The 68344-nt window shown below is 58.6% G+C and overlaps 2 protein-coding genes across 3 annotated transcripts in view; both read left to right on the top strand.

Annotated features, from left to right (window-relative positions):
- Positions 1-13795: 13795 nt before the first annotated feature.
- LOC111771799 (immunoglobulin-like and fibronectin type III domain-containing protein 1) lies at positions 13796-46261 on the top strand. 2 transcript variants are annotated; one of them, XM_070255863.1, is made up of 25 exons: positions 13796-13936; positions 16145-16194; positions 16676-16798; positions 18038-18177; positions 19041-19140; positions 20389-20433; positions 20693-20738; positions 21604-21778; positions 22700-22813; positions 24155-24323; positions 25442-25714; positions 26430-26479; positions 32972-33098; positions 33589-33713; positions 34357-34498; positions 34852-35151; positions 35693-35992; positions 36546-36719; positions 37700-37828; positions 39242-39544; positions 40436-40524; positions 41727-41922; positions 42969-43268; positions 44494-44820; positions 45712-46261. In XM_070255863.1, the coding sequence occupies exons 2-25, from the start codon at positions 16188-16190 to the stop codon at positions 45723-45725; spliced, it is 3768 nt and encodes a 1255-aa protein (XP_070111964.1). In that variant the 5' UTR covers positions 13796-13936; positions 16145-16187; the 3' UTR covers positions 45726-46261. The 2 variants fall into 2 exon arrangements, with proteins under 2 accessions (XP_070111964.1, XP_070111963.1); XM_070255862.1 differs by lacking the exons at positions 13796-13936; positions 16145-16194; positions 16676-16798; ... (7 more) ...; positions 25442-25714; positions 26430-26479 and having other exon boundaries at positions 31419-33098.
- A 16468-nt stretch (positions 46262-62729) lies between these two features.
- LOC111772343 (kinesin-like protein KIF21B) overlaps positions 62730-68344 on the top strand; it is an 18512-nt gene continuing 12897 nt past the window's right edge. Inside the window, exons 1-7 of the mRNA XM_070255763.1 lie at positions 62730-62990; positions 64418-64583; positions 64767-64818; positions 64991-65048; positions 65822-66027; positions 66106-66180; positions 67886-67999. Coding sequence (XP_070111864.1) covers positions 62730-62990; positions 64418-64583; positions 64767-64818; positions 64991-65048; positions 65822-66027; positions 66106-66180; positions 67886-67999 — 932 coding nt within the window. The remainder of the gene's footprint in view (positions 62991-64417; positions 64584-64766; positions 64819-64990; positions 65049-65821; positions 66028-66105; positions 66181-67885; positions 68000-68344) is intronic.

The following is a 68344-nucleotide window of genomic DNA, read 5'->3' as shown; positions in this document are numbered from 1 at the left end:
TGCAGACAGCTCTCTCCCTGGGGGGCTCACCAGCCGGATCAGTGACTAGCACCCTCGTCTTCTCTGCTGGACCTGCAGCAGCTCAAGGCGGATGCTGTTAGGAAGAGACCCAAGGCCCACCTCAGCAGGTTGTCTGTGGCAGGGAGGGGCTTCCCGTCTGGGACCTGATGCTTCACAGCCTCTGGAAAGTCCTTGATAGGAGGGGCCTCGAGGAATGGGCTCAAATGCAGCAGAATTATTTCATTAATTATTTCACCTCTCCTTTTTCTATGCCAAAGCCTCTATATACGATGTTCTCTCTGCCTGGAGCACTGTTCCTCCACCTTCACTTAGCAAAATCCTGCTTGACCCGTCGGCTTCTCCAGGAAGCCTCCTCAGATTGCTCCCGTCCCCCAGGTCTGAGCCTGGGGTGGGGGTGGGGGCCACAGGTGCTCCGTGAAGCCCTGGCAGTCCCCTACCGCAGTGCTTGTTGCGCCTTATTGTAATTGCTTGCTTGCCTGCGTCCTTGTGAGAATGTCAGATAGACTGAGAGCTCGAGGGCAAGGACGCGGCACCTGACGTGGTGGCTGGTACCCAGTAACCACTCAGTGAACAGTGATGGAATGGATAAAGCGAATCTCAGCCGTGGCCCCAGGCAGAGCTTCCCCTTAACGGTTGTGGGGATGAGCGTGGGGATGCATCAGTCTCTGCACATCTCCCAAGAATTCCGAGGGAGCCCCGGTCCTCTCCTGGGGTTGCAGAGCCGGCCTGTCCCTTTCAGTTCTGTCTCGGTTAACGGAAGCCTGGACATACGTGCCCCGTGTCCCGGGAGTTGTCTGAACAAAGCCAGGCTCCTTGTCCCGTGGGCCTTCATCTGGGGGGAAACGTTGGGAGGAACACTTTCCCTGACTGTCTGGAAGGGAGACTTCCTACCCGCTCTGTGCTGGGGTACCCTGAGTTTCCCCTTTATGAACAGGATGGCCCCGTGTTTGCGGGGCGTGTATGAGTGCAGGGACCCTCCAGAGAGCCGGCATTCACCTCCGGAGGAGTTCGAGGGGTCTTCTGTTTTGGAAGGGGAGTTTCTGAGCTCACGTGTTCTCCAGAAAACTCCGGCTGTCACTCGGATGAGGTTTTTCACACCCCACAGATTGACAGCAGCCCCCCTACCAGCCAGGGGGACGTGGGCCAGGCTTGCAGCCTAGGGGTCTGGGAATAGCCCTGGGGCCCAGCAACTGTCTCCCATATAGTAGGAACTTTCTGGATGTCGTCATGCTGACATTCCCAATTTCCGCCGAATGGACGGGAGGTGCAGAGATGGGTGTTGTAAAGATGGGGAAACTCGGACACAGGTTAAAAAGAATCAGATCAGAAAGCCAATGAGAATCCGAATTCAAATAGCAGCTCAGCCTCCCTTCCCAATGCCCCCACTCCCGCTATGCTCCTTTGTGCCCCATCGAGGCCATGGCAGGTGGTGGCACTGCGGCTCCAGGCTGGCTGGCCAACACCTTGTGGGCCCAGACTGGAGAGAAACTGCTGCGGCTTCAGGTGGTGGGAGAGGCAGACGGGAGGGTGGGGGAGGAGGAAGAAGTGTGTCTCCATCCCGTCTGATGGTTTTCTCGTCATCCTCCCAGCCTCCCACCATCTCTTTGGAAAACCCTTCCTCATCTCTTTCGCCCTCTTCTTTGGGACCAGCGTAAATGGCTTCAGCAACGCCAGGTCTGGGACCGGGGAGTGGCCCCCTCTCTTGACGTCGGGGTCTTGTGCTTTGATGGGTAACCTCTGAGCTATTCCCGGGGGGTGGGGCAGTGGAATGAGCCCGCCTGGCCGTTCTGCAGGAGTTTGTAACTCCTTGGTTACAAGCAAGGAGTGTTTATGGGATATTAAAAATAGATGGCGAATGAATTCATCCCTCTCTTCTCTCCCTGGCTCTTCGCCTCTGCTCTCTCCCCTCCGGGGGGCTCTGAGGCAGGAGCCCGATTCCCTCAGATTCCCTTTGACTCCAGGGTGTCTCCAGCTCCCTGCCATAGGAGACCTTCCCTCCCTCTCTCAGGTTGTTCTGGGTTCTTCTCGCCTTTCCTCTGGCAGAAAAGCTGACAAAGCAGTTAACAGCCTGGGCAGCTCATTAACTTTTAGAGCTGAGAGGTGCTAAATCTTCTCCTCCAACCAGTCAAGGGCAACGGGCTGCAGGTCATTCTAGAGGGAAGCTGTGTCTCGGGTTCTGAGATCGGTCCCGCTGGGCGAGGAGCTCACCTCAGCACTGCTGTCCTGAACGGGCCACCCCTCACCCCCCTGCCCACCACCCCCCATCCCTCTCTCTTCCTCATGTGGTTGTTCGGTAAACGTGGGACGTGCTCAGTCTGCTGGGCTTTCTGCCTTAAGGGTGGCAAACCCCCCAAGGCTGAGTAATTGCCGGGCAGGACCCAGGATGGGTGCCCTGGGGACAGCCAGCCAGAGGGAAAGGAGACATCGTCCTCTCCTTAGGGAGCTCACGAGGATTATGTACAAGTGTGTGTGTCTAAGGGGGGACAAGACACGTGGGCCCCATCCTTGGCAAACTTCCTTGCATTACGTGACACTGAAGTGGCAGGAGATAGAGGGGAGGGGAGGAGGGAACTGAGTCAAGAGCAATCAGCCAGGGAAGGAATCTGCCAGAGAAGGGCCTTCCACAAGCTTTGAAGCATGGTGCTTGACGAAAAGAAGGTCATCCAAACTCAGGGCAGATTAGGTGACCTCAAAACATGGCTCAGAGGTGACAAAGGGGCATTTGATTGGAAGGACTAGGAGAAAATGTTGGAGGTACACCGGGTTAGGATAAAAATACAGCATCACGAGAAGGTTCTCTCTCTAGATTAGACCTAGGAGAAGAGTGATGAGGCAAGGAAGGTTTCATTCCAGGCAAGACTTAGGATCTGAAGACAGTGCGGGGTGTGTGTATGCATACTCATGCATATTAGACAACCAGCTGTAGGGGTTTTCTGTGGGCGGGGCAGTGGGGGAAGCAAGGAGCGTGTGCACGCGTGTGCTGCAGGTACCAAGGCGAGCTGTGTGCGTGGAGTGCGCCGAGGGTGCGCAGTGGCTCTGACAGCCGTGAGCATGTGCGAATCACGGCTGTGGGCAGAGATGAGGAGCGACGACCTGCGCATGGATGCGGCAGGCTCACTAGTTAGAGAATGTGTGGGGTGTCGGACAGAAGGGTGCAGCCCTGTACCCCTGTGTCCACCTGCCCTGTGAGCCCCTCTCTCCTGACGCCTGCTGCAGACCCCAGCCCTGGTCCCTCTCTGGTCCTCCCTGCAGCACATTCACCATTCTCTTCCTTCACCTTTGTTCTCTCACACACGCCCCTCCCACCCCACGTCTCCATCCACGCAAGTCCAGTCCTGCCCCACCCCAGAACCACCAGGCTGCAGAAGGGGCCAGGAAGCCAGACTCAGACCTCCCACCACGGCGCCCAGGGAGGAGCGCCATCCCCCAGAGCCAGGCTGGTGGAGTTTCTCATGGGAAGTCCGTCCCCACCACGCAGGGAACCTGTGTCACTGGTGGGTTCCATTGCCGTTTCTCTCTCCTCTTGGCCCCAGCCTCCACTTCCCCGTGTGTCCTCTCCCATCACCTCTCCTCCTTGGCCCTGTGATTCTTCAGGCTGCCGCCTGAGCATGTTCCCTCCCCTCTGCCTCCATCATCGTTCTTCCAGCCTGCCCATCCTCAGCGCCCCCGACCCTGCCCTGTTGCTGTGGGGTCAGAGAACCACTGAGCAGGAGCAGAGAGGGTGGGCAAGAGCTCATCGGCTCAGCGGGCACAGTTTGTCAAGAAGATGCTCAGATTCCACCCATTCCTTCATCAAATATTGTGGAACTGGGCTCAGTGTGGGAAATCCATTGTTGAATAAACATACACACATGATTCGTGCGCCCTTGAGCTTTCGGTCTAGTGGAATAACAAATGCTTAGAAACGACTATTCAGCTATGTAATGGTGAACGTGACAAGTCAGCAGGTCCCGTTGTTTCTGCCTGCAGATGCGTCTAGTCTCTGCTCCGCCGTGGTCTGCGGCGTCGTCAGCACTCCCTCGGTTACTGTGGGGCCGCTGGTCTGGTCTCCTTCCTTGGACTCTTGTTTCCCTTCAGTCTATTTTCACCCCAGCAGCCGGATGGTCCTTCAAAAGCATAAGTCCCATCCTGTGAACCTCTGCTCAGAACACTGTGGCAGCTGCCCATCTTATTCAGAAAAAAAGGCCAAGTCATCAGCACGGCTGTGGTCCTACATGATGGATGACCCTTCGTCTCCGATAAAACCCCCTCCCACTTCTGCTCCAGCGGCTCCAGGCTCCCGGCCTCCAGGTGGTACAAGCAGTGTTTAAATCTGGATCTGTCTGACCCGAGAGTCCATGCTCCCCCCACCAATAATATTATCACCCCTTTTGCAAGTGGGGAAAAAAGACGTTCAATAAGGATAAGATGAGGCTGTAGTCACATGACCAGGAAACGTGACTACAATTGCAACTTATATCTGCAATCGTCTGCACAATTGCAAATCCTGGGATGACTCCCTACCACTTCTTCTGGAAGATCCTAAATGTCCACCAGTGTAGACAAGGAAATAACATTGCTGGCGGTTCAAGTCACTTCTGCCATACCAAACTCCCCTCGATTTTGATTTCCATTTAGCTTGTGTCTTGGTGGCCTAAGGTCCTTTTAAACTGATCTCAGAAAGCCAGCTAGGAAATGAACATTTTTCTTCCCTTAAATTGTCATGCTCCCCGCAATGTAAGGGCAGTTTTTTCATCCCCATGATTTCTGTAAACGAAGTTGAGGGGGGCACCCAGGAGGTCTGAGAACACATCTTCCGCTCCCAGCCTCCAGCAGAGAGGCCACTGAGGGCCAAGGTCAGGAGAAGACTGTGACGGTCTTCACCGGCTTATCCATGGAACCATCATGTGGGAACAGAGGAGAGCCCATCAGACAAGGTAACCTTGGGGAGAAGCAAGAGCTTCAGAGCACCGCCTCCCGCTCTCACACGCGGGCAACGAGAAGAAACGGGCAAGAGGGTCCTGGAGAACTTTCTGGAAAGGATGGAGCACGGAGAGGAACACCAGAGTTACTGTCTCCAAGATGGACACAAGACCGGACCAAGAACGGACCTCAGGTCTTCAGGCTCCGGTTCCAAGGAGCCGCCATGCTGGTACCCTGTCGGGTGGTTCCTGATCGAGCTCCTCCAGGGGCACAAGCTGGTCAGCGGGCGGCAAAGCCCTTTTCCGCCTCAGGCATTAATGAGATCCAGCCGGCTCCTGTCAATCTCTCACGAGGAGGCGCTTAACGACCTCTGATGACAGGTGGTCCCCTGGGATATGGTCTCTGGTGGAACCAGGGACTGCCTGGGGCACTTTCCAGAATTAGCTGCAGGAAGGGTAGGGAGTTTTAAGGAAAAGGGAAGTGGGAACATAGGGAGAGGCATACACTCTGGGTCCTGAAATCACTGGGTGATGCTGGCTGGGCATTGGGAAGGAAGAAACCCAAAGGTGTCACTGAGCTAAACACACCCAAGGGGTTTGTCGCCTTTCCTCGTGACTCGTTGTAATAGTATCCACCGGGGAAATTCTTTTATTTTTATGGGGCGTAGTTCTCTCTCTTCCTCCCTCCCTCCCTCCCTTTCTTTCTTTCTTTTTCTTCTGTCTTTTCTTGTTCTCTAGGAGGAAATTCTGTAGGAGCAAGTGGACAGGTCGCACTCCTGATCGCCCTTGTCATATAGAAGGAGACGCTCAGGGGGCGAGGGGTGAGGAGGCTTGTCTGCCTGGCTGTCCTCCCAACTCAGCCTCCGTACCCGTCAGGCTCGCTCTGTGGCCTAAACTCACTTCACCTCTCAGTGTCTCAGGTTCCCTCTCTGCAAAATGGAGACGGGAGGCCCACCTCACCGGATAGCTGTGGGATTAAAGGTGCCCATTAGTGTAGGCGCCTAGGGTGGCAGGGCTCTCGGTTACTATCCTGGTAAAGGTCTTCGCGTCCACCTGGCCACGCCATCATTCACGGACTCTGACAGCTTGCACCCCCTGGAATGTCGGATTTAATCTTTGGAAAAGAAATTGAACATTTATTTGGAGCCATGTTTGAGAAACTAAATGGGTGGGGATGGATTTCCGCGAAAACACTTGGAAGATGTCAAAGAAATGATATGAGTCTGAACCAAGAAGACCTCACAGGGTCATCCTCTCGGCTCTGTGTGGAGCTGACAGCATGGGTATCACGAAACGCACCCCAAATTCCGGTCCTTGCTGTGCAGTGGCTGGTGTTCCTCCTACACTCAGTGCTGACTCCCTTTTGCTGCTGTAGCGTTTGTGTTTGAGAATGTTTAAACATTTGATGGAGTTTTAATATTTGCATCCCAAATTCTGCTCGGGCAACTGAATGCCTGGTTGTTCTCTCTGAACCCAAACCAATCAAGAGAAGTTAGTTTTGACGAACGACTGTGGCTCCCTTTGAGCCTTCAAATGTTAAGCAGTTCTCCACCTCCCTCCAGGGGTTGGGAGGGTGGATGGCTCCGTAAGCCCCTTGGTGACTGTGTGCCTGCTTGGCCATGCTGTCGCTAGGGCTGAGGCAAGAAAGGGCCCCTCTGTTAATCGTCCATCCTGACCCTCAACCCTCAGCCCCTAACTTTGAGGCTATGACCAACCATGCTTCTAACAATTTGCTCCCAGTCGGCCACGTAACCCTCCATGCCTAACAGTCCCACTTGGAATCTCATTGCTCCCTTTATTGGGAACCCCTCCCTACCCCGTCTCTGAGCTTTGTTATGCCGAGCCGTGACAGGCGAGGTCACAGTGACAGAAAAGCCTCCAAATGTACCCACTTACATCAAGTCGTGGTGGTGGGGAAACCGTGCGTCGCCTCCCGTGCCCCGCCCCCAATTAGAGTCCCATAAATCATTTGTGGATTCTCTCTGACCCCATTCTTTCAACCGCTGAGTGCCAAGCACAGTTCTCAACTCAGTAATCAAAACAGCCTCTCCCTCTCTCATGGTGCTTACCGGAGAGCCCATAAACAAACACTCGGGCAGGATCATTTCGGTTAAGAGTAAGTGCTCGCACTTTGCATGGGGTCATCGGAGAAGGCGAAATTGGAACCCAGCGACAAGGACTCAGCTAGGCAGATGACAGCGCGCAAACACCTCCCCACTGTCGGCAGAGGAAACGGCAGACGTAAGTGGGATAACTAAATGACATAGCAATGCCAGGCAACAAGCTCAGTCACCCATCGTGGGTGCTTAATGATGCTAGTTTCCCTCCCTGCTTGTCACAGAGAGCTGGCTCTCAGAGCCAGCCCAGCATTGACAGACGCCATGCACGGGTGACTGGACAGGGGAGACGATGCCTCCCCAATCAGATGGGCACTCTCTGAGGACCGGGGCCGTGACTCCACCAACACACGTGGAAGAGGGACCATGCTTGTCTCCCCATCAGAGGGCGGGGACGGTCTCCTGTCCAGGTCCCAGGGAGGGTCTGGGGACTGACAGCCACCTTTCCCCGCCGTGTCATGTCTGGGCCTCCCAAGGACTTACAGCGCCCAGCAAGCCCGGCCCTAGCGCCCTGCCCAGCCCGCGGCCTGACCCCTGCTGCGGCGCCCTGCTTGGGCATGGTGCCCGGGGCCAAGCCGCGGCTCAGGGATGGGGTTTCAGCCTGATCTTTACCACCAGCTGTGTGTGGCTGGGCTGCTGGGAATTTGGGAAGTTGGTGCCAGAGGGAGGACAGCTGACCCCAGGGAAGGGGCCACGCTGCCCTTAGAGCCCGAGGCAGAGCATTGCATCAGGGTCTCCTCCCCGGGGTCCTGGTCTCGGCTGGCCAGCAGGAGTGGGAGCCCCCAGGGACGAGTCACATCCCCATCGGGGCCTCAGTTTCCACCTTGGGCCAATCAGTCCACAGCTTAGAGCTGGGTGTGCATCTGGGCTTCGGCACAGGGGTTGGGAGCCCCCATCCCCACCCTCAGGAGCCCCTCGTCTGACACGGGAGACACAGCCCCACCCTCGGGGATCGCTGGCTGATGGGGAGATGGGTCCCGGCTTCAGATTTTTTTCCACTCCAGTCTGACCAATACACAGCACCCCAGGGCTCTTTGTCCAACACAAATATGTTATTTCTCTGCCTGAAAACCTCTCCTGCCTCCTCATCCACTAAAGTAAATGCCAAATTGCATTGCAGGGGGCAAAGGCGCTTTACCCCCTCCCTGGGCTGAAGCCCGTGGGTGGGCGGGCCTGTTGGGGATGGGCTCTTGCCTGCCACGACATGGAGTTAGAGTGGCCAAGGGGCTCCTTCGAGGGTGTCTGCTGGCTTGTGTTTAGCCAGGACTCTCACTTGCTAAAAGGGAACTTTGCCTTGCACAGAGGGAAGGGGATGGGGTGGGGACGGCTCTGACCATCCCCCAGCCCGGAGGTGTGGGTTCAGGAGAAGCCCCCGCTGTGAGCAGAGCCCTGTTCTGGTGCAATGGGCCTGGGGTAAGGTGTCACGGAAGGAGAGGGACACTCTGGCCCTTGGGAAATTCCAGGGACTCGGAGGGGACACACTGTGCCCCCAGGACAGGCCTGAGGCAGGAAAGCTGAGGTGAATTAATGCAATCACATGAGCATGTCACTCAATATGGGGATTATAGGATGGCAGGAAGTCATCCCTCTAGACAGGAGGGAGGATGAATTGGGGGACAAGAGGCCAGTGCGTCTCAGTTGAGAGGACAAGCCAGAGGTCAGGTGGGGAGGGCGCCGGCCGCTGGAAAGGCCTCAGATGCCACGGGGAGCTGAGACTGGGCGCGGGCAGGGTCCCGCACAGCATGGGGGTTCCGCTGGTCCCGGCCTGCTGGCGTCTGCTGCTCATGCAGGAGCCTGAGTCCGGCCATCCTGGGGGCGTCCAGGGCAGTTCCAGGACTCGGGGGTCCTGGCTCCCCACCCCAGTCCACCGTCAGGTCTCCTTCACGGTCCCCTGGCTCGAGGCGCTGGCTCCTCCTCCGGGCCGCCTCGCTGCTGCTCCCCCAGCTCCCTACCTCCATCGGGACTCAGTTTCTCCACTGGAGAGGTGGCCTTCAGCTCTGTGCCTTCAGGGTAGTGATTTGACGGACAGCTGGTTGAGGGTTCCAGAGGAGTGCTCGGGCGGGGTCTCGGGCCTCCCCTCCCATCTTCCGCCAGCATAAGCCTCCTGGTGTGAGTTCCCGTGCCACCAGGAGAAGTGGCAGGACCATGGTTGTCAGGGGCACGCGGCTCAGATGTAGTGAGGTTGTGGTGGGGACCACGGCCACCCTTGTCACGGCTCTCAGGACAGGTGGCAGGAAGGTACTTTCTTCCCAAAGGGCCTGCAGCCTCCTCCCGCCATGCCCGTCACCCAGCTGGGCTTCCAAGGGCTCTGTGACCTGGGGCCACTGTGCTGAGGGACAGTGGGGCCTGGAGAAGCGGGGAGGCAGAGCCCTCTCTGAACCCCAGCAGGTTTTCCTCCCCGCCTGGGCTTGGGCTGGGCAGAGCCCATCACGGGTGGTGGCGGCTGCTCCTTGAAGGGCCCAGCGTTGTCTGCAAATGAGTCCTCCACAAGGTCGCAGAAATGTGCTGACGGAAATGAAGGAAAAGACGCTCGTTTTACGCTTTCAACCACAAATCGTGTTCACTCCCGTGTGGTGCTGCTGGTGAGGCACCGAGAACGAACCCTTTCATAAACCCTGCAATAATTCGCAAACAGCCTGATGATTCCGCGCGGCATTTTGCGTCTATGGGTTAAGAGAGTTAAGCGGCTAAATGTAAATATTTAAAATATGCTACCCACATTTTAGCCCTGTTTTATCATTTCTTCCTTAAAAAAAAAATACCAGAAGCCCCCAAAATTGCAACTGGTTGGGCCCTTCTCGGCTTCTGCTGGGCCCCAGGAGATCTTTGAGGATGAAGTTTATGACCGAAAGAATGCAGCCACGAAGGCCACAAAAGGTGGACTTATATCTAACTTTTGAAATTCTGAATCTCGAGGCCAGGAGGCAGAAGTGTGGTGGACCCAGACGGCCCGCTTTACACCCCTGCTCCATCACTTACTAGCCGTGTAACGGGGGCCCCTACGCAAGGACTCCCAGCCTCAGCTTCCTTCTCTGTGCAGCAGACACAAGAAGTCTCTACCTTGCAGGGTTGTAGTGTGACTAAATGAACGTCACTCGGCAGCCGGGACGCAGTGAGCGCCGTAATTTGCTGTGATTCTGTGAGAACAGACTAGTGTCCCCGTCAGATGGCCGGCTAACGAGATCGCGACGTTAGGGAACAGAGCAGGTCCGCGGCCTGTTTAGCAGGAGGGGTCATTCGCCTCCTCGCCACCTGGGTGAGGCCTCGGGGAGCAGCCTTCTGGAATGACTTGGGTGTTGGTGCTTCTCCCAGCCCTGGAAGTGAGTCTGGCTAACTCACCACATGCCTTTTAGCAGTCGGTGTTCCTCTGCGGGCCTCGTGGCCACCCCTGAAAGAGAGGGAGTGGGTTAGATCCACAGAACGTTGGTCGTTAAGAGCAGACTCAGGAGTTAATACGTCTGAAGACTTCGGAGAACGTCTGACACACAGCAGAGCTCCTAAGAGTCGAGTACCGTTGTGGTGGCTGTAATTGTGTTGCTGCTGTCTTTAGATGCTCTCCAGGGTTCCGTCCAGCGCCCATCTTCCGGAAGGTTCCAAGCTCTCCCAGTAGACTGATGCTCGCTGTGGCCTAACCCCTCCTGGAAGCTGGAGCAGGCGCTCGGCCCACTGTCTGCTCCCTGGTGGTCCACAGGACCCCCTTCTGTGGCCCCAGGTCATCAGGCCCGCTGAGCCGGCCCTTTCAATCGGAGGATTGGCTCCTGACTGGAATTTCTCTGTTGCTGAAAGCCAAGCCGGCTTTGCAAGCGTGAAATTGCCCTTGGGGTCTCCAGGGTGTTCATTCCTCGAGGCCGCAAGGGAGTCATCGTGGGCAGGTGGGGTGAGAAACACACGAGAGACGGCTGACCTGACCGGGGCCAGGCTGGGGATAGGGAGGCACACCCGCCAGGCGGGCAGCTGTGGGGCAGGGTGTGGACTGTTGGAGATGACAGCCCGACAGCGGCTCGGGGAGGCTGGTGTGAAGGACAGAAGGGTGTCGTCTGCCCCGACCCGCGCTCCCACCTCCATCTTCCTGGGTAAGGACTGGTTGGAACAGAGTCCTATGTCCTAGGCCCAGGCTCAGAAATGGGTTTAAACTCCTGAAGCCATTTCCATGGGGCAGCAAAGTCACCTACCTTCCGGGAGAGTCCAGCTCTGTTGGTGACATTGTTGTGTGTGTGAGGGTGCACACGCATGTCTTTGATGAGAACGCTGCACTCCCACCGCATCTACCTGGACCTCAGAGGGAGCGAGAGAGGACACTGTCCCGTGGAACACGTCCCCAGGGCCTTGCTTGCCTGGAGCAGAGCCTTTGTACACCAAGATGTCGAGGCAACAGCAGCCTGCAAATGAATTCAGCCTCTCTCCCGAGTCCATGAAATACCCTGTTTCTAAGGCCACGATGGGGCCTTGTCCATGGAACCCACTCAGCACGTCACAAGCCTCTAGAAGGCTCAAGCTGGCCAGGATCTCGGGGGTCATCTCATCCCAACTGTGCCCTGGGGAGGAGGAGGGCCCCGGAGAGGGGCCTGAATGGGGCCGAGCCTCTCAGCACCTGCCATATAATACGTTTCCCTCTGTGGCGACAGGAGGGCATTAATAAATTGTGCTCCTTTCCCAAAGTCCCTGAGCCCTTCCCATAGCATGGAGGAAGAGGCAATAATACACACAGATCCCTTGCCCAGAGCTCTTTTGATATAGTTGGTCCCTAACAATGAAGGCAGGGACTTGTTCCTTCACCTCCCAAGGAATAGGCCGTCAGGAGGTGTAAGAAAGTTGTACCACGGGCAGAGGCGGTGTGCTAAAACCCGGGCACTAGGAAAGATCATTGGAGAATAGTCAGAGCGCACTGTCACTGGCTTGGGGGGGTAGCTGGGAAATTCTTAGAAGGGGCTGGGCTATGGCTGGACACCCCGTCACCACCCCTTTGTTACCTACTGCCCATCGCAGGGAGCAACGCCCGTGTGTGCCCGAGGACCTTTCTCACCACTGAAGATTCTCGCCTTCAGGAGCGTGGCTGAACACGCCAGGCACGGCTGGAGGTTACTGACCATTCCATTCGATAGAGGACAGAGGACAGAAGACAGAGGTGGCCGGGAACCACTTCCCCCAACCGCATTTCAGTTCCTTAGACTCCTGAAGTTTCCATCTTATCGTGACAAGCAGGATCCAAGGACGGTACGGTGCAGAGCAGAGAGCCACCCCTCCTGTTGTCCATTGGCCATCCCCGGACCTCAGGGAAAGGCCTGCCAGCAACCTGGGTGGCCAACAGAGGCACCAGGAACCCCGAAAGCTCTGTATTGGGCCACGCTCACAGCCTCCCCTTCCCCTCCTGGACGAGACAGTGTGGTGGCTCAGGAGGCCCCTGGAGCTCAGGGCCCCACGGAAGAAAGAACACTGTGGGGTCGCTGTCTGCCCTGCTCCTGCCTCTCCCTCCCGCGCTCCTCCATCCCTTCTCCGCCCTGCACCAGAGTGAGGTTTTTAAAAATGCTCCTTGGATCCTGTCACCCCTCCAGCTTAAGCAGACCTCAACAGCCCTTAGGATAGAGATCAAAATCCCCCACTGGCTCCCAAAGCTGGCCTGTCGCAGCTCGCCCCACGCTGCTTGTTCCTAGCCGTGCGAGCTCAGCTCCGTGGCTCACCATCCGTCCCTTGGGAGCTCGCGTTGCATTAGCTGGCTGTTTAAGGCCGGTCTGCCCCTTAGACTAAGTTCCTTTGTCTTCCCAGTGCCTGACACAGCGGGGGAGACCCAGGACCCGACACAGGGTTGGCATTCAACACGTTTGTGCATAAGTGAAACACCAGAGTTAGGAGCACGCGGGGGACACACAAATACACGTGTGCTTGCACACACACACACACGTCTCTCAGAGCACGTGCAGAGGCTCCTGTGGGGTTGGCAACATGCTGATAACCAGTGCTCTCTCCCTGGAAAACATTAGCCTCATTTCTCCTTTGCCCAAATCCTTGATCAATCCTTGCCTATTGGTGGCCACTAACAGGTTCCCTGCCCTTCAAGAAAGAGCAGGTGGCCTTCTCACCTTCTCTCCTTCTGGGCCTCGCCTGCCTCCACTCTTCTTAGGAAAATCTGTTATCGCCGTCCTACCCCCACTCCCACCTTCCATCCACACATCCTCAGAAACCCGCCCACCTGCCCTGCCACCGTCAGCCCCCATCCCAGCTGGCCGGGTCACCCCTTCTGTCTCGAGAAAACGCACCTTCTCCCAGAAGGCCTCCTGGCTGTGGGACTCCCTGGGTCTCCCCTTGCTCCCCCTGCTCTCGGTGGGGTGTACCCCATGACAGAGCATCTGGGATCACACCCTCCCTCCTGTCTGGGTCTGTGACTAGCTCCCCAGGTTGGTTCCTGTTTGGTGCCACTTTGGGTTGTGATTCACAAGAGGGTGGTGACTTTGTGTCTTTGTGACTCAGGGTGTCAGGGTCCCAAGGGATCAGCTTAGCTGGAAAAACGAAGGCTTTGGGCAATGGAAACGCCCCTGCGAAACGGGGTCATAAAAACGAGGCAACATGGGGCAGACTGAACCAAGCCAACCTGGTTAAGAGCTCAAAGCTCTGCAAGACAAGAAGTTGGATAAGCTGATGTCACAGGACCCTTCCATCTCTGACCTCCTCGGAGGCCAGGGCATTAACCCTGGGGGGCCTGCCCTGCCAAGCCCGGGGGAAGGAGGAGGATGGGGGTGGGGTGAGTGGGAGGGGCGGAGGGAGCCGAGGAGTCTGCGTGACCTACATCTGCTCCCAGCACTGCCTGTCCACCAGCAGTCCATTCAGAGCCTCTGGCAGCGCGGCAGCTGGAAACAGGGAGGAGGGGGCGGACAGGCGGCTGGAGGCCAGCTGCACGCCCAGGTAAGAGGGCACGCACACCTGGCTGCCCACCCAGGGAGGGCGTAGAGCAGAAAGGGAGATCCCGGCATGCTGTCTACCATTTCTACTCAAGAAGGGGCAGGCAGTGGGCACCAGTTAACCCCGGGAACATCCCCTGGGGTGCATGTGCATCTCCTCTATGCAACTCCAGTATGTTTGGAGGAGAGAATTTCAGTGACCCCTGTCTGGGTGGTTCCGCCCCGGTTCTGACTTTCCAGATGCTGCTTGGTTTAGATTGTGAAGCGATGAGCAGGTTACAGATCTGACTGGCTGTGCAGAATAAGGACGTCAGGGCTGGGACCTGTTACATCCTGACAATGACGTGGTCAAAGCAGTTGAGAGAAACCCCCTTCGTCTCTTCCTGCCTCGACCCCTACCCTCTGAGAAGTGGGAGGCAGCAGGAACATGGGGCCGCACGACAAAACAGCAGGTGGAGACAGAGGGTGGAGGGCTGAGGGTCCTGGAGAGAGACCAGGAGGCCCCGCCCCGGGGTCCAGGGCTGACATCCTCGTGGGGACAGGCTGAAGTGAGGACACCAGCTGCTGTGTGGTCCTGAGAAGGATTAGGACTCTTCTCAAAAGTGAGGATGAACCATGGAGGAGAGAATTCATTTCCTCCGCATCCCCTCCAACCGACACTGCTCGTCTCCGACCAAACAGATCTCATTCGTCATTGACGTTGCACGAAATCTGGCTTAATCCTGGAGAGAATGGAGGTCAGAGGGCGAGATGGCTTAGCCTCGGACCCCAAAGTCCCCATAGGGGTTCTGCTCCTTTCTCCCTCCCCACCTGGGACCTGCAGGCAGGAGTCTGGAGGGAGAAGGGTGGTGTTAGCATTGTATGTTTTCCTGTGGCACAAAGAGCCGATGGCTGGTGGGGATGAAGACGAAGATGATGACTAAGACATCTGTGTTGAGCTCCTCCCGGGTGGAGGCTGTGGACAGGTGCCAGGCGGGGAGTGGGTGGGACGCAGGCCCCTGCATCTCTGCCCCGGGGGGGCAGCCGGCTGGGTTCTCCTCCACTGGCGCTGCTCTCTCTCCTTGCCCTCCCTCGTGACTCCCTGCTGCACGGCGGCTGTGGCCCCGTGACCGCTCCAGAACGCGGTTGGCACCACACGGCATTCCAGCGCGCTGGGGGGCAGAGGCCGGGCCGTGGAGGGGACGCTTTGGGGCCAGAAGTGCCAGTGGGTGGGCGGTTGTGCAATGGAAGAGCGAGTTGGAGGCAGGAATGTGCGCTGTCATGTGTGATCCTATATTCATTGCACAGCTCTTAGGGCAGCAAATTGAGGCTCCAAAATGGAACCCCTTGGCCATGGGCCAACCGCACAGGAGGTGGGACTGCTGGAGAGTTCTTCCAAGTCATCCTCTCCTCCCTCCAACTCATGGCTCCCATCAAGGCGCTCCCCCCAGCCCAGAGTCAAGCCCCTCCCTCTCCCGGGTAGCACTCCCCATTGGCCAAAATGGATGGATGCAATTAAGAGGAAGTCGGGGGAGGTGGTGGCGGTGGTGGTTGGGAGAGGCTGGCAAGCACTCTTGTTCACCTGACGCTATAATTCACTGGCTTCAGAGGGGGGCAGATGGATTTATGGGGATCCCCTTGGCCAAGGTCGAGAAGAGCTTACGAGCAGCCAAGTCAGGGATTCTGCCCCGCAGACCCCATAAGCAGAAGGATTCCAGACTGGTTGAGCGTGGGAGGTGGAGGGCTCTGGGCCCTGCTAGGAAGTCTCGGAGTCGGAGGAGGAGCCAGGAGTCCCAGAGAACAGCCCTAGAAAATTGACCTTCCAAAGTCAAGGGGACCAGGCTGTTAAGTATCTGGAAGGAACGTGAATGCCGGGAGTTTGATCTCCTGAGGTTTGGGGAGGCCGTACCTCCCCCTCTGAGCGGTCCTCGGGTCTGGGGTCCTACAAGGAGGCCAGGCCACCAACCCAGTTTAGAGGCTGAGCTCCATGGTTTTCTTTACCCGGGAAAGGTCCAATTGGGCAACATCCTTCCACTTCCTGACTCTGGGAAATTGGCTTTGCTGCGCGGGGGTTGCAGGAAACAATCCGTGTCATTAGCTGGGGTGAGACAAGCTCTCGGGGGCAGCTACCCCACCCGGCTCCCGCCCCAGCTGTTGGCTGCGTCACTGGTGGGTGGAGTGATGGGCGGACCAGCCCGCACCTCCCATAAGCAGTTCTGTCTTCTATTCCCAGGACATCAGTCGCCACCCCCAGTAGCTAGAGAGGAGCCAGCACCATGGCAGGTGAGAGAAGAGCTGCCCTCGGCTCCCCAGGGTGGGCGACCCTCCCCAGGGTGGAGAGAGGGACGGGGAGGGCTCAGGGATCTTTGTGGCCCATCTGTTTCTTTGCTTTTTTAAGTTTCAGCTTGGGGTTTTGCTCTCTGGAACCAAAGGTGCAGAGCCCCCGACATGGGCCCTGCTTCTGACGAGGAGCCCTTAACCACCCTCCCTTCTCCAGCTTCGGCCTCGAGTCCCCCCAGGACACCCACTGCCTACTCCCCAGCGGCTCCATTCGCACAGCTGGCGGACCACTGCCAGGTCCCACTAGAGCATTCGAAAGCGCTGCTGCCAGTCAGAGCTATGAGAGACAATCCTGCCCAATGGTGGGAGAGCCAAGGGGGCTCTTGCTCCTTGGGCGAGCGGGTCAATGCTCCGTTGTGTTGAAGGGCCGCACGCTCGGGGGAGCGGGAGCAGGGCCCACCTCCCTTTCTCCCACCCTCTCCAGGGAAGCCCTTCCAGAGGTCCTCCATCCCTGGAGTGAGCATCCGGCAGCTGGTGGAGGAGGTCCCTCAAGGATGCAGACTGCCCAGCTTCGACCAGAAGCCCGTCACCTTGGCGCTGCAGGAGGGTGAGACCTGGGAGGAGAGCCGCCGAGAGGGGGGGCGAGACCCCCGCCCCTACTCCCATCATGCAAAGGGTTCCTATCCTTCCTGGCCTGCCTCGCAGTCCCTGAGCCCATCATCCCTATATTTGGGGGTGCCTGTCTGCCTGGATCCCCAGAAAGGCAGGGCCCTGAGGACCAGAATGGGTAAGGGGATGAAGATATGCTGTGATTTGCTGATGCAAGAAATATCTGGGGAACAAGGACTGGAAATGCTAACCTGGGAGCAGGGAGAGGCTGTGGGGTTTCCTGGAGCCCCTGCCCTCTCCCGGCCTCCAAGCGGCTGCAGCGGAGAGGGAGCGAAACGGAGTGAATCTGGGCTCCTGCCGGCCCTTGCCTCCAGAAGCTGCACCCCACGCTCACAGACTGGGCCCTGGAGGCTTCTCGGAGGCCACGCAGGAAAAGTGCCCGGGAAAGCAGGGGGAACAAAGGCTTGTGGAGAAGGGGTGTGAATTGGTGTTCTTCCCTCGAAACACGTCCCTGCTGTGACCTTCAGTTTACAGCACTCTGGTGCGAGAAAAGTATTGGCCCGCTAGTTTTCTAAATCTGACCCTAAACCCCGACTCCACGAGGTCCTGAGAGTTTTGTCTCAACACTGGGGAGCGCCCTGGGGTCTTCCCTCCATACACCTCTATTGGGATGTTCCTGGGGAATCCCGAGGGGTCCTCTAGCCGAGGAGTGCCCAGGCTCCCACACCAAACACAGAACTCAGGGCCTTTCCGAGGCTGGAGCCCTATGTCTCAGGATCAGCCCCCCGGGGCATCAGACACCCATGCCTTTCCAAGGTTGTCATGCCCCCCTAGAGAGCAGACGTGGAACCCACAAAAGATTCATCCCCTCCCCAGTCTTGGGGAGTCTTTCAGACTCCTCACCCCACCCACCTGCAACAGAACACCTCCTCCAACCCCGAGCATGCTCGCCGCCCCCTCCACCGAGGACGGTCCAGCTGTATCTTTTCTCAAGGAGCCTGGGCTCTGCCGGATGAAAGCCAGGCAAGGGGGGTCTCCTGGGGTCCTGGAAACTGCTGCTGTCCCCCGGGCATCGGCGGAGTCCTTGAGTCAAGGGGACCAAGGTCTGGCCTCTTTCTTGGAGTAGGCAGTTGCAACACCTAGAACAGCAAAGACAACTCAAACTCAGGTCTCCGTAAATACCCTCTCCCCGCCACCCTCAACTTGTCAATCTCCCACGGGCCTTCTCCCGCCACAGGGAGAAATGCCATCTTCCGGGCGGTGGTCTCCGGGGAGCCCAGACCCCTGGTGCGCTGGCAGTGCAGCAAAGGTAGCCTCAGCAACTCCAGCAAGTACGAGATCTCCTCCGGCCCTGGCGGCAGGGAGCACACGCTGCAGGTAGGCAGGGGCAGGCCGCCGTCCGCCCCTCTCTTCCCGGCCCCCCCGGGGGTCTCCTCCCCTCCCCAGAGCAGAGGGAGATGCCCCAGCTGGAACTGAGTCCGCTCAGCTCCACCCTGTGGCTCCGACAGTCGCCAAGCTGGGTGTGGAGCGGACAGACTTCCGGGTGCATCTGCTGATAACCTGGGAGGCCGTGTAGACGAGAGCTTCAGAACGCAGGCCTGGAGTCTGACGGCTTAGTTGCAACCCCAGGCCCACAGCCTCGGCCTCGGATGGCTACTTACTTCTCTGTATCTCTATGTCCTCATCTGTAAAAGGGGTCACAATAGTACCTATGTTGTAGGGTTTTTATGGGCATTAAAGGTTATGTAAATTGTCTGGCCCATGGTGAGCCTCACTCAACCAATGCTGGTCAGCATTAGTCATCTCGACAGCTCCCAATCGTGGAACCCCTACTGCGTGCTGGGCCCTGGGCTAACCACGTGATATAGATTATACACTTCGATCCCACCGTTCACTGCCGTTTGAGGTATCATTACCCTGATTTTACAAGTAAAGAAATAAGGTTCAGAGAGGTTAGGTAACTTGCCCAAGGTTGCACAGCCTGTAATACATGACAGAGATGGTATTTAGTCCCAGATCCGTCTGACTCAAGAAAGCGAGCTCTGTCCACCACCCCAGGTTGTCTCTGATGGCAGGGCAGGCATTTCCACCCTCTGGCCTGATCCAGGATTTTGTTTTGGGATATGCTTTCCTGATGAGGACAAGGACGGCGTCTTACTCATCTCTGTGACACGCAGCCATGTCTAGTAATGGTGGGGAGGATGTTGGCTAGCCCCGTCCCCTGCCCTTGACCTCTGCAGATCAACAAGCTGACGGGTGAGGACACGGACCAGTACCGCTGCACCGCGATCAACATGTACGGGGAGGCCATGTGCTCCGCCAGGCTCACCGTCATCGAAGGTGGGCACCCTGGACCCGTCCCCTGGCCTGTCTCGGCGGTGCTCGGGGGCTCGGAGGGCCCGGAGAGGACTCAGGGGCCTCACACCCGTGGGGGAGGGAGAGGGGACCCAGGAGGCTGCGGCCTCGTCCACTCACACACCAGCACTGCGTGTGGCTGCACAGGCGCGCGCTCGGCACACGTCCCACGCAGCCTCTGAGTGACGGTGTCTCAGCCCCGTGGAAGGAGCCCAGGACCTGGAAGTTGGCTTCTAATCCTGGATCTTCTGCCAGCTCATTCAGCGGGCTTCACGAAGTCCTCTGGGCCTCAGTTTCCCCACTGTGCAAAGAATGCTTTGTGCAGGTCTACACCAGAGGGGGAAAATGGGTACTCTAAACGCCAAACCCTTTCTCAGACGTGGGATTTTTTTGGTTTGCACGGTGTTTCAAAAACTTTGAAGTTGTCAACGTGTATAAATTGGAAGGCAGTTGTCTCTCAAGAAAGCAGACCCAATCTCTCAGTTGGTCCCACTTCTGCCTCCGAGTAAGAGGGAACCCCACTCCAGCAGCCCAAGAAATAAGGACACCCCGTTACTTCCCGTGAGAAGAAGTTCAGAGACGAGTCCAGGCTCCCAGCTCAGGGCTGTCACCGGGGAGCCAGGCTGTTTCTGTCTCGTGCTCTGAGCCTGGCTCATCACCTCATGGTGGTAAAGTGGCTGCCGCAGATCCAGACTGAGCCCACACTCAGGGCCGGCACGGGGGCGGGAGGGGCCCTGGCGAAAGAGTTCTCAGAAACTCCGCAGAGACTTCGGCTCACATCTCAGGGGCAAATCTCTGTCTCGTGGCCGCTCTTAGTTGCAAGGGAAGTTGGGAAGGCAAGTATTTAGCTTCCCAGCATCTTTAGAGGACGTAGGTGATGCAGAACAGGATTCAGAATGGCCGCAGGATCAGCCAAACAGCTTCAGTTCGTTGTGGTCACCTGTGGTCACTCTGCGTGATCATGCCTCCTTGGCCCCTGGAAATGTGGGTGTGGGCCTCCCCTGTGTGTGATGATAACCAGGGTGATTCCATTTTGGCCGTGCTAAGGCCCTGGGGCATCCACGCTGATGATGGACAGACCCTCCGCCCTGCTTATCCCTCTTGCTGGGCCGTTGCCAGGCCTCAGAGGGGAGGTCAGGGCCCTGGTGCCCTGTTGGTCACAGGAAGGCCATCAGCGTGTCTTCTTGCTTCTCTCCCTGACCATCCACGTGAACTCTCCTCTTGACGGTCCAGTTGGCTTCCGGAAGAGTCGGAAGAGGGTGAAGGAGCCCCAGGAGGGTAGGTGGAAGGGTTGTCAGAAATCTTGGGGTCTTTGGGGGATGTGCTGCTCCATGCTCCCCACTTGGCCAAGCCCCCAGGGACACCTGAGGGGTCATTGTCAGCCCACAGGAAAGCCCCTTTGAAAAGCTCGGCCGTCAGCCACGGTCCACAGGTCCCCCTTGATCCCCTCCCCACTGCCCCCCTTTCTACGGAAAAGCCCGCCTTGGCCCCTGGGAACCCCACCCGGGACGGGGCCTTATTCCTGCTTCTTTTCTAGACCTTAGGAAGGAGCTGGCAGAATTCCGGAAGTTACTCAAGAAGAGGTGGGTCCAGCCTGTCCGCGGCGGGTTTTGGAGCTCCTGTGGTGCCCGTCCCCTGCCGCTTTTCTCCTGCACCCTCGACACACGCGGGGAAGCTGGGCCGCAGGCGGCCCGAGGGAGGAGGGGAGGCAATCCGGACCAGGAATTCCCCATCCAGCTCTGCCACTTTTAAGCTGTACATCCTGGAGTTAAGGGTCTCTCCTTTCTGGATTCTCATTTACTCGTTTGTGAAATCGGGTGCTCCAGGGCTGGCTGGGTGGTGTCGTGGTTAAGTTCACGTGCTTCGCTTCCGCGGCCCTGGGTTCCCGGTTCAGATCCTGGGCGCGGACCTACACACTGCTCCTCAAGCCATGCTGTGGCGGCATCTCACGTACAAAATAGAGGAAGACTGGCACAAATGTTAGCTCAGAGACAATCTCCCATCTTCCTCAAGCAAAAAGAGGAAGATTGGCAACAGATGTTAGCTCAGGGCCACTCTTCCTCACCAAAAAAAGAGAGAAAAAAATTTGGACATTCCGCTAGAACAGGGACTTATAAAAATTTTTTATAAAGCGACAGAACAATCTCCCACCTTTCCTTTCTTTCCTCTTCCTTTCTTTCTGAGCAAGATGTCTCAGACATCCACCATACAAGCTGTTAGGAGCAGAGTTTCTCCCACGAAGCTGGAGCTGTGGGGCCAGGGCTGCCCCTGCCCATCTCTGGGTCCTTCCAGTCCTAACAGGAGTCAGTCCCAGATCCCAGTCTCTGGGTTCCTTTCCTCCAGCACAGAGAGGGTAGCTCCCCAGGACCCCCTCGGGGCATCGGGGCCAGATGACCAGCTCCTAGCCACCCCCACGCCGGCCTCTGACCTGCCCACCCTGCTCCCCAGGGCTCCTCCCGCCCCCGAGAAAAAGGTGGACATGGAACAAGTGTGGCAGCTGCTGATGACGGCCGACCGGAAAGACTACGAGCGGATCTGCATGAAGTATGGCATCGTGGACTTCAGGGGGATGCTGCACAAGCTGAGGCAGATGCAGAAGGAGCGAGAGCACAAGATTTCACAGGTGCCCTCGCCCGGCCGCACCCCTGGAGCTGGGAAACCGAGCGTGGCCGGGGGGGCCCCCTCGTCCCACCCCCGGCGGGGTGCCCGGCTGAGGACCCAGCCTTCCGAGCCGGCATCCTGGCTTGAACCTGGTTCTGATGCTGCCCAAATCTGGGGCTTTGGGAGAGTTGGGGCCTCTGGGTCTTGGTTTCCTTCTTTGTAAAACGGGTGTTCTGGTCATCCGTACCTCGTAGGGTTATTGAGAGCATGAAAGAGAGAATGTGCTTAGCCTGGTGCCCGACGCACAGCAAGGGCTTCATGTCAGCTGTCACCGCCATCGTCCTTGTCTGTTGTCATCACCAGACGGTGGGCACCTGCCTTATTTCTAAAGGCTTCCAGAGAAGGGAATTTCTCGGTTCCCCTGAGTGCTCTCATTCCAGCATCTTAGAAACCGTATGGGAAGTTCTTCGCTGTGTCTACCCTAACTATAGGATAAGTCAAATTCTTCTTCTGGAAATGCAAAACAGCTAGTTTTCATTATCCTGAAAATAGTATTTTATCCCCTTGAGGGTGGTTCATCAAACCTCCCCTCTAGGGTCTCGGCTTCCTCTCCTCTGAGCCTCCTCAGCTGTTCTAACACGAGACCCAGCAGAGGGCTTTGCACACAGTAGTTGCTCAGTTTTTTTGATGTTTGTTGGATGGAATAGTGATGAGCAGAGACACCCACCATGTTCTCGGGGCACCTGGATGCCTGGGGTCCGTTCCTGCTCCCCTTCCTGACCCGATGGCTCACCCTGGGGAACTTCCCACTTCACGGAGCTGAAGGGTCCCACCTGAACACGGGCAAACCGTGCTCACCCGCGATATCGGGGCTGCGGTCTGAGGGGCGGGAGTGCCCCGAGGACAGAGCTCAGCGAGCTCCCTGGTGGGCTGTCTTCCCCAGTACGTCAACATCCTCGCCAACCTGAGGCACATCAAGGTCAGCAAGGATGGGGTGGCCTCGTTTCACCTGGAGCTGGATCTCAAGGATTTGGGGAGCAAGATCTACCTGTACAAGGTGAGGCTGGCTGGGCCCTGAACGGACACGGGATGGTGCAGGTCTGGGGAGGGACCATGGGTCCATGGGTCCCCCTGTGGGAAGAACCAGAGAACATGGGGGTGAGCCATGCGTCTTGTGGAGCTCCTGGTGGGAGTCAGGTCAAAGCCGGGTGTAGACATTCCACGGAGACCTCTAACCTCTCACTGAGCAGCGGGGCTCTCCGGACAGGGCCTGGGAGGAAAAAAGGGGGATTCTGAGCAAGCACATCCCTTCCACCTGGGCTCTGTCTCCAGGCATGGGCCCCGCCATCAACCAGGTGGGGCCTGGGGCGGGGGTGGGGGTCAGCAAGGCCTAGCACCAGTCCTGTGTTCTGACACCAACGTGCTACCGACTGAGGGAGGCTGCTTGCCTCCCCTGTGCCTCAGTTTCCTCATTTGTGAAGTGAGGACTGGAGAGCCTGTCTCCGGCGTGCCGAGACGATAAGTGAGGTCATGCACGATGTCTCCCTCTCCCCCACTCCTCTGTGCCTGCCCCCGGCCTGTCCCTCTGCCGGCCGTGCTCTTACTGATATCCTCGCGGCTAAGCCCTTCTCCTGCAGGGAGCCCCACGCCCGCCCTGGGCAACTGCTGGATCCCCAGACCCATCCTGTACTCCTGAGCGCCCCCTTTCTCTTTTCCTTAGTTCCGTCTCTTTCTCCCACACGCGACATTATTTACTTAAGATGTTTATTACTTGTCTGTCTCCCAGATGGAACTTCAGCTCCCCGGGGGCAGGAATCTTAGTCTTATTCACGGCTGTGTCCCGAGCACGCAGACACTGCCTGGCACCCAGCGGGCAGGTGTTCGCTGTTGCTAATATGCACAAGTGGCCGATCCACCCAGACTGAGCTGCAGTGTCCGTGCGCCTTGATCCCTGGGTTCAGAGGAGCTTTAAGGACACTGAGAGCGCTCTCTTCCTCCCTCCGTGAATGAACGTCCTGCGCCCCAGGGCCTTGGCATGGACTCCCTGCCCCCTGCTCACCTGGCACAGCTGCCTGGGCAGGCGTCTCCTTGGTCCGAGCCGCGGTCTCGCCATCTCAGGGGCTCTCGCGTGACCCTAGCAGATGATCACTCCCCGGGGGCCGTCAGGGCCCATCCCAGAGCATTTATTCTCCTCCACCTCACACCGCCTGTTCTCCAGGCTCCAGGACCCACTCTCCACCCCCAGCACCCCCCGACTCCGTGCTGTTCCATTGATAGGTTTTCTGGCACCTGGGCCAGTGGGAGGAAACAGCTGGTTGTAGCCAGAGTGGGACTTGGGGCAGGAGGTGCTGGGGACCTGCCAAGGCCCCAAACCTCGCTCTCCCTCTGCCGGCCTCAGGATGGCGAGATGATCCCCTACGGCTTCGACAACCAGACCAAGCACTGTCTGCGGCATCTGGGGAAGCACTACCATTTCCAGATCAAGGACCTTCAGCCCGAGGATGCGGGCATCTACCAGGTCAAGGTGGAGGACACAGAGATCTTCTCCACGGAACTGGACGCCAGCGGTGGGTGGTGGTCCTTGCAGAAGTTTGGGGGGTGGGGCAACCGGGTCAGTGCCATGGGTAGGGGGACAGAGGAACGTGACAGGTCCCCCCTCGAGAAGACAGCTGGGGGCAGGAACGCGTGTCCCGAGGGTTCAGGGATGACAGTCTCTTTCCGGAAGTCTCCGTGTCAGGCCTGTGGCCTCTTGGTGCTGAGCCGGGCTGGGTTTCAGCCGCGGATGTAGAATGCACACAGCGTGCCCCGCTCACAGACCTTCCACAGCGAAGTCAGATCAGGGTCTAAGTTCTCAGCCTGCAGATTCTGCCCCGTCTGAGGCTCGTCCTCATCTCCCACATCCCTTAGCAAGAAGCCCCGCCTGGGCAGACAGCTGGTGCCCACAAAGGCCTCTTTCTGCTCTGCCTCCCGTGCGCTCTCCCCTGGGAACTGTCACTTCCTCCCTCATCAAACTCCCTCCCGTCCTGAAGAGCCATGCACACGTCACCCTGGAGCTCCTGGAAGGCGGAGAGGCTGGGGAGGAAGCCTTGGGCAAATACAGCATAAAGCACACGGCTGAGCCGAGGCTGAGGGAACGGGAGGGATGAGCGGTCCAGCAGGCCTGGCCCGCCTGGAGGGGGCTTTGCGCAGCCTGGAAATGACGTGGCGTGGAGAAAGGAGCGGGGCGTTTGGGGTCCACCGGACCCGGGTGTGAGTCCTGCCTGGGCCACCTCTTAGCTGGGTGAGATGGGCCAGTCCTTGAACTTTGGCGGGCTTGGTTTCCTAACCTGTCAAAAGGAGCCGTGAGACCTCAAGGTGGGCGTGAGATTAATAAGAGGCTGCACGAGAAGCGTCGGCGCTCAGCGTGCGGGTCTCCTTCACGCACCCCCCACCCCCAGATATGACCTTGGGTTGGGAATTATAGAATTCCAGAGCTGAAGGCAGTCTTTCTGTTCATAACCAAATTATAACGCCTCATTTGACGTGAGGGGACTGATCCCTGGACAAGGAGCTGGCCGTCCAAGGAGACACAGGAATTTGCGGCCAAGCAGGCCTGAATCAGCGTTTCTGAACTCCCAGCCCCGCGGCATCAGGTCCCGCTGGATCATGCTGCCGAGCTGACGCCCTGTTCCTCCTTTCCTGACAGCCATCCCCCCGCACGTGGTGGTCCCGCTGACCGAGGCCCGCTGCAAGGAGCGCGGCGATGCCGTCTTCGAGTGCGTCCTCTCTGGCCCCTGCCCCGACGCCGCCTGGAATTTCCAGCACCGGCCGCTCCGGCGCGGCAACAAATATGAAGTGTCTGTGTCCCCTGACGGGCTGACCCACCAGCTGGTGGTGAGAGGGGCCCGTTTCTCAGACATGGGCCTCTACTCGCTGAGCACCGGGTTCCACGCCTCCAGCGCCTGGCTGGTGGTTGAAGGTGAGCGGTCTGGTCCACCCCTCCATCTTCCCAGCCTCTCCCACGGCCAGGCCTCGGGGCCTCGGGGCAGTGAGGAAGGCCAGTGGCAGGGCCCTCTTCTGGTCAGTCATTTGCTTTCGATGACTCCTTCCCTCTCAGAGAAGGAGGAAGCCTCCTTTGCTCTATCCTCGACCCCGCGAGGCAGGCTCCCAGCCGGCCCAGCCCTCCTCAGTTACACCTGCTCGGGGCCACAAATCCAAGATGGCCCTAGGATCCTGGACAGGGCTGCGGACAGTGGCCTGGGCTCAGCGTGGACGAGAAGCCCCTGGGTCAGGCCAAAGAACACCCTTAGTGCCACCCTACAACCGAGGGATTTGGGTTCAAGGAGACCCCAGGAAAGTGTAAACTGGACATTTGTAAGGCAGCCGGTGGGGCAAACGGACCTTGTAAAAACCGCACGACGGGTCTGGCAGTTGGATAAGCAAATGACGTGTGGCTTTTATCTTTCCTCCGAAAGTCCTCGCAAACCGCAGAGCAGGGCTGGCTGAGCTGTGGGTACGGGGCTGGGGGAGGTGGTCATGGGACTTGTCCATCAATGTGCTGGCACTTCCTGGCTTCTTTGAGATGGTTGGCTTGCTTCTTTACTGGGGAAACTGAGGCACAGACGGGCACCTCGGCCTGATTCAAACGGCCTTTCCTCTTGTCTCTCTGTGGGGCCGCCGTCCGCTCACCAAAGCTGGGAAGGATAAAGACCTTCTGACCACAAGTGCTGACCACCAGCTGCAGGCACGAGCAGCCCAGACCTCAGAAGCAGAAGATTCCTGGAGCCTCAGTGGCAAGGGAGGGACAGCCAGGGAGCAGGGCCGCATAGGGAGCTCCCTTGATGGGGCGGGGCTGGCTTCCGGGCTCCAGCTCTCAGCCGGCCCAGACAGAGGTGGCCTTGATGGGCATGACTCCTCCTTGGTGGGCGACAAGGGGGCAGCTGACTCAGTCTGGGGCCCTGGGCAGGCAAGAAAGGGCTTCCTGGAAGCAGAGGGAGGCAGCGTCGCCCTTCCTGGGGACGGTCAGCTCCGCAGAGAGGGGGGCTGGGACAGGGGCCTTCCCGGGAGGGCCCAGGGACAGCAAGAGGGCCTAGAATCAGGACTGGACCTCAGGGAAGGTCAACAACAGGGTCGCGGCAGAGACGGTGATGGAGGCAGCAGGCTCGCAGGGGGCTGGGAGGCTGGGTCCGGCCGCCCTTGGGCTGGAGGAGCGGGGGGAAGATGGGAAGGAAAGGAACACAGAGAGGAAAATGGGAGCGAACTAGACGGGCACGGCCAGCAGCTCCTCTGGGGTGCTCAGAGGGGACCTGGCATAGGAAAGAGGGCCCTGCGGGGGTCTCAGTCTGGTCCTGCGGGGTCTCGGTCAGAAGAGGAAGAGATGGAGATTTTGCAGGGGGAGAGCCTGGCTGAGATGGAAGGAGGGGATGATCCGAGCAGAGCAAGGGGGAGAGGAGCAGCTAGGGCAGTGTGGGGTAGTGGGGCAGGCCTGGGGGGAGCTGGAGACAGCAGTGGGGCCGGAGGTCCTGGTGCCCTGGGGTCCCCTGGAGAAAGAGGTTCTAGCTCCAAGGCAGGCAGGGGCCGTGAGTCCGGGGGCTCTTGGGCAGGTAGTGATGCTGACCACGGGGAAGCAAGGGGCTTCTGGGGGTCAGAGGAGTCTCCAGGACAGACATCTGCAGGCAAGGACTTTTCTGGCAGGAAATTCCCCCTGGGGCGCGGGGGTCCTGAGGCCAAAGGTGAGGGCTCCCTGCTGGGGGCAGAGGATGGAGGCCCAGGGGCGTCCATGGGAGGGGGCAAGGGCTACAGAACCAGCCTTGGAGGCTCAGGAGGTCCCAGGGGCTGGGAAGGGGATGAGCAGGGGCTCAGGGGAAGGGAGGGCCAGGGGACCGCAGGGGCCTTGGGCGAGGCAGGCGATGGGTCCAGAAGCCTCCAGTATTCCCAGGGCTGGACAGCAGGTCAGAGCGGAGCAGGGGGCGCCGGCAGAATAGAGGCTGAGAGCGCAGGTCCTTGGGATGACACACAGTCCAGCCTCAGCAAAACTGGGGCCCACCACGGGCCGGGAGTGTGGGGGTCTGGTGGAGAGAAAGGGGGTGTGGGTGGTGCCCAAGTGACTGGGCTGATGGGGTCTGGTCAGGGGGTAGATGCCAGAAGCCACAGGCTAATTGGGTCTCCAGGCCTGGGTGCTCAGGGGTCAGGGGGGACACTGGGAGACACAGATGGATTAAGAGGCCCAGGGGCAGTAGGATCTGACCCAGATTTCTGGAATGGTTCATGGGGCTCTGGAGGAAAAGGATCCAGGGGTGAGATGGGCTACAAGGATGGCTTAGGGGGTCCAGGGGGGATGGACTCCAGGTATGGTGATGGCTTAGGGTATTCCAGGGGAGTAGGTTCAGAAAAGGGGGCTGGTTATAGGGATGGCTCAGGGGGGCCAGGAGAAATGGGATCTGGTCAGGGTGCTGGTTATAGAGTCTCCTCTGGGGCACCTGGGGAAACCGAGTCTGAGGTAGGAGGTGGTTACAGACATGGCTCAGGGGTGCCCGGGGGAACGTGGTCTGGAGACAAAGATGGTTATGGTCCTGCAAGAAGGGGATCGGGGAGACTTGCTGGTATCAAGAGTGGCTCCAGTGGCCCTGATGGAGGGCCCATGGATGAAGCTGGGATGCATCCAGAGGCCAGGGATGTGCCTGGAGGCCAGGGAGATGCTGGCCCTGGGGGAAGGCATCGTTCTGATGGTGGCCTCGGGAGCCCTGGGAAAGCGGGGTCTGTGGGTAGAGGTGGCCTCGGGGCCTCTGCAACAGTGGAGGCTGTTGGGGAGGGACAAGTGGGAGCTGAACCAGGGGACTCTGGAAGAATAAGGCCTTGGGGTCAGACTGGAGATTACGGGGGCTTCAAAGCCTCAGGGGCTCTGGGGTCCTTTGGAGAAGGAGGCCATGAGGATGGCTCTGGGGGTCCAGGAGCCACAGAGCCAAGGTCTCTGAGGGCAGGGGGCAAAGTGAGTGATGGGGATGGGCCCAGGGGCCGTGGTGCTGGGGCCTCTGGAGCTGGAGCTGCTGACTGGGATGATACCAGGCGCCCCGAGGCACTAGCTCCTCACGCTGGGGCCGGCTCCACGAGCCGGGGGGCTTACGGGTCTGGCAACGCGCTGGGTTATGGGGATGGATCTGCTGGAGGCAGAACAGCTTATGGGGGAGGCTCAAGGGAGCTTGGGCCTGGGGGGATGGGGCCAGGGGGTGAGGCGGGCTTTAGAGACGGTGCAGGGGGCCTCGGAGGAACAGGGTCAGGGGCTGGACCGGGTTATAGGGATGGTATTGGGGGTTCTGGGGAAAGAGGGTCAGTAGACAAGGCAGACTATAGGAAAGATTTCGGGGGTCCTGAGGGAGTGGGTTTAGGGGGGCAGGCAGGTTATGGGGATGGTTTAGGGGGTCCTGGGAGAATGGGGGTAGGGGGTGAGGCAGGTTATAAGGATGGTTTAGGGGGTCCTGGGAGAATGGGGTCAGGGGGTGAGGCAGGTTATAGAGATGGTTTAGGGGGTCCTGGGAGAATGGGGTCAGGGGGTGAGGCAGGTTATAAGGATGGTTTAGGGGGTCCTGGGAGAATGGGGTTAGGGGGTGAGGCAGGTTATAAGGATGGTTTAGGGGGTCCTGGGAGAATGGGGTCAGGGGGTGAGGCAGGTTATAAGGATGGTTTAGGGGGTCCTGGGAGAATGGGGTCAGGGGGTGAGGCAGGTTATAAGGATGGTTTAGGGGGTCCTGGGAGAATGGGGTCGGGGGGTGAGGCAGGTTATAAGGATGGTTTAGGGGGTCCTGGGAGAATGGGGTCGGGGGGCGAGGCAGGTTATAAGGATGGTTTAGGGGGTCCTGGGAGAATGGGGTTAGGGGGTGAGGCAGGTTATAAGGATGGTTTAGGGGGTCCTGGGAGAATGGGGTCGGGGGGTGAGGCAGGTTATAAGGATGGTTTAGGGGGTCCTGGGAGAATGGGGTCGGGGGGTGAGGCAGGTTATAAGGATGGTTTAGGGGGTCCTGGGAGAATGGGGTCAGGGGGTGAGGCAGGTTATAAGGATGGTTTAGGGGGTCCTGGGAGAATGGGGTCAGGGGGTGAGGCAGGTTACGGGGATGGTTTAGGGGGTCCTGGTAGAATGGGGTCGGGGGGTGAGGCAGGTTATAAGGATGGTTTAGGGGGTCCTGGAAGAATGGGGTCAGGGGGTGAGGCAGGTTATAAAGATGGTTTAGGGGGTCCTGGGAGATTGGGGTCGGGGGGTGAGGCAGGTTATAAGGATGGTTTAGGGGGTCCTGGGAGAATGGGGTCAGGGGGTGAGGCAGGTTATAAGGATGGTTTAGGGGGTCCTGGGAGAATGGGGTTAGGGGGTGAGGCAGGGTATGGGGATGGTTTAGGGGGTCCTGGGAGAATGGGGTCAGAGGGTGAGGCAGGTTATAAGGATGGTTTAGGGGGTCCTGGGAGAATGGGGTCAGGGGGTGAGGCAGGTTATAAAGATGGTTTAGGGGGTCCTGGAAGAATGGGGTCAGGGGGTGAGGCAGGGTATGGGGATGGTTTAGGGGGTCCTGGGAGAATGGGGTCGGGGGGTGAGACAGGTTATAAGGATGGTTTAGGGGGTCCTGGGAGAATGGGGGTAGGGGGCGAGGCAGGTTATAAGGATGGTTTAGGGGGTCCTGGGAGAATGGGGTTAGGGGGTGAGGCAGGTTACGGGGATGGTTTAGGGGGTCCTGGGAGAATGGGGTCGGGGGGTGAGACAGGTTATAAGGATGGTTTAGGGGGTCCTGGGAGAATGGGGGTAGGGGGCGAGGCAGGTTATAAGGATGGTTTAGGGGGTCCTGGGAGAATGGGGTTAGGGGGTGAGGCAGGTTACGGGGATGGTTTAGGGGGTCCTGGTAGAATGGGGTCGGGGGGTGAGACAGGTTATAAGGATGGTTTAGGGGGTCCTGGGAGAATGGGGGTAGGGGGTGAGGCAGGTTATAAGGATGGTTTAGGGGGTCCTGGGAGAATGGGGTCAGGGGGTGAGGCAGGTTATGGGGATGGTTTAAGGGGTCCTGGGAGAATGGGGTCGGGGGGTGAGGCAGGTTATAAGGATGGTTTAGGGGGTCCTGGGAGAATGGGGTCAGGGGGTGAGGCAGGTTATGGGGATGGTTTAGGGGGTCCTGGGAGAATGGGGTCAGGGGGTGAGGCAGGTTATGGGGATGGTTTAGGGGGTCCTGGGAGAATGGGGTCAGGGGGTGAGGCAGGTTATAAGGATGGTTTAGGGGATCCTGGGAGATTGGGGTCGGGGGGTGAGGCAGGTTATAAGGATGGTTTAGGGGGTCCTAGGAGAATGGGGTCGGGGGGTGAGGCAGGTTATAAAGATGGTTTAGGGGGTCCTGGAAGAATGGGACCAGGGGGTGAGGCAGGTTATGGGGATGGTTTAGGGGGTCCTGGGAGAATGGGGTCAGGGGGTGAGGCTGGTTATAAGGATGGTTTAGGGGGTCCTGGAAGAATGGGGTCAGGGGGTGAGGCAGGTTATAAAGATGGTTTAGGGGGTCCTGGGAGATTGGGGTCGGGGGGTGAGGCAGGTTATAAGGATGGTTTAGGGGGTCCTGGGAGAATGGGGTCGGGGGGTGAGGCAGGTTATAAGGATGGTTTAGGGGGTCCTGGGAGAATGGGGTCGGGGAGTGAGGCAGGGTATGGGGATGGTTTAGGGGGTCCTGGTAGAATGGGGTCAGGGGGTGAGGCAGGTTATAGGGGAGGCTCAGGAGGACCTGGGGAAATAGGGTCAGAAGGTGAGATGGGCTACAGAGATGGCTCAGGAGGTTTCGGAGTAACAGGCTCACTGGCTGGAGGGGGATATGAGGGTGGACCCAGAGGCCAAGAGGCCCAAGGGCGCAGGTCTGCATCCTGGGCAGCATCAGAGGGGTCTGACGGTGGCACAAGCAAAAAAGATGGTGCAGAGAGGGGCAGGGGAGTTGGGCATGTAGACGGGACAGGGCCTGGGGTGGGTTCTGGGCAGACTGGAATACTGGGCACCGCAGACGGCACAGGACACAGGGGCCCTGGGGTGCTGGGGATGCCCAGAGGGCCACAGATCCTTCCAGATGGGCAGGGATCCAAGGGTGGTCTTGGGGCCTCTGGGACCCCAGGTTCTCCTGGGGACAGAGAGGCTACCAGTAGGAAGGGCAGGTCCGCAGACCAAGCAGGGGGTATGGGGACTTCTGGGTGTCTTGGTGGTCGAGGGGCAGTGGAGGGTGAGGCCTGGGCAGGGACAGCTGCTCTGGACTCTGGGCGTGAACAGGACTCCTGGAAAGCAGGCCCAGGGACAGAAGACAGGGGTAGAGAGGCTGGTCCAGGGGCACCGGCCCCTCAGGGAGCTGGGGATGCACTGCTCGGGGGCAGGAGAATGGGAGAAGGCTCAGGGAGCTCAGCAGGTGCGGGCCAGGTGCTGGACGGCAGAGGGATGCCCGGGGAAAGGGGCAAATCAAGGCCAGGGGCTGCTGATGGGGGAGGGGAGAGCCGTGCTTGGGCCCCAGGCCAGGAAGACCAGCGGTTTGGCCAAGACAGCACTGGTGCTGGGAAGCAGCTCCCAGGCTCCAGGGCTCCCAGTGCACTGCAGGAGAAAGATGCGGCTTTCCATGGGACCCATGAAGGACCAGAGGGCTCCAGGGGCTGGGACAGGGCTCCAGGCCAAGAAGAAGCTAGGGGGTGGCGAGGCTCAAGGTTCCCAGATAGCAAAGGTTCAGGTCCTGGAAGGGGCAGATCCAGTGGCCCAGGGGTCTCGGCTGTCCTGGATAAAGAGACTTACAGTGATGGGGAGAAGGGCCTCACCCAAAAACCTGGGGACACAGGACCTCAGGGAGCCTGGAATGGGCTAGATGGTCCGTTTGGCATAAAAGACTCTGGGGACAGATCAGGGGGCGTGCAGGACCTTGGAGCTCAGCCAGGCAAAGGGCTGAGGGGAGGAAGGGGGTCCCTAGGGGGTGAGGGGTCTCTGGAGGCTGAGAATGACAAAGCCCGAGGTCCAGGGGCCCTAAAGGAGTCTCAGGGATGGGGAGCAGCAGAGTCTAGCAGGTTAGACGGTAGGCTGGGTGCACCCAGGAACAGGGCTCAAACACAATTGGGGGCCGAGGCTGGAGCTGCAAAGAGAGGAGGAGCGGATGAGGCCAGAGGCCTGGGGCGGCTGCCTGGAGAGACGAGCAGAGGGGGCCTGGGAGAGGCTCTGCACCAGGACCAGCAGCAGGACCCCCTGAGCCATCCCGGCAGCAGGAGAGGCGGCAGAGAGGCCAGGTGGGACGCCGACGGCCAGGGGCGAGATGCCACCCAGAGTCCCAGATCCAGATACAGGCCTGATGGGCCTGATGCTGGCCGTTTCTCCGAGGAGGCCCGAGGTAAGTATTTCTCAGCAGGCTGAGTCCCATCCGATGCTGGGATTCCTGGGTCGGTCCCCATTCTGCCTCCAGCCCCAGGAGTTTGTCCCTCCAGTGTCCCCATTTTCAGGGATCTCTTCCCAACCCAGGAAGCAACCTCTTCCCCCTCCTTGGGGGGGATCCAGGCTGCCTGGGGCTCAGCGAGGTGTCCTGGGTGTGCATATTGACACCCTCTGTCCAGTGCACCAGAGCTGTTGGACTGACCCTCTCTGTGTTACACAGACTCCGTGTCTGTGTGACTCAGGGCCCCTCCATGCACCTCACACCCGCATCTCCTGCACGAGCCTAGGCCCTTCGGGAAAAACTAGGGGCCCGGCTTTGCTGGCACCGGCTGAGCCCAGTTGGCAGGACTTGGTGCCCTCCAGGGCACAGTGCGGCCACGGCCTGGGAGTCTGGGCCTTGGGAGAATCCCTGGGCAACCAGCCCCCAGACGCCCCCTGTGTCTCCCCAGGCCCCGCGGGCCACTTCTCCCAGGGCCTGGTCGACACGGAAGTGCAGTGGGGCGAGGACGCCGTGCTGTCCTGCACCCTCACCCACGACCTGGGTCCCGGGACCTGGTTGAAGGATGGAGTCAAGGTACTGCCACCCCAGCTCTGTGCTGATGCAGGTGCGGGGAGGGACGGGAGGATGGCGGTGCAGAGGGAAGGGGCTTTGCAAGGAAGACTTTTCTTTCTTGGCATTGAAGATTTTTCCTTCTTCATTTTACTCATCTGCCATGAGAGAAGTCTAAACAGCCAGCAGCTGGGTATGTTTAGAATAAACTGGGTTATAAAATGGATGTGTGTCCTGCCTGCTCCTCCCTCGACACACCCCTTGCCTTCCCACCTGCCATCCAGAATCTCCCCATGCCTCTCTCCCCATCCTTCAAGGCCTCGTACAAATGCGTCTTGTCGGCCCAACCAGACAGGATCTCTGGTCTCTCTGAAGGGCCCCTCTGTCCTCCATCCTGGCTGTCATCCCAGGAGGAAGGACACCCCAGGGCTTCAGAGCATGGCTAAGCAGGGCTCAGATCCCAGGTCTGCCACTGACCACTGAGATGGCCTCTGGTCTCCTCATGTATAAAGCGGGGTTAATAACAGCCCCCACTTTGTGGGGTTGTTGGAACAGCTAAATGGGATACTGAGCATGGACAGCTCTGGCACGTGCCTGCCGTTAGTAAAGGGCCCAGAGGAGCGGCGCCGGGAGGAGGTGACCGGCTCCTCTGTGGCCCTTCTTCCAGCTTGGTGCCCAGGATGGAGTCATCTTTGAGCAGGATGGCCTGGTGCACAGGCTCCTCATTGCCCACGTGCAGGGCACCCAGGCCGGGAGGTACACCTTTGTCGCCGGCAGCCAGCAGAGCGAGGCCACACTGACCGTCCACGGTGAGGCCCAGCCCTGCTTCCGGCTCAGCAGACTCCCTGCACTGGGGCATATGCTCCCCTTGCCAACACCCGGATGTGCGGCTGGTCTGCAGCCAGTCTAATCTCATCCTGAGTTTGAGAAGATGCTTTCAAAAGGCCAGCCCACACCCTCCCCGTTCCGTGTTGGGACCTCTCTGTGAGGTCTCCCCCTCGTCCTTCCAGCTGCAGGGAAAGCCCCTTCACCCCGTTAGTCCTCTGGAGGTGGGGAGGGGTGCTCTATTCTTACCCAAACCTCCCTCTCCGGCTCCCACTTCCCCACCCCCCGTGCCCAGAGCCTGCCCTTCTTTGAGCCCCTTGCCCTGTTCTGTCTCTAGACGCCCCCGTCATCCCTCCCGATGTGACAGAGAAACTGCGAGAGCCACTGGTGGTCAAGGCTGGGAAGCCGGTGACAATGAAGGTGCCCTTCCAGAGCCGCCTCCCCGTGCAGGCTGCCTGGAGGAAGGACGGTGCCGAGGTGCTGGGCCGCAGCAGCGGGGGGCCCCAGGTGACCCTGGGGGACGACTTCACGCGGCTGTGCCTCTCCAGCGCCAGCAGGAAGGACCGTGGCCAGTACAGCGTGACGCTGAGGAGTGACGGGGGCTCTGCGCAGGCCGAGCTCACCCTGCAAGTCTTAGGTGCCAGCCCCAGCCTACTCCCCACCAAAGCCTGGGGCTCCCGGGGTTCTGGGCCCTCCCTGCCAGCAGGGGCAGCCCCGGGGTGGTCCCCTGGCTCTGTTCCGCATTTGCATGCTAAGATCCGAACCTACCCTTACCGCGCTTTGTCCCCCCCCACAGACGGGTTAGGAAGAAGCAGTTTAGATAAATAAAGGGCTGGGCTGGTGCTGGGAGGAGGGAATGTTGTCAGCTGAGAGCTGATGCACGGGGCCCTCGGGAAGTAGATGGGATGGGGTGGCGGCCCCCAGCCCTGAGTGGTGCCACTGGAGGGCTGAGCAGGTGCCCATGCCAGCCACTCAGGGAGTCCTGCCCTCCGTGTCACCGCCCCGCATGTATGTGCCTGTGCTGGGGTGGGGGAGACCAGGGGCACCTCTAGGTGATGCCCACTTGGGCACCCCACCCCACTGCCAGCTTATCCACCCATGAGGGGGGATGTCCCACACAGCTCCCCTCCAGCTCCTCTGACCCCCACTTCTCTCCCTGCTCCTCTTGCTGGGTCCAGACAAACCCCAGCCCCCACAGGGCCCCCTGGAGGTGCAGGATTGCCAGGGGGCTGGTGTCTCCCTCCGCTGGCGGCCCCCGCGGGACGATGGGGGCCGGGCAGTGGAGCACTACATGGTAGAGAGGCGGCAGGCCGGCAGGAGCACGTGGCTGAACGTGGGCGAGCCCCCCGGGGACAGCACCAGCTTCACCGACGCCCACGTGGAGCGGGGCAAGAAGTACGCCTTCCGCGTGCGGGCTGTGACCTCCGAGGGGGCTGGGGAGGCCCTGGAGTCTGCGGAGGTGCTGCTGGCTCCTGAGGGTGAGAGGACAGGCTGGGGCTGGGGGTGGGGAGCGCTCCCGGGCTCCCCACCATGCGCAGAGGACGGGCAGGTCTGCCCTGGAGGCTGAGGGACACCAGACAGTGCCTGGGGGTCTTGAGGTCCTTCTAGAATACTATGGAGACCCCTTGCCTCTGCTTTGTTCGAGATCTGGCTGCCAGATCAGGAAGCAAGGTTGATGGGGTCTTCTCCCAGCTGTGGCTGTCCGGGAGTCGGGGATGGACAGGCAGAGCCACTGCCTCAGGACCCTCCTCCATCAGATGCCCCTGTCTGGAGCATCTCTCAGGGGACGTGGGGCCGAGGGGCCTCAGGGCTGGCTCTAGACTCCTAGGCCACAAGCTTCTCTGGTCCCGTCATTCCTGCCCCCAAACAGCCAGAACAGTGTCCCAGAGCAGGCTGGCTCGGCCCCCGGACACTCGCACAGGGAAGGACAATGTGGCTGTCCCCAGAGGCCCCGCTCCTCCCCCGAGATCTGCCCGAGAGCTGGCCCCTTTCCTTGGCCTCTGGCTGACCTGCACCTTCTCCGCCCCCCAGCTCTCCCAGGGTCCCCTTCCGCCCCGACCATCCTGTCAGCCTCCAGCAAGGCCATCACGCTGACGTGGACGGCGCCTCAGGGCCCCGGCAGTGCCCACATCCTGGGCTACCTGGTGGAGAAGCGCAAGAAGGGGAGCCACACCTGGACAGCAGCAAACGACCGCCCGGTGCCTGGTGAGTGGGCCTGACGGGGATTCTCCGAGCCTTCCCGGGACCCCTTCCCAGCTGCAGGGTCCCGTGGCCAGACCAATTTAGTACGTGGGTCTCCCCTGGGGCAGTGCTGCCCCTGGGGACCTTTGGCAATGTCTGGAGACAGTCTTAGTTGTCACGAGTGGGGGTCGGGGGAAGGTGGACAGTGGCATCTAGTGTGAAAGGCCAGAGAGGCTGATGAACATCCTACAAGGCACAGCACGCGCCCTCCCCACCCCCACACCCTCAACAAAGAATTAGCTGAAAAATGTCAACAGCGCCTCCGAGTTTGGGAAAGCTGCTGTAAGAGAAGATGTCTTGGGATGGAAGCCAGAGGCGGAGCTGTTGGCCCTGGCCGCTCTCCTCCTGGCCTTGACCTCGGGCAGCTACTCCCCTCACTAGATCTTTGCTTCCTCATCCACAAAAAGGGGGAGAAGTGTCCCCCGCTCCTAAGATCTTCCTGAGGAGCTCCCTTCTGAGGTCAGAAAAAACAGGAGAGCCCACAGCAGGGCTCGCAGGGAAAGAGCAGGTGGGAGCGCCGAGCAGGTTGTCAGGAGACCCAGTTACCAGGAGGGCCAAGCTGCTCCGGCCCCAGTCTCGTCGTCTCTAGAAGGAGGGAGCTGAGCTGAGGCCATCTTTCCGACTTCATTACGTCGTGGTTCCGTTTTATTTAAATATGACAACAACGCTGTAAGGCAGACAGAACCGGAGAGGTTCGGGTGCCTGCCTAAGACCACCCGGCAAGTTGGTGGCAGAACCACAGGGCAGGGACTCGGGGCCCTGACTCACAGAGCAATGTTCTCCTCCCCTTGGAGAGAACGGAGCCACACCGGGTGGGCTGGACGGCGGGGAGGGATGCAGGCCCCGGCTTGGTCTTCTCCAGAACTCGGAGCCACCGAGCCGCCCGTCTCCCCCATCACCTGGTCCCATCAGGGTGGGACTAATGTGGGGCGGGCTTTTCACAGAGAGGAAGTGGACCGTGGCAGACGTGCGGCAAGGCTGTCAGTATGAGTTCCGGGTCACAGCCGTGGCTCCCTCTGGCCCTGGAGAGCCTGGGCCCCCATCGGATGCCGTCTTTGCTCGGGACCCCATGAGTAAGTACAGCACCAAGCCAGGAGGACGGGGTGGTGGTGGTGAGCAGGGGATGGGTCTGGAGCCGGTGGGACAGGACAGGCAGCCACAGTTCAGGGGCCGTCCTGAAGGAAATGGTCTGGAGGGCTGGAGGATAAAGTCCAGATGGCCTCTGTGGGGGGAGGCACATCATAGGGGCACAGGAAAGGCACGAGCCCCTGAACTGAGATCAAGCAGCCCCCCAGGGGCCAGGCAGTGGGGATTACAACTCCTTGCCAAGATCACCCCGCTGACCCCTCGGCTCTGGGCAGATCAGTCCCCAAGCTGCCCGTGTCCCAGTGCTGTAACCTACCACTCCCCCCATCACTGCCGGGAGGGTGAGGGGCCACAGGGAAACCTCAGCATCGCTTCTCTATCCAACGACTATTTGCTCATCCCCTGCAATGTGGCCAACATTGTGCAGGGCACCACAGGTGTTCAGGCTGTTGGAATGAGTCCAGCAAAAATAGTTTAAGTTTAATTGACCAAGTGGCATCTTAGTGGTGGTCCCAGGAAGGGCAGCGTGTGGTCAGTGGATGGGAGAGGAAAGGGGACCCGTGCATCTCACTCCTTGGAAATGGCCCCAACCTATCGTATTTGATCCATCTTCCTCCTCCCTCATCAATGCTGGGAGGAGACAAGCAGGACGAGCAGTGTCCCATAGTCGCCACCCCAATCCTACATTTTCCAGACCCTTGTTGCTAAGCGTGGTCCCCGGTCCAGCAGCACTGGCTGGAGGCTTGTTAGCCGTGCAGACTCTCAACCCTCACCCCAGACCACCTGAATCAGGATCCGTAGTTTTAACGACATCCCCCAGGTGTTTGTGTGCAGATTAACTCACTTCGTGCTTAGAAACGCTGGGGGGCTCTTGAAGGTCGCAGTGCCGTCCAATTGACAAAGCCCTTTGACACGCATCAGACAGTGTTCCCAAACTCCCGGGGGTGGGCAGGGCCTGTGTGATGACGCTCGTTCCCGAGTCACAGGAGAAGAATAAGAACCGCGGGCCCAGAAGGCCGTCTTACTAGGAGCTTAGAGCTCAGAATAAAAAGGTAAAGAGTTCTAGTCCTCGTGGATCTCGGAGCCCGAGAAGTCATCAAGTAAATTCCAGCTTTCAGGAATTAAGGAAGGAGCGTTAGGGGGAAGGGGTTGGTGGGTTGGCGAAGAAGTGGAATGAGTTGGGGAAGGCTTCCTGGAAGAGGCGAGCTGGGATCTGCGGTGCCCAAGTGAGGCAGGGGGCGGGGTGGAGTAAGGGCTTGGTTCCAGGAAAGTCTACACTCCAAATCCCTCGGTGAAAGAAACCCCCAGCCTCCCACAGGAAAACCAATGAATAGCCGCACGGAGTGGCCACCCTCAGGGAGGGTGACGCCATTCCTGACGTTCCCATGGGGCCTCGCCAGGACCTCCTGGGCCCGTGAGGGATCTGCAAGTCACAGACACGTCGAACACCAGCATCACCCTGAGCTGGGCCCGGCCGGACACTCAGGAAGGGGACGAAGCTCAGGGCTACGTGGTGGAGCTGCGCGGCTCGGACAGTCTGAAATGGACCCGGTGCCACACGGGCACCGTGCCCGGCCCCACCTACACAGCCAAGGGGCTCCGGCCTCGAGAAAGCTACTTCATGCGGGTGACAGCGGTGAACGACGGGGGCCCCGGCCAGCCCACCACCCTGGACACGTTGGTGCAGGCCGTGCCCGTCACTGGTGAGTGCCACCCCCCTCCTCCCGCGACAGGCCCTTCCCGGGAGAAGGCTCTGAGCGGCATCTGTGCCCTTTGCGGGCCAGGCTCCCCTTCCGAGGTTTGACGAAAGTGGCATTTCTTGAGCACCTGTGATGGACGAGCGAGGCTCTGGGCCAGGCAGGCCCTGCAGAAACGTTTCCTCATTACGACTCATAAAAATCCTACGAGGTTAATATTTTATCCCCAATTTACAGATAAGGAAACTGAGGTCAAAGGTACTTTGCCCTGGGTCTCTCCACCCGTATGTGGCAGAGGCAGGTTGTAACCCAGGTGGTGACTCTGATGTCCAGGCTCCCTCCAGGGTTCTTGGCTGCCCCCGAGGCTGGGCCTAAGAAGGCACAGGTGTTGCTCACAAGTGTGGTTCACACTCAGGGCCGAAGCCGCCCAGCTCCCTGTTACCTGAGGGTGGACCGTCCCACCCCTTGGGCTTTAGTTGCCGGAAGCAGCTGACCCGTCTTTGACCCGAGCCGACACTGGGCCACCCCAGCAGACCCTAGTTGTCACTGTGACACAAAGGAGATGAGTACAGTGAAAAGCACACAACACCTGGCGTCCAGAATCCCGGATCTTGTCCCAGCTCTGCCCCTGGCTCAGTTGGTCTCAGGCCTGGCACTTCCTGTCTCAGATGGGGGTCATCTCACCTGCGAAAGCAAAGAGCTGGGTCCATTTTTCCCTGTCCTGCTCTGTGCCAGCCTCTCCCCACCAGCTCCTGGGCCTCCCAACCGCCTCTCCTGTTCCTTCGGAGCCCCCCCCAGCCCCCATTAGATCTCGGCATCCATTCGGCTGGCCCAGCCTTCCCCTCGGGGCCAGGCCCCAACTGCAGAGGGAGGTGACAGCCATCCTGTGTGTTCCAGTGTGCCCCAAGTTCCGACTGGACTCCAGCATGAAGGACTCGCTGACAGTCAGAGCTGGCGACACCATTCGTGTTCCTGTCCCCTTCGAAGTGAGTGCATCTGGCAGGGCGTGGGGAGGGGAGCCCGGAGCAGACAGGGAGCCGGACTCAGCCCCGTGGCTGTCTTGTCTCCCCTGGTCCTTTTCAGGCCCTGATCTGGGACCTGGGCTTGTGCAGGAAATCAGGCCAGCTGTGAGGAATGGGGTAGGGAGGGTCCTCCTTGAAGGGACAGCCCTCACCTGGCCAGTGGGCGGCCACCATGCTCCTGTGCACAAACCCCTCTCGTGGTAGTTTCCAGTGCTGCACCTCGAAACAAGGCCACCCACTTTTCTCCACCTGCCCTCAGTCTGGGGGTTCAGAGGTCCTGCAGTGCGTGATCCCCTTTGACTTCAGAACTCATACTGTGCGGGCCACCACCTGCATGTGACTTAGGATGGTTCTCAGGCACCACCACGCATCTCTGGACGGACAGGACAGCAGTGCAGTGCCCGGTCAGCAGCCCAGACGGCCCGGATTCAAATTCCGGTGTCGTCACTCACTAGCTGTTTGACCGTGCACAAATATCTTAACCTCTCTGTGCCCTACTTCCTCCTCTGTCAAATGGGGGTAATAATAGTAACTTATCTCAAAGGGTTGCTCTGAGGATTCATGCAATTAATGCATTGAAAGCACGTTGATATAATTAATTGACTTCTTGACTCCTCAGAACCATCTGGGAGGCAGGACTGTTCGCACCCCTGTTTGACTCTGAGCCCCCTGTGCCCAGGACTGAGGGTCTCGAGGGGGATTGGTGGCATGGCCATCAGGGTCACCACTGTCCCCGGCCAGTCCTCCCGGGCTCCTGCAGGGATCCCAAAGGCACCCCCCCTTGGTCTTGGGCACATGGTGCTAGCACTCCCCTCCCCGTGAGCCCCGCTCACTCCCATCAGCCACGTCCCGCCCCCGCCGCAGTGGGAATCCAGATCTAATTATAGCCCCCTGCTCAGAGCTTCAACCAGCAGCTCACTGCTCGAAGAAGAAACTCCAGAAGTCTGTGTGGGTGTCACGTTGAGGACACTTGGCGTTTGTGCCTGACTTCGCATCCAGCCTCCTCTCCCGTCCCCAGCCGCTCCCTCCCGCTCTGTCTGCCTCGTTCGTTGCTCAGACATCCGTCCTCCCACAGTGCTCCTCTCCCGCTCGCCCCTCAGCCCGCCCCTCAGCCCAGCTCCCATGCCGTGGCTTCCACACCACTTTCCCTTCCCCTCATCTCCCAGGCTGCCCCCATGCCCGAGGTGACCTGGCTCAAGGACGGCTTGCCCTTGCCTAGAAGAAGCGTGACGTCCACCAAGGACGGCCTCACCCAGCTTCTGGTGCCTTCAGCCAGCCCCTCGGACGCCGGCCTCTACACCGTGGTGCTGAGAGGCCTGCAGGGGAAGGAGGCCACCCACAGCTTCCTGCTCCGGGTGGCAGGTGAGGCAGGCCTGGCAGGGGCTTGGAAACGGCTCAGTCACTCGCCAGGGCAGGGAGCTTTCCCTCTGGCCCGATCACAGGTCTCCGCTGTGCCCCCCAGGCCTGGGTTTGCAAAGGGATCGCCCCCCGCCCCCCAACCCTCCCTACGTGTTCAAAGAGAGAAAGGAGGAGAGGCCGACGGAGGGTCCCCAGGGGCTCGTTGCTCTTCTGCCTCGGGAACTCAGGGACAGCTAAGCCACAGCCCCTCACTGGACCCCAGCAATTCCTCATTTGGGGTCAGTGAGTGGAAGCGGTCACCACCAGCTCCTGACTCGAAAGAGCCCTGGGGGGAGTTGTCTGTGGTCCTTGTAGGAGATAAGGGCCGCCCTCCCCACTGCCACCGCCACCGCCACACGGGCCCCACCCCGAGGGGCTTCTGGAATATGGAATTATGCACTGACAACGGGGGCTCTGCGGCTCGGTCTCGTGAAAACCCCTGCTCTGCCCGTGTCCTGTGTCATTTTACTTACAAACCAGTGAATTAAAATGACTGTTTTGGGGGGGGCGCCGCCGGCCCGTGGCCGAGTGGTTAAGTGCACACGCTCCACTTTGGCGGCCCGGGGTTCGCCAGTTCAGATCCCAGGTGCAGACCTACACGCCGCTCATCACGCCACGCTGAGGCAGTTTCCCACATAGAAGAACTAGAATGACCTACAACTAGGATATATAGCTATGTACTGGGGCTTTGGGGAGGAAAAAAAAAAAAAGAGGAAACTTGGCAATAGATGTTAGCTCAGGGCCAATCTTCCTTTAAAAAAAAAAAAGACAAGCCCTGAGAATGGGGCTGAGAGAAAAACGATTCATTTGGAGTGGTCTCCCTGCTCCAGATGCAACTGCAGACCCCTGGCTGCGCTCTCTCGGGCCCCAGGTCCCTGCCTGCAAGTCTGCGTTCCCCAGGGCCCCAGGAGACATGGGGACACAGGGACGGCCACCCCTGGAGCCCATGGGTGATTTCAGGTGGCCCGCTGGGTCCCCTCAACGCGGCTCCCTGTGCCATCTGTCCTCAGCGTGCCCGCGGGCTCCCGGGCCCATCCGTCTGCAGGAGAACGTGCCGGGGACGGTGACGGCCGAGTGGGAGCCCTCTCCGGACGAGGGGGGTGACTCGCCGTTGCACTATGAGGTGTTCACGCGCTGCTTGGGGCTCGGGCCCTGGCGCCTCGCGGCCGACGGCCTGCACACCAACCGCTTCACCCTCCTGGGCGTCCTCCCGGGCCTCGAGTACCACTTCCGGGTGGTGGCCAAGAACGAGCTGGGGGCCAGCCAGCCCTCGGACACCAGCGAGCCCTGGTGCATCCCCCGGCATCGAGGTGAGTGTGGCGGCCGTCCCTGGAGCGAGCTCGGAGGCCGGGGCGGAGATGCGGGCGTGTGTGTCTCCCCTAGGAGCTGGACCTGGTGGCCAGCCAGACCCGGAGCCACTGCTGTGCCCCCTTCCTGCCCAACCCACTCGCCCGACGGCCTCTGCACCGTGACTCGGGGAGGGCGGGAGGGGCTGTGTGTGTCCTCGTGTCTACATCCTTTCGTGGCTTCTCCAGTCAGTGGCAGGCAGCCAGGTAAAGAGAGGTTACTGTTTCTCTGAAAAGAAAGTGCATATTAGTCAAATAGACGTGGACCTTCAAAGCAGCGTTACGCACAAAATTGGGGCTCTGTCGTCTGACACGCACAAAGAGCCGGTTATTAAGGCACCAGTTTTGGGGAAAGAAATCAGCTTTATTTTGCAAGATGGATCTGCAAGGAGGCAGGGGTCATGTGCCCTCAGATCTGTCTCCGGGATCCAGGGCTTGGGGCACAGTTTATAGGGTGAAGGGCAGGGTGGTCTGCAGTGTGGAGACGGATGATTGGAGGTGAGGAGAGGAGAGGTGACTGACGGTCTGCGCAAGCGGAGTCAGACTCCGTCCTCTTCATAAGACGCATGGTCACAAAACGGCGGCATTACCGTGAGTGGAGCGTGGAGTTTTCAGCTCCTTGACGTCAAGAGGGTCACTGACGGAGCATCTGCGCAGGCCCCGTTGATGGGCTGGTGGTCTCAACCAGCTTCAACTGGACGAGGGGTCTCGGCTCCTCAAAGACCGCTCTTAATTGCTCTGTTGATAAGATGAGGTCGGTTGAACTGGTCCTGGAGGGTCCTCGGTTACACCAGTTGCTGGAAAAAGCAGGTTATCACATCGCATCACTTGGTCTCTCTAAAATACAAAACCTCCGGAAGTTTCCACACTAAAACGTAGCCTGGTCGTCCGGAGGTGATGAGATGACCCTTGGTTCTATTCTTTCTCCTTTTGATTTGCTGTATGTTCTAATTTGTCCACCAGGAATGTGTGTTAGTTTGTAGTTTAAAAAAAAAAAAAAAAAGCCCAAAAGTGTTTTAAGAAAAGGGGGAAAAAGTGAGTCAGCCGTGGGGGCCACATCTGCAGGTAAGCTGAGGCAGGAAGGAACGGGAGGTGCCTCTGTTGCCCTAGGACCGTGCCTCAGCCAGCCGTCCCCACCCTCTGACCCTCCTCTCTCTCTCTCTCTCTCTCTCTCCGGTTTTCATCGCAGACGCCTTCATGGTTAAGACTCCGAGGCACCGGGAGCCCGACCTGCGCCAGAAGCCCCGCTTCCTGGTGGGGCTGCGGGCCCACCTGCTGCCCCCGGGCTGCGAATGCTGCATGAGCTGTGCCGTGCAGGGCTGTCCCCGACCCCAGGTCACCTGGTACAAGAATGACGAGAGCCTGGCGGGCAACCCCGCGGTGTACAGCACCGATGTGCAGGGTGTGTGCTCCCTTATCATCCCCAGCGTCTCCCCCGAGGACAGCGGCCGCTACAAGGCGGTGGCCGAGAACGCGCTGGGCCAGGCTGTCAGCACCACCACCCTCATTGTCACAGGTAAGGATGCTGCCCTGACAGGGGGTCAAGCCGGCCGGTGGGGAGGGAGGGAGGGAGGAAAGGACAGAGGAGCAGCCACCTGCCTGCCTTTAGGGAGCCCTCAAGGCAACCCGTCCGGTCTAGAGCAATGGGGCGGGGAGTCAGGACACCAGCGCGGTCCGTCTGGATCTACAGAACTCTGCCCACTTACCCTGGCCATCCCCACCCTCCTGGGGCCTTGGTTTGCCATCTGTAAGATGCAGTATCTGGACTAGATCAGTGACCAGCAACTCGGCTTAAGGGGCCACGTAGCCCCCGCTTGCACTTCCCCGCGTGGCCTTGCGACACAGTTCGAGACTGGAGATGAGTCTCCTTCTGTGCTGCACCTTCATAAATACGCCCAGATGTGGACATTTGGTGCCCCAAAGCCGTGCCAATTCTCTTGTTGGTACTCTCCCTTCAGGAAAGCAAATAATCTATGTTAATAGGGAAACATTTTTCCTCAATAGGATTTAAAACATCTTATATTTTGAATAGCAAAAAAAAAAGGAACCCCTAGGCATTTTTAATTATTCAGAATTGACCTTTGTGCAAGACTGGCCCTTCGGCCCTGGACCAAACAGCTCTCCTCCCTGTGGCTTCTGTGCCGAGGCATCAGGAGGCCTCTCTCTCAGAGCCCAGCTTGAGCACACACACATCTGGAGTTGGGGGTGGTCGTGGTGGCCCAAGGGGCCAAGGAGGGCTTTGCCGGGGGTCAGAGAGCACATGGTGGCTGTGGATTTGAACCCATGCCCCATGATGGCAGAGCCCCCGGGCCTGACCCCCTTGCTGTACCACCTTCACCACTTGTCATGGGTGGGTGGCAGCTGCCCCCTGGGGACCAGCTGGCATAGCCCCGTCTCTGTCTTGCAGAATCCAGCCCCTAGCCCCACCTCACCCTGGATGGCCCTGCCCGGCCCCACAGCCACAGCATGACGGCAGATCCCCAAAGCTTCACTTGACGTCCACACCGGCCTGGGGAGCCAGTCCTGAAGGATGGAGAACAGTGGCAGTGCCTGGAGCCCCAGGGAGGCCGGAATGAGGGGGCCCCGGGAAGGTTCTGCCAGCAGAGCCTGGACTGCTGGGGGAAGGAAAAGCAGAAGCGGTGGCCTTCAGCCTCCCAGCCCCAAGCTGAGCCACTCAATAGGATGCCAGCGAGCCTCCGCGCTCGCCGCGTGGGTTCCCTGTTCCGCTTCAGGAGATCGGAGAGAAGCTGTCTGCAGGATGGAGGCCAATCCCCATTTGGGGACCCTTGGAGAGAGGGCGGGAAGAGCTGGGTGTGCTGTGACCACGGGGAGGGAGGAGGGAGGGAGGGCGAGGACCTGGGTGAAGACTGGGGCTGGAGAGCATGTGTGTGAGGCTGCTTTCTGTAGTTTTCTTCTTTAAAAGCTTAGGCTAATACAGGCAATCGTTTGCAAAAGAACTCAGGATTGGTGTGTTGGAGGAAAGGTCCCCAATGCAGAGCCCTCATACCAGCTCTGGCTGTGGGGATGGGTGGGTCGGGCTGGAGGGGAGAATTGGGTCAGAGCTGGGTTCTTCTGCAGCCCAGGCCGCCGAGGTCCCTTGGGGGGAGGGTGGGAGAGCGGAGGGTGGTGGAAGGGTCTGCCTGGTGGAGAGACCTCCCTTCCTGCCAGCCCCTGTTTCCTGTACTCCTCTGTCTGCCAAGAATCCTGACCTGATGGCAGCAGACTAGAGGATTCCCTGGGTGGGACACGGGGCCAGGGTTCCTGGGACGGCCACATGCATGTCACTCCCGGGGCTGGAGAGAGTCTGGGTTGGGGAAATCCTGCTCCAAGATGTGATCTCTGGGCCCCTTCAGATCCCGTGGGGATCTGACCCTCCCTCAGGGCCCCTCCTTGCCTTCTCCACTGTCCCCACTGCCCCTTGTCCAGACGGGATGGGGCGCGTCCCTTTCCTGGAAAGGACCCCTGTGTGACCCACCACCACCAGGAGCTGTCATTCTCCCTCATCCTCAAGCCATGGCCTCTGACCCTCCTGGGCTCCCGTGTTCCTGGGTCCCCAGGGACGGGAAGGAAGGTGACCCAGTGCCTGGTCGGGGAATGAGCCCCACTCTCCCAGGATGTCAGCTCCGGGACCTGGCGGCTCACCCAGTGAGCTGGAACACGGTCCACTCTTCACACCCCAGCTCCAGTCCGGCCTCCTGCTTCCACCGCCTCCCCTCACACGCACTGCAGGTCAGACGTGGACCGAGGGAGCGCAGGTCACAGGAGAGCGATGGAGCAGGGACGTCAACAGCAGCTTTCTGAGAAGTGGGCACGTGTGACCCAGGAGGAGCTTTCAGAATCAGAGAGAGAATTGCCCACCCGAAATAGACCAAGAGTGTCCCCCCAGAGGCAGGGGATGGACCACGTGACTTTTGTCTACCTGGGCCACAGGTCACTCCTGCCCCCACCAAGGAAACCCACAGGAGCCGTTGTCCTTGGGGGTCTCCTTTGCCCTCTTTGCTTTGCTAACAGCAGCCTAACTGGGGCCAAGGGGAAAGAAAGAGGTTCTGAGGATCCCACGGGCAGTGGCTGTTCCCCTGAGAGCTCTCGGTGCTACAGGAACCTGGGGCGGGCAGGGGGGTGAGCAGGGCTTCAGCCTAGAGTCTGCGGTGTCGGAAACAGGGAGAAGAGGTCTTGCACAGAGGGGTGACCTGGTGCCTGCGGCCTGCCTGGCCCTGAGCAGGGCTCAGACAGCAAGGAGGGGAGACAGACTTTCTCTGTACCGTGAAGGGTGGGCCTGGCCTTCCAAGGAGAAACAAGGACAACAGACTACCGGTGGTGGCTTCTCCACACACATTCACCCGTCGGACGTGCCTTAAGCAGGTGCTGTGCAGGGAGATACAAAGACGGCTCAGATGTGGGTCCTACCCTTGAGGGGCCCGCCTTCCAGAAGGAGGAAAGACTTCACACCAAGAGCCATCACCTAAGTAGAAAGTGATACGTACTCTAAGAAAGGCACCGGGAGAGTCCTGAGGAGCTCAGAGGAGGAGAGATGCTGAGGCTGAGAGCATCAAGGAGGGCTGCCTGGAGGCAGCAACATCTTTGAAGGCTAAATGGGGAGGGGACAGGCAGAGATGGAGAAGGGTGTCAGATGGGGACGAGCACAGGCTTGGAGGCGGGAAAGCACAGACTGGGTCAAGGACGGCCAGTGGTTTCGTTTGGACACCTGGGCCCAGGACAGTGGCAAGCAGTGACCTGTTTTGGGGACCGCAGAGTGCTCCATCCCGGTGCAAGCAAGGCCACGTGTCCCCGGGAGAGGGCTCCGTGGTTCTTCTGTAACTGGGGTACAATGTGAAGGAGAAGGGAGCAGTCCCGGGCATTCTCCTTCATTCCTGCATGAACCCCGCTGCCCTCGCCATCATCGAATCTGAGCATGAATTTAAGGGTTTGCGGACTAGTTCTGCTACTAACTAGTTGTGTGACCTCAGCAAGTTCTTTAACTGTCTGTGCCCCATTCTTCATTGGTAAACTAAGAATAATAGTTGCCCAACCCCAGGTCACAAAGGTTTGCTCCTAGAAGTTTCGTGATTTTAATTCTTACATTTAGACCTATCCATTTTGAGTTAAGATTTATACGAGGTGTGAGCAGGTCAGGCTTTCTTTTTTTCTTTTTTGGTTATCTAGTTGGTCTAGTGCCATTTAAAAAATAAATAAATAAAGATCTTCCTTTCCCCAGGTGAATTACCTCGGAGCCTTCTTTGAAAATCATTGACCAGACATGTGTGGGTCTATTTTTGGATTCTGGCCCCGCTACTTTTTTTCTTGTACAGAATTGATATAGCATCTTCCTTAAATGTCTGGTAGACTTTAGCAATGCTCCTCATCCCTTTGTGTAGATCACAGCTTCCACTTGGTGTTATTTTCCTTCTGCCTAAAGAACGTCTTTACCATTTCTCATCTGGCAGTTCTCTGAGCCATGCAGCCTCTCAGCTATCCTTGGTCTGAAAAGTCTTTATTTCTCCTTCGTTTTTTCCTCCAGAGTCTAGCAAAGAGATTTTTATTCCATATTTTGTCATATAAACGTTCACAGAAAAGTTGAAAGAATTATAAGTGACCCATATGTTGGGTTCTACGGTGGACGTTGGTGGGTTTGCTCTATCACGCATCCAGCCATCGATGCATCTCTCTGTTCACCCACCAACCGTCTTATTTTGGGATACCTTCCAAAGCAGGTTGCCAACTGGAGTACGCTTCACCCTTAAGCTCTTCAGCATAACAAAAGATTTTTTTTCCGGTATAGGGTTTGGCCACTAGAGGGCTTCCAGGTGCCATAAAGAGCACTAGAAAGTAATGTCCTAAAGTGTCACATCCTGGGGACATTCCAGAGTGCAAATGGCATCAATGAAAAGGAGAGAATCACCCTGCGATCCAGCGAGAAGGTTGTAACCGTTTGATCAGCGCCCTCAGACCGTCTTCCTCTTTTTACAGCCACTTTCGTTATAAAAGAGAAAATGCAACCTTGACTCCTCCTTCCTTCCAACGCTTTGCGCTGTTGAAGGGAACAATTCTTCAGATCGGTCTCCAGAAACCTGACGAAGTCAGGATGTTATTTGGATGATAACCAGGCTTAAACATGTGCCCATTTGTCGATTGCCACTTCCGTGAGGGCGGGCTGAGTAGATCACATCCCCAGGCATCCCCAGCAGGCCGTATAGATAGACTCGGCCAGGCCCATGTCAGTGCTCCATAAACACTTAGGGAAGGAGTGAAGTCAAGTGCTCCATCCGAATATGGTCTTCACACGTTTAATGTCATTACTAATCAAAGTTACGACAATTAGCCTGCTTTTGAAGGTAACAGGACTCAAAACAGCTACATAATATCATAGATACCGCTACATTTCAAACGGGGGGGGGGAAAAAAATCTAAATTGTAACTTTTTTCCAAACACATGAAGAAATCTTGAGGATTTCTCTAAGAAGTTCTTATTGTCATTATTATTACTATTTACAAAAAGGAGCCTTAACAGAAAACATGAGCCCAGTTGCTTGTCCTTGAGCGGGGCTGCCCCCGTGCACGGGGGGCCACGGTTTCCAGACGAGACTCGAGAATCACATAAGCCTTCATCTTGCCCCCACTCCTTCACGTCTGAACGGTATTGTCATCGGGTATAGAATTCTAGGCTGTTTTTAAAAAAATTTTCAATACTTCAAAGAGGCCACTCCATTATCTCTTGCCTTGCAGTTTTGTGGAGCTCTGCTGTCATCCTTGTCTTGTTCCTGTCTAGATGCGTCTGTTTCCTCTCCAGCTGCCACGTTAACCCCATGACTGTGGGTAGCGACCCCCGTTCATCCTTGGCTTCAGCTTCTTGCTCAGTCCCGGGCACACAGCGGGCTCAAATATTGCTTGATAATTCCTCAAGGCGTTAGTGTCCCTTCCCATTTCTCAGAGAGTCAACCACACATGTATCTTTTCCTCTCTGGACTCTACTTAGTAAAATGCAAGGAGGTTTAAAGCGGGAATAGAAGGCAAAGGTACAGAAATTGAAGTAAAGTTTGATTTGAATGCAACCTTCAGTCATATTGGGCTGAGGCGCCCTACCTGATTCCACGGGGATAAGGAGAGAGACTGTATTTAAAGAAAGGAAAAATGAAATTCTTAATGTGAAAATACAACAAATTCTGGCTCTATAGGTAAGAGGTGATGGTGCTTGGGTAATTGATAAACTATGGGGGAAAAAATTAAGTTAGATGCTTCCCTCGTACCAGGCACCAAAGTCCATTTCAGGTGGGTTAAAGAGCTGATAATAGAACACGCACGTAAAAGTAATGGAAAAAATATGAGTTATTATTCAATTTATCTTGGGGCTGGAAAAAGACGTAAGCCTTTTACATCAAAGATAAAAGCTTTTTTTAGAGGTGATTATATAACAAAACAACTTTTGAATTTTAAAAAGACCATAAGCAAAGTTAAAAGGCAAAGGATAAATTAGTTTAAAAAATTCACAACATTTATGACGGTCAAAATTTTAATAATAAATAGAGTTCTGATAAATCAGTAAGAAAAGGCCAAACACTGTGATAGGCCATTGCACAAAGAGTGTAGTTTACCAAAAAATATGGGGCGAATTATTACAATTATGCATGACTTGTTACTAGTCAGTTCGGCAAGAGTTAACAAGAATAGCAATATGTAGCTTTTCCAGTGCGGCAAAGAATATGAACTTTCATACAGTCTGGTCTGTAACTCGATATTGTATCTCTGCAGAGAAGTGAGTTCACAGGTGTCAAAAGCCTTAACATGCGTAAATCTCCGGGAGGTGTAGTAATTTTACATCTCTGCATTTATTGTTAGGAGGGCAAAATAGAGACTTTTTCAGAAAACCGGAAACTGAGAGAGTTTACCACCAAGAAACTCTGAGCAATTTCCATGCTATGCTTCAGACGGAAGGAAAACAATTCTAGACATAAGTTCCGAGATGCCAGAAAGGATGATCGCAAAGATATTTTTTAAACATTTGGGTCAATAAAAAGTACTGGCTGCAAATAATAACAATAATCATATCTAATAGGATAGACTAGAATAGTGGACAGAAACTAGAGGTAATTGGGGAGGGGTGGGGTCAGAGGTAAACTGTGGGAGAGATGTTTATTATCTTCAAACTTTCGTGCATTCTAAGAGTAACCCGAGTAATGCCTAAAACAGTAGACTCAGAGTCTTTGACTTCCAGACAAAATACGGAATGAGAAAAATAATTGCAGTCGATCCACAAGATGGCAAGTAAGAAAGAAGAAGAAGGGTGGGGGGGGAGCAGAAATCCTGGGACGAATATAAATAAGTAGAAATAGATCAGTAATCATAACGAATGTAGGTCAGTTCTCCAGTTAAAAGTCACCGGGGCTGTGGGGAGGTCTGGCCGGTCTCAGGGAGCATGTGGGATGAGTGTGGGGCCAAGGGTCCTGCAGCGGCTGGTGACGGGGGGCTGCACCCCAGGCACGGGCGTGTGCTTGTGTGGGGTCGTGGGCCTGCTTCCCCTAGGTCCCTCTCTCTAGGCCCCTCCTCAACTTGCATCCTCCGCCCCCATCCTTGGGAGGGGGTGTCCAGGCTGGGCCACCACCACTGCAGCTCTGGGGAGGGTTTGGGAATGGGGTCACTTGGGGAGATGAAAGCTTCACCTGCAGCTGAGTGTGGGAGAGGCATTAACAATGATTTTCTTCTTCCAAAAACCGGGAGGCGGGGGTTGTCGTGAAAGTCGGGGAGCCAGGCGGCTGTTATGTCATCCCATTCGTGCCTGGAGCCGGAACGTGGGGCAGCGTCTGTCTTCTGCCCGCCTCCCTCCAGCTGCCCCTCTGTTCAGCTCCCTGCTGGACGCTCTCCAGGAGCCTCGGCTGGGGCTGTGCACACACAGCCTGTTATCACGTGACGTGGGACCCCTGCCTTCACCGGGTCCTTGAAGACCGCCAGCAGAGAACGAAGGTGAGGCTGCGGGAGGAGCGTGCTGGGGAGAAGACGGTGTCTGGGAGCATCTTAGAGCAGGTGGGGGCAGCGTGGGCACAGGGCCCCCTTAGAAGGGCCCCTCACTTGGTTCCATGCTCTGCGGTCGCTATCTCGAAATTCTTAATCATTTTTGAAAAGGGGGCCTCGCGTTTTCATTTCCACTGGACCTACAAATTATGTCGCTGGTCCTGGGCAGGGGCGCGGAAGCCAAGGAGCAGTAGTTTCCAAACTTTATGCCTGTCAAAATCACTCTGGCTGCATCTCACTAACATTACCACTGATAATAATAATAAAAATCCCCTGGAAAATACTTATGAGCTCTGGAGTGAGGCTTGAGAATCTAATTTTAACAAGGAAACACCCCTCCCTCCCAAGCTGATTCTGAAAGAGCCAGAACCATCGTGCAGAAGCCACCTCCTTAAGGAGCCCATAACGCTGATTTCACAGAGCGGGAAACTGAGGCCCAGAGATGGCAAAGGCCCCACCCTTCCCATCACACAGCTCGATTAGTGGCAGAGCTGAGCCTAGAACCTGGGTCCTGGACCCTTCCCAAGGGCTCCTGACAAATCCGCATGCACACGGGAGCAAGGACAACAGGCCCTGGTTGATATCTCTCCTCGGACCAGACTCGGCCCGGCCTCCCTAAATAGACACTGGCTGGCTTGCAGCGTCGAAGAAAATCAGGTGTGGTTCTCACCGTCACAGCCGTCAGAGACACAGCCACCACGGACAGTTATCCTCCCCTCTGGGCCCTGAGCCCCTCACTGGGCCTGGAAGAGGGGCTGCCCCCTCCCCCAGGAGCCTCCCTGCCTGCTGCCCAGGCGTTGGGTTGTGGCGCCTCGTCCTGCCGCCCATTGGCACTTCTTCACGAGTTAGGCTTCTCCCAGGATGGGGGCATCCATTGGGGAGGATGGAGCTTCTGGGTGCTGACTCGCGTGTACCCCTGCCCTATGCGAGTAAGAAAGGGGATCAACCCCTCCTCTGTCCTCTCCCACCCCCCAAACCCTAAAGAGGCAGAGGAACAGATCCTCCTTCTGGCTGTGGCCAAGGAGCCACCTGGAGGCGGGGACGTCACGGGCTGAGATGGGGAGAGGGATCCAGAAATAGGAAGGCATCCGGTTCCCGGAGAATGAGGGGCTGCGTTTAGCCCTGGTCCTTCCTGCAACCCGCTCAAGGGCCGTGGACAAGTTGTCTAACATCCCTGGGCCTCGGTTTCCTCCTCCTATAAGACGGGGGCCCCCCCTTTCCTATCTTGCGCGGCTGGCCCCGGGGAATCACTTGATGGACGTGGAGGGAATGAGAAACAGGGCTGTGGCCGTCCACGGTGGGTACCTTCTTCTGGGATGTCAGAGCACTCGTCCTTCTTGTTACCTGGGGCCCGGCTCCAGCCCCCTGGTCTCACTGTGCCCCCTGGGAGCCAACTGCAGACACCGCCAGGCCCCACCACACCCCTCCAGGTTGGTGCTCAGATGGGGCCTTCTCTGTGAGGTCCTCCACGGCCACCCTTTTAAAATGGCGACTCCCTCTCTGCCAGCAACGTCTGTCCCTGTTCCTTGTCCCCTGTTTCCCAGAAATGTTCATTACCATCTGACACTCATTTACCGATTTGCCTTGCACCTGTTTCCTCCAGTGGGCATGAGGGCAGATGGCGTTGGCTGTCGTGTTCCTTGCTCCATCCCCAGGCCTAAGGTAGCGCCCGGCACACGACAGGTACTCAAGTATTCGTGCAGTAACGGATGGAGTATGGGCTTTGGAGTCAGACTGTTGTCTCGACTCAAAAAACTGGCCAGCTGTGTGCTGTTGGCCAAGTTACTTAACCTCTCTGAACCTCAGCTTCCTAATCAATAAATTGGGCACAGACAGTACTTCTTTCAAAGAATTGTGTGAATTAAAAAGGCATAAAAGCGTCCCGCTGGGCTGACATGAGAATGTGACGGGCGGCTTTTGTAGCTGTGAATAATTAGGGGTACAGCAATGGTGTGGGACATTTTCCAAATAGGCAAGTGACCCCCTGCTTTGTGGGTTACGGAGCTGCAGCCCAGGGGTCCTGGAGCAAGAGCTGGCTGAGCTTCAGATGGCTCAGGCCCAGCTGGGGAGGAAGCTGCAAGAAGCCACAGGGGTGGCCAAACAGGTGCTGGCCAAAGGGCCCCCAGAGAGACTGGCCCTGGTGCCCGGGCCAGAGAGGGGCTGCAGGGCTGTTCCCAAATGGAAGAGGGTTCCCTCCTGGCGAGTGAAGTCAGACTCTCCACCAGAAGCAGTTGCCTCACAAAGTAAAGTGTATTTGCGGCAAATAGGAGACCATGAGGAATCATCTCCAGAGTCATGGCTCCCAGAACAGAGGAAAGCAGGGACCTTTTATTTCGTCTGGAGGATGAATATCCAGAAGGGAGAGGTGGGTATCCTCTTGCACAGGCTCAGCTGGAAAACATGCTCCCACATACACTGCAGGTTAGGGCAATAAGGCCTAAGCTCCTCCTGGAGAGATCTTAGCATTAAAAATAAGGCAGGGGCCGGCCCCGTGGCCGAGTGGTTAAGTTCTCGCGCTTGGCTTCAGTGACCCAGGGTTTCGCCAGTTCGGATTCTGGGCACAGACATGGCACCGCTCATCAGGCCACAGTGAGGCGGCGTCCCACAGGCCACAACTAGAAGGACCCACAACTAAAATATACAACTATGTACTGGGGGGATTTGGGGAGGAAAAAGCAGGAAAAAAACAAAAAGAAGATTGGCAACAGTTCTTAGCTCAGGTGCCAATGTTTAAAAAAAATATATAATAAGGCAAAAGTCGGCCATTGCTCTTGTGGTGAGGGCTGGTCTGGTTCAGGGAGGTTGGTGACTGCATCTCCTTAACATAACAAAAGGGAAAAAACAATTTGGAAAAAGGGTTAAATGCTTCCAAAGCCACCCTTGGGTTCCTCAGGGCAACCAGTCAGTGGCAGGGCCAGCCGTTCATGCTGCGGGAGAAGCTGGTGGAAGCAGAGCAGGGGGAGAATTGTCTGACAAACAAATGGTAAGCAACAGGATCTATTGGAGTAAATGAGGAAGCCATTTGGTATAAACCTAATTTGGCCTGACTTTGTTTTTCCAAAGGGGTCTGACATGGCCGTTGAGCACACATTGTATATCTGCCTCAAGCATTTGCTATGACAAAAACAAAGGCCCTTAAGATAAAGGTGCAACTTCCCCCCAACATGGCATTTCCTTAAGGATAAGCATCTCTCCCGAGGCTAGGAACTGATGGCTGCGCTCACCTGGGACAACCCAGTTCACCTGTGACCACCCGGCTCACTTGTGACCACCCGGCTCCAGACAACAGACCTGCCACCTGCTGTGTCCACCAAGACAGGAGACCTACCTGTTGTGTCCATCAATCACTGTACCGACAGAGCAGTCTCATGACCATTGTAAAAGGACATTTCAATCCCATGTGGACCATGCTTTCTGAGGGGATATAACCACTCTGTGAACCCCACTTCTTTGGTGCCCTTTCTTCCTTGGGGAAGGAAGGCCCCAGGCTATATGGTCCTCACATTTGGCTCAGAATAGACTCCCCCCAATTTCCATTTATAGATTGGTTATGGATTGGACTGCAGGGAGGGGTCCCCCCACTTGGTCTCCCCAAGCCACCTTGTCCTCGTTTGTCAAATGGGGGTAAGAACACCCAGGCTTTGGGTTGTTGGAGCTCAGTGGGGAAATGTGTGTAGATTTGCTGCCCGTGTGGCAGGTGCCCAGCTGGTATGAGAACTCATCCTGACGCCTCTCCCTAAGGCAGCGATGAGCGCCTCCACCCGCCTGGGGGCTGGGGGTCTGAATCTCCCAGGGAGCCGGAGGCTGGCCCAGGAGAAGAGAGCTTGGGGAGCGGCCCTGTCTCCACATCTCCTCCAGCCGCTCCTCCCACCTCCCACTCCCAGCCACTGGGTCACGGAAGATGACTCTGCTGAGAGGTGGGCCAGGGACTCTGATCTCCGTGGAGATGGCTCCTGCACCACCCAGGACCACAGACCTCAGAAGATCGCTGGGCCAGGACCTCTGGCCTCGGACCCAGCTGGGAGAGACTGGGCAAGTCCCCTCCTGTCTGTACCCCAGGGTCCCTTCCCGCCCCGTCTGTGTTTCTGATGCTCTCTGGCTCTGTTGGGGCCTCCCTCCCTCCCTCCCACACAGAGGAGGGTACAGCAGGGGCTGGCAGACATATGACAGGCATCTTCCTCCGGCTCCCTGTGATGTGGACTCCTGGGGGCCAGCAGGTCAGGCTGGAGTCAGGATTTGTGGTCTGTGGGAGGAAGAGAAACGTGGAAGGCCACAGCACGAGGAAGCCCAGGGTTTTGAGGGAATTGCCAGAAGTGCTTCCTGGAAGTGAGGAGTGGAGGCAGTAAGGAGGTGTCGCTGAAGACGCCCCGCACGCAGCCTGAGGCCCATTTCAGTACCACCCCGCAGAACCCTGGGACCTCAGTCAGCACCTCAGTGGGTACGCCTGTGACCTATGGAAGCCGAGGTGTGCTGCAGCCAGCCCAGCCCAGCCCTGGGCCTGCAGCCTGGACCCCAAGCCCACGGAGATTGTCTGGTATGACGCCCAGAGAGGGGAAGCGTCTTGCCCAGTGCCCCACAGCGAGCTAGTGGCAGAGCTGGAATTAAAATCAACTTCTCAGTTCAGTGTTCTTTCCGCTCTCCCCTCCAGGCTCAAGCCTGTCCTGGGACTGAGGCTGCGGACCCCTGGGTACCCCACCGACTGCTCTGGGTGTCCCCACAGGGGGAAGCTCTGGGTGTCCCGGAGTGAGGGTTGACCCCAGCCAACATCTGCTGGTTGTGTGGCTTTGGGGACTCTATTTAATACCCCGACCCCAGTCCCTCGTCTGCACGTGGAGATAACCACGGACAGAGCGCTGGGCTGAGGGGCCCCTGCTACTGTTTTCCTGGGCTGCTGTCATTCCTAAATATCTCCCCACCCCCAGGTGGAGGCCAGTGTGGCCCAGCTCTCCAACACCACTGGGCGGCGGCTGGAGCAGGGGAAGCTGGTGGGCAGTGGGGGCCAGCAGCGGAAGCGCCAGGAGCCCTGGAAAGCTGCAGGGTAGAAGGCAAGGGCAGGGCTGGGGGAGGGGACAGGAGAGGCCCAGCCCCTCCTCCGAGTCCCGGATCAACCTGCAGGCCATCCCAGACTGACCACCAGGTGGCAGCACAGGCTTTGCAGAGGAGCTGGGGGAGCTGGCAGGTGGAGGAAGGAGAAAGGGGCCCTTTGTGACATCTGGGGACAGCCTGGGGCTAGGGGAGCAGGGGAGGAGATGGAAGATGGGCTGGAGCTGGGTTCTGGTCTTGGACACCGGCAGGTTCTCCCTCCCCCTTGGCCCTCCCCCAGGTCTCTCGGGACAAATGCTGGACCCAGAAGCCCAGTTCCCGGACCTGGGAGAGGATGTCTCCTTCTCCAGGCCCCACCCCTCGCCGCCCTGTGGTCCTCAGTCTGGATAGACCCTCAGCCTGGGACCTTCAGCCTGGGTGGACTCTCAGCCTGGATGGACCCTCAGCCTGGATGGACCCTCAGCCTGGGACCCTCAGCCTGGGTGGACCCTCAGCCTGGGTGGACCCTCAGCCTGGGTGGACTCTCAGCCTATGATCTTCTGGAGGTCAGGGGTCAGGCTGTGGGTTTCACTGGGAGGACCCTCATGGTGGAGGTTGGGGGGACACCCCTGAGGGTCTGGGTGTCCTGCAGGGCCTGTGGGTGAGGAAGCAGCTGCATGGTCCCTGGGTGGGCTCAGTGGGCAAGACCAGCGGGGCCAGCCTGGCGCCGTCTTCCCTCTCCTGCTGCTCCCTGGGCCCGCAGGGCCTCCTTACGGCCCGTCCTCAGCACCTCTCTCTGGCACCTTCCATCCTGGATCCTGGGCAGAATCTGGACTTCCTCTTCTCCCTGTGCTGGACACCGGGGAGGACAGGGTGGAGCAGAGGCGAGGCCAAGGCTACAGACCCTCCTCTCTTCTTCCCTGGTCCGAAGCTGGGGGTCTCCTTGAGGGTCAAGGAGTGGTGCCAGGGGCACGGCCAGATGTCCTGGAGAGGACTGCAAGGGACAGGGCTCAGCCTTGGCTAAGGAAGAGCGCACAGAGCTGGCGACAGAGGAAACCGAGGCCGGGCCGGGCCTAACCAGCAGCACAGGCGTGGAGCCGGCGTGGGGCTGCCTGACGAGCGTCCTCCCCGGAGGATGGATTGGGGGTCCTCTCCCTCCATCCTGGCCCACCCTAGCCCATGGAGCTGGTGGGGGGGCCAGGAGGGAGGCACCTCAGGGGCGCGGCCTCGCTGCTGAAAGCTCTGTGGTTCTCCGAGGACAGGGTGTCCTGGGTGAGGTGGCTGGGACGTGGGGCGCAGGCTGGGCACGGGCTCAGGGAGGGTGGGGTCCCCGAGGGCAGAAGCAGGTACTTCTCGCCGGTCGGTCGTTGGCTCTGATGCTGCAGGAGCAGCCTGGCTAGAAGCCACCAGCATGCACGCAGCTTGGGGAGGGCTGGTCCAGCGTAGTGGTCTCCTCACCGCCCTGGGCTGCGCCTGCCTGCTCCGTCCTCCCCACAAAGCCCCAGACCCTAGAGCCAGTCCCAGCCCTGCCAGTCTCCACCCCCTCCCCACAGTTCTCTATGGGGGGCTCTCCTCCCTGTGTGCCCCCTCCCCCGGCCCAGGAAACCCAGCCCTGTCGTCTGTGCCCCTCACCCCCTCTTCCCCACTCCTTAAACAGTTCCCACATCCAGGGTTAGGAGCTCGTGGGCGCCTCACTGCTCACGGCTGGACTGCGGAGGAGATGCACAAGTAAATGCGTAGTGAAGCAGGAGGCACCCCCCACCCCACCATGCCTCGAGCTGCATCCCTGCTCAGAGGGGGTCTCGTGGTGTGGCTGGGGAGCATGTCTCCCATCCACAGGGTGGTGGCCTTGGGGAGCTTCCAGCTAGCACTTCGTGCCCAGCGCAGCTCTGCTCTCCTGTCCCATCTCTGCGGGCATCCTCAGCCAGGACAGCTCACTTGTAGCCTAAAACCCGGAATAAGCGCATGTGGGGAGCAGGATGCACCAGGCAGAGCAGCCACCGGCAGAACTGGGCGGAGGCCGGGCTGCAGCTCCTGGGGCAGCAGGACCCTGGACGGCACTAAGACGGCCCCCGGAGGCCCAGGCGGGCCCCTCCCTCTGCTGCTTGGCTTGCCGGGCGAGAGGAAAGGCCCCCAGTTCTGCTGAGCTTACCACTTTCAAACTCCTTCCTGAGGTTTTTTTTTTTAATGATTAGGGAGTTGGTCCACGTTGGCTCATCCTGGCAGCATCACAGGCATTGCCAAACTCTCGGAACCGCCCGTGGGGCTGGGGCCTGCCTGGGGCGCTCTGCTCCTCCTCTGGTGGGTCCGACAATGCTGGCCTTCCTCCTGGAGCTGGGGGAGGCCGGGCTTGTTCACGTTCCCAGATGGCAGGGGCCAGTCAGGCCGCCTCCTGGGAGTTACGAGAGGTCAGGGAGGTCAGGGGATGGGTTCGGCCCAGGGAGCTGGGGTACGGGAGCTCTCACCTGCTACAGGTGCAAAAGGTGTGGCTTTGTTGTTTCTTGGAGGCTGCGGCCAGTGGATCAACCCTCCCCCAGGCCTGGCCTCGCCCTGGGAGCTGTCCCCCAGGAGCCCTCCTATTCCAGAGTCAGGAAAGCCTGCCCCTTCCCCACCAGGGCCAGGCCCAGGATCTAGGCTCTGGACCCCCTGGAAGAGTGCACTAGGTGCATGGAACCCTCACTGCGGGACATCCCCCAACCCCCTGCCTGGGGGGCGCAGCAACCCTGGGGACAGCCTGCAGCTCCGTGGCAGCGGCCCTGCCCCCCAACCCCCCAGCTACGTCATCGGAGCTGTCTGCGCTTGCACCTGGCTTCCCAAGCTATGAGACACGGCTCCCGGCCTGCCTCCCCACGCCGCTGGCGGCTCACACCCTGTCATCTGGGGTGGCCGCAGCATCCTGGGGTGTTCCCCAGAGCCCCTCTCAGCAAGGCGCCCCTGACGGCCCCCAACTACCCCAGTGGGCGGTGGGCCTGGGACCCAGCCCTCTGGAGAAGGGAGACCAGCTGGTGGCCTGTAGGAAAACGGAGCTGCAGTGGACAAATCCTCCTTCTCCAACTCAGGGACCGATTCTCCCAGCCTCACCCGGGCTCTGTAAGGGGCTGAGGAGCGGAAAAGGACCAAGAGTGGGTGAGCCTCGACCTGGCCGGGTGCAGGTCTCGGTGTGGCCTGTGAATGGGAGCGCGGCCTGTGCGGGGCAGATTCTGGTAAAAATGTGTGCACAGATGGGTGTGTAGGGCCTCGGCTTCTGGACAGAGAATTGGCCTCTCAGGGCCCTGCTCTGAGGAGGAGTAGCACCCACTTCCCAGTGCTGTCCTGACTCTCAGGCTGCTGTCGCACCTGTCTGCTGGCCCAGCTCACAGCGTCCTCCGTCTGAGTCTGTCACAGCGACGATTTTTTTCCTTTTAGCTGTTGAGTCTGTTTTACATACAGTCAAACGCAGACCTCAAGTGCCTGTACAATGTGTACACATCAAGACACAGTGCAGCCCTCCCCACCCCCACTGATCTGCGCTGTGAACGGTCACCTGCGGGCGCCACCTGTGTCCTAGTCACCTGTGTCCCTCTAGCACTCAGCACTAGGTGCCAGTTCGTACGTGGGAAGCTTTTTCTTGACTAACCTGCCTTCCCCGGACGCAGGGTCCCTCACACTCTCTCCCCCGTGGAGGGGGCCTTGGATGCCCAGGGTGTGTCCAGAGACAGCCCCACTGAGTCGTCGGGTCCAGGCTGAATCCGCTCTGTGGTCCTGCCCCTGAGCTCTGCCCGCAGCTCCCAGCTCCCCTCTCCACTGGCACAGAGGCTTCCTGGGCCCCTGACCCAGGGAGGCGGGGAGCCGAGGGTCCTGGCCATCCCCGGGGTGCTGAGAGCTGAGGCTCGGTTTGAGCGCTGCCCCGGGAGGCCAGCCTGCTCTGGCCTGGGAGCGGCTCTGGGGGTCTGACCCCGCCTGTCACAGCCTCCCGTCCAGGGCTGGGGCTCGCCCACGGGCAGCCACGAGCGCTCTGTCTTCAGGGCTGGGCCCTGCACCTCCTTCTCGCTATGCCTGGGGCGAGGCCTCCGTTTCTCTACCACATGAGGGGGCGATAAAGAAGGGCCTTCAAATTTGGGGGGCGTGCACCAGAAATGTCTTTACAAACAATGATATTTGAAACCTTAATACTTAAAATAGAGAAAAGTGGAGCCACTCAGGCAGAATGAGGCATGAGGGGCCCAGAGCCCCACCCACCAGGACCAATGCTCTCCCCTTCCCCCAGGAGCTCCAGGGGCCCCAGCAAGATGCTTGGCTTCCATGACACGTGCTCCGAAGTCCCTGGTGATGGGGCCTGCTCCAGAGAGAGGTGTGTGGCCCCCAGACTCCTCCAGTCACCCCGAGATACCCCCTGACCGTGACGGGGGAGGTGAGGGTAGGCAGGCTGTCCCTTGCGGGGGGATCTCCTAGCAGAAAAGAAGGAGAGGAAGTGACCAGCTATTGACTGAGCACTCACTGATATACTGGAAGCCTTTATCCCCAAGACTATCCCACAAGTGGGTTGTTACAACTCCCTCATACAGATGACAATTTGGCTCAGAGAGTTGAGAGGACTCTGCCCAGGATCACACCCCTGGCTCCCTCCAGGAACGGCAGGTCACAGTGAGGAGTCCAGCATGTGGGAGAATCTCCAACCAGACGGGTGCCTCTGCTGTGTTGGGAGATTTATGTCATCCAATAGTCACTCAACAAACACCCCAGGCATGAAGCAGAGAGTCTGTGTCATGGCAGGAAAGGGGTAGTCTTTGCCCAGAGACTGCTGTCACCAGGAAGCCTGACCTTTCCTTAGGACAGCAGGAGGTGGGAACTCAGTGTCTTTCAGGCCTCTGTGACCAAGCAGACCTGCTCCCCTGGGCTGGCCTGAGGGTGGCTGTGGAGGGGTGGGGCCCGGCGCTGGTGGACCCAGGACCTCGTGAGGGGCAGGTGGGAAGCAGAGTGCTGGATTCTGAGCCCAGGGGCAGCCCGGGCAGGACAGGTCAGGAGGAGAGGGGCTGCTCAGGCTTCCTGGGGGGCTGGTTCTCCAGCTCTTTGCAGACCAGCAGGAACCCTCACGACCACCAAGAAAGTGTGCTGCTCTCTGAGGCGGGAGCCTGGGGAGGGCAGGGGCTGATCCAGCCCGCTTACCACGCTCCCCTGCACCTGTCGCTAGGCTGTCCCAGTAAATACGCGCTCAGTGAAGATGTGGGGAGGAGATTTGTGTCCCGTGTCCCCAAATTCCCCCCAGAGCCCAAGATCCAGAGAGGCCTTTTCTCTGTCCCTTGCCCCCGGTGGGGGACCTGCTGAGAGCAGAGCCAGCAGCAACGGGCTGGAGGCCTCACAGGTAGCCTAGAGCTGCCCCTGCGGTGGGGAACCGGCCCGGGGCGCTGGGGTGGGAGGAACATGGCGGGGATGGTGATGGGCTGGGGGCCCGAGGGGGCGGGAGGGGGTCGCCTGCAGGAAACCTGGTGGAGGTCAGAGGAGGAGCTCACGGGTGTGGAAGGAAGGGAGGAAGGAGAGAGGGAGGGAAGGTGGGAAGGAAGGAAAGAGGGAAGGAAAGCATATGTTATTGTTTCCACAGACACGTCGGTGGTCATCAGCTCCTGCTCCCTGGCCGAAGCCCGCCTCCTGCTGGACAACTTTCTCAAGGCGTCCATCGACAAGGTGGGCCGGTGCTCACCTCCCGGGCGGGCCCGCGCACTCAGGCGCCTGCCTCTGTGATCTGCCCTCGTGCTGACGCCCACAGGCCTGGCTCCTCCTGGTCTGCATCACTGACAGGCCAGGGCAGCTGCCTCCCCTCCCAGCCTCTGATTCCAGGCTGTAAAGTGAGGGTGGGGACAGTATCAAGCTCGTGGCTTGTTGCACGGTTTTAACGAGATGACACACGCGAGAGGCTTGGCGTGGTCCTGGCACGCAGTGGGGCTCCGTTAGAGGTGACTGTGTACTGGTCCAGGCCCGTCCACCGCAGGGCTGGGCTGGAGCCCACTGGAGGCGGAGGGAGAAGTGTGTGCGTGTGTGTGTGTGTGTGTGTGTGTGTGTGTTAGGATGGAGCAGCGCGAGACAGACAGACCACATGCCACCCAGGAGGGTTCACACTAGAGCATCAGGCATCCCTTGGTGGGCCCTGTGCCCGCCTCTCCTTCCTCCGGGGGCCTGTGGTCTTGGGGACAGACACCACATCGTATGCGTGCAGTGACTGGGAGAGGAGGCAGGGAGGCGGCCCTCGTCTCCTCCTCTGATCCCCAGTGACCTCTCCAGCTCTGCTTTGTGTCTTTGGGGAGAGTCAGTCTGCCAGCGCTGCCATGACAAAGTGCCCCAGGCTGGTGGCCTAAACAGGAGGTTTATTCTCTCCCTCTTCTGGAGGCTGGTGTCTGAGATCCTGGGGTTGGCAGGGTGGGCTTCTCCTGAGGCCTCTCTCCCCTGCTTGTCGATGGTGACTTCTCCCTTCATGTGGTCTTCCCTCTGTGACTGGATCCAAAGCTCCTTTTTTTTTTTTTTGAGGAAGATTAGCCCTGAATTAACATCTGCTGCCAATCCTCCTCTTTTTGCTGGGGAAGACTAGCCCTAAGCTAACATCTGTGCCTGTCTTCCTCTACTTTATGCGTGGGACGCCTGCCACAGCATGGTGTGCCAAGTGGTGCCATGTCCACTCCCGGGATCGGAACCGGCGAACCCCGGGCCGCCAAAGTGGAATGTACACAATTAACCGCTACGCCACCAGGCTGGCCCCAAATCTCCTCTTCTTATAGGGACACCAGTCATAAGATTGGGGCCTGCCCTAAAGACCCCCTTTTAACTTAATTACCCCTTTAAAGGCCCTGTCTCCAAATACGGTCACATTCTGAGGTCCTGGGTGTTACAGTGTCAACGTGTGAATTTGGGAGGACAAAGTTCAGCCCATAACAGGGAGAGAGTCCTAAGGCGACTCCACGGAGGTGTGTGCGTGAGGGAAGTGAGGGGCTGGGGTGCCTCTCAGTCGGGGACGGGCCCAGGGCTGACGTCTGGAGTTAGCAGGTTTCCCTCCCAGGTGGCTTGTTGGGAGCAGGTGTCAGGCCCGGAAGGGTAACCCAGGCCTCGCTCCCCGCCCTCAGGGGCTGCAGGTGGCACAGAAGGAGGCTCAGATCCGGCTGCTGGAAGGACGGCTGAGGCAGACCGACATCGCAGGTTCCTCCCAGAACCACCTGCTCCTGGACGCCCTGCGCGAGAAGGCCGAGACGAATCCTGAGCTGCAGGCGCTCATCTACAACGTGCAGCAGGGTACGTGGGTGCGGGCGGAGGCCTGGCAGCTCCTGGGAACCCTGGGGCTCCCTGGCTCCCACCCCCAGGGAGACCATCGCTTCCCCAGAACCACCCCAGGAGCCCAGTCTGATCGCGGCTGCTGAGACACAGGAGGGAGGCCAGCCCCCTCATCCTCCTGCCCTCCCTCCCTCCCTCCCACAGAGAACGGCTACGCCAGCACTGATGAGGAGATCTCAGAGTTCTCGGAGGGGAGGTGAGTTTCCAAGTCAGGAGTTTGAGCGTGTACCTGGGCTGGGGTGCGGGGTGGCCACAGGGCCCCAGGGCTGAGCCTGGATTTGTAGGCTGTTTGGGACCCATGGATCTAAGTCCCGGAGAGCCAGGGCGTGGGCTGTCAGGATCCTGAATGCCCTCTGCTTCTTCCTTAGCTTCTCCCAATCGTTCACCATGAAAGGCTCCACCAGCCACGATGATTTCAAGTTCAAGGTGAGCCCCCATCGGAAGGCAGACAGTAGGCCAGGGCAGGACCAGCCTCCCCAGGCCTGGTCCCCACCTTCCTGCGGCTCTACCCTCATCCCCCAGCCCCGACCTGATATTGCCTCTGGCTGGGATGGAGGTCCAGAAAGGATCTAGCCTGGAATTGGGAGGTGCCTGGACGTGTAAACTGTTACAGCCCATTCTTTTTTGAGGCGGGTGGAAGGTGGGAGAAATGGCTGGAGCCACTGCCTAGTGATGTCACCGTAGCCAGAGGCCCCCCCTTTCAAAAGTCGCGCCTCCCCCACCAAGGCTCTGCCTCGTGCTTAGAGTCAAAGGCAAAGTCCAGATGTCCAGTCATTCTGCGGGCAGATGACAGATCCAAGAGGCTCAGTTGTGGGAGTCCACAACGAGGGAGCTGACCTGCCAGCCAGGGATCCGTTATTAGGCTGAACTAAGAAATAGGGTTTATTAAAGAGAGAAGGGAAGAAGCTGCAGGCTGGCAGTGAACTGTGCATAGTCTTTGGGTAAACCGATTAATTAGCTGGGGGCCAGCAAAGAGGTCAGTCCGTCTGGGCCTTCAGTTTCAGTAGGGCAGAGAAACCATTTCCGTGGCTTCAGATTCTCCCGAAGCCTTGAGAGACAGTCTCTGGGTGATTTCTGGTTCCTCCACCGGAGGCCAAGGCAGCACCCTTTCCCTGGTTAGGATCCCCCCCCGCCCCGGCTCCCCGTTTCTGTGCCATCCTGTGTGGGCAAGCGGTCCACCCCAGTCCTTCCTTCCCCAGGGCGAGCCCAAGCTGTCTGCCCAGATGAAGGCCGTGTCGGCCGAGTGCCTGGGGCCCCCGCTGGACGTCTCCACCAAGAACATCACCAAGTCGCTGGCCTCCCTCGTGGAGATCAAGGAAGACGGAGCGGGCCTCTCCCTCCGAGACCAGTACTACCGGGACAAGGTCTCGCGCACCATCAGCCTGCCCACCAGAGGCAGTACCTTGTAAGGAGGGGAGCCAGGCGTGCGGGTCAGGGCGGGCAGGGAGCTGGGGCTGGGCCTCACCGGACCCTTCTCTCTCAGCCCCCGGCAGTCTCGAGGCACGGAGACGTCCCCTCTGACCCGAAGGAAGTCGTATGACCGAGGACAGCCCATTAGGTGAGAGTATATTCTGGAACCTTCCCCAGAATCGCTCATTCTAGTCCTGGGCAGCCTGAATCTAGTCCTGGTCCATCTGTAGATCGTTGTGGGCACTGTTTAATGTGGGCCAGTCTGGCTATGTCATTCAGCTTCCCCCATGGTCCCCTCCCCACCCGGCAGGTGTGTGGGCTCGGGGACATATGATCTCCATAGCGCCTTGAGCTGGGTGGCCACGCTCACTGCTAAAAACCTCTGGCTGATGCGTGCTCCATGTTGGTGGCCTCGTAGCCGCTTGGAGTGGTCATTGTGCTGACGTTTTTCACCCCTCTTCATGACCATGGGTCCTTGGAAGTCTTTAGCCCGTTTAAGGTCTTGTCATGTGAGAGGAGTGTAGACGTTTAAAGAAAACCCAGAGAGCTGACTACAGAGGGCGGGCAACTCCAGCTGGCCAGCCGCTCCCAGGGCCAGGCCCCACTGAGCCGTGGCCCATCGCTGGATGCCTCCTTGGTCATCTGGTCCGTGCACTCAATTTTCAGAGAGGTTTGGTGGCCTCCCCCAGGTCACACAGCTAAATAGTGGAGGAGCAGGGGCTCACGGGGACCTCTTGCCACCTGCCTAGGAGGGAGGCAGGAGGGCTCGCTCAGGCTCCCAGCCGTCCCGCCCTCTGAGGTCTGGGCAGATGCCACAGCTCGCAGAGAGGCCTTCAGGGAGCGGGGTGGGGAGCTGCAAGCATATGTGTGCCCTTGGGGTCTCACAGATGTCCCTTCACCCCCAAGCTGAGAGACCACGCTGAAGATGCATTAATGACTTTCCAAAGTCATCATGATGACTAATGACAGCTTCCCAAAGAGGGGGACCTCACGGTGTCAGAATGGGGCGGCACAGCGGGCTGCAAGGTTCTTGCCTGCAGAGGCTGTCCATCCTTCCTACTCACAGTAGTTGTCTCCTGTCGTCACCATGAACGCGGAGTTAGCGGTCACTGACCCGCTGCTCCCAGAGGAATGCAGCATTAGGTTCCCACAAGCCTCTGGGCACAACATGGTCACCAACCCATCACGATAGAACCTTGTTTCACGTGTGTTTCTGCTTAAAGACACCCTACTTAATGTATGTCGGTGACTCATTCACGTTGAACTCACGGCCAGCGGCCCTATAACACGCCCGAATGAGCTCATCTCGCACCCGTACTTTCCCCGTAAGGCACGTCCCAGCCTCCCTGCGCTCAGGACACCACGCGGCCCCTCCGCTCTACCCAAGGGGCCATTTTAAACGGTGAAGTCAGCAATCAAAAGCACAAAAAATAGGAAAAACATGACACCCAATGGACCACGGAAGGCCACCCGTTCACCGAATAAGAGCTGAGGCAAGAAGGCCGGCGTCGCCTCGTTCCACCTCAGCTGGGGATGTGTGCATTTGGGGGCTCAGATTTTTTGCTGCTCTGCTCGTGTCTGCAAATGACCACAGAAGCACTGCGAGTATGATTTTGGGGTTTCCAAATCCATTTTCAAGAGTGGGTGAATCCCCAAATATGGAATCCTCTGACGATGAGAAGGATGGACTGGTTCAGGGCAGCGTCTGGGAGCTAATTAGGGGCTGGGCTCTGGGACCCCTGCCCTGCAGGCCTGACAGCCAAGCCAGAAGGTGGTGCTGGAAGCATAGCGTGTGAGCCTGTGGGCACGAGTGTGGGCACTAACGACGCCGCCCTCTGTCCCCTGCACGCCAGGTCCACGGACGTGGGATTCACGCCCCCCTCGTCCCCTCCCACGCGGCCCCGCAGTGACCGTAACGTCTTCTCCCGTCTCACCAGCAATCAGAGCCAGGGCTCAGCGCTGGACAAGTAAGAGCCAGGCCGGTCGGGCGGGCACAGCGAGGGGACATGGCCCATGGGTGGTGCTGTCCGCGGGCAGGGCTGGCGCAGTGGGCAGACCAAGCCATGCTGTTCCGGCCCCTCGGAGAGAGGAGGCCCTGATGCCCCTCGCCTGGCGTCTCTGCCCTTTCTGTCCTGACCGTGGGCCCTTCCTGTCGCCTGCACGTGCTGGAGAGGGCAGGAAGGAAGCCACAGGATGGGGGCCTGGGGCAGTCAGGCTCCCAGGGGTCCCCCAGAACTGCCCCCTGAATCCTCCCCTGCTGATCTTGGATTCTTTGATTCTTCTCTGAAGCCCCTTCCTTAAGGTGCAGCCAC

The sequence above is a fragment of the Equus caballus genome, chromosome 30, assembly GCF_041296265.1.
Source record: "Equus caballus isolate H_3958 breed thoroughbred chromosome 30, TB-T2T, whole genome shotgun sequence".
In the NCBI taxonomy this organism is placed as follows: domain Eukaryota; kingdom Metazoa; phylum Chordata; class Mammalia; order Perissodactyla; family Equidae; genus Equus; species Equus caballus.
This window is presented reverse-complemented; position numbering and strand designations above follow the sequence as displayed.

Excerpts from the sequence above, each read along its gene's own strand:
- LOC111771799 (XM_070255862.1), top strand. The coding sequence starts at position 31,433 with ATGGGGTCAGGGGGTGAGGCAGGTTATAGGGGAGGCTCAGGAGGACCT. Across the intron at positions 35,152-35,692 it reads GCTCACCCTGCAAGTCTTAG|ACAAACCCCAGCCCCCACAG; the intron begins GTGCCAGCCCCA and ends TGCTGGGTCCAG. Across the intron at positions 35,993-36,545 it reads GGTGCTGCTGGCTCCTGAGG|CTCTCCCAGGGTCCCCTTCC; the intron begins GTGAGAGGACAG and ends TCCGCCCCCCAG.